This window comes from Henckelia pumila, chromosome 4 (genome assembly GCF_033568475.1).
Source record: "Henckelia pumila isolate YLH828 chromosome 4, ASM3356847v2, whole genome shotgun sequence".
Classification (NCBI taxonomy): Eukaryota; Viridiplantae; Streptophyta; class Magnoliopsida; order Lamiales; family Gesneriaceae; genus Henckelia; species Henckelia pumila.
In genome coordinates, this window is record NC_133123.1 from 68,485,089 (window position 1) to 68,546,036 (window position 60,948).

General features: G+C 36.4%; 4 protein-coding genes across 4 annotated transcripts; 3 read left to right on the top strand and 1 right to left on the bottom strand.

Moving 5' to 3' along the window:
* The first annotated feature begins 48,633 nt into the window (after positions 1 to 48,633).
* On the top strand, positions 48,634 to 49,239 carry LOC140861149 (putative F-box protein At3g52320). The gene has a single exon (XM_073264160.1). It carries the CDS (start codon positions 48,634 to 48,636, stop codon positions 49,237 to 49,239), a length of 606 nt encoding a protein of 201 aa, XP_073120261.1.
* LOC140861150 (F-box/kelch-repeat protein At3g06240-like) lies at positions 49,236 to 49,859 on the top strand. The gene has a single exon (XM_073264161.1). The coding sequence runs from the start codon at positions 49,236 to 49,238 to the stop codon at positions 49,857 to 49,859; it is 624 nt and encodes a 207-aa protein (XP_073120262.1).
* Positions 49,860 to 57,550: 7,691 nt separating this feature from the next.
* LOC140866979 (scopoletin glucosyltransferase-like) lies at positions 57,551 to 58,969 on the bottom strand. The gene has a single exon (XM_073272047.1). It carries the CDS (start codon positions 58,963 to 58,965, stop codon positions 57,646 to 57,648), a length of 1,320 nt encoding a protein of 439 aa, XP_073128148.1. The 5' UTR covers positions 58,966 to 58,969; the 3' UTR covers positions 57,551 to 57,645.
* Positions 58,970 to 59,424: 455 nt separating this feature from the next.
* LOC140861151 (F-box/kelch-repeat protein At3g06240-like) lies at positions 59,425 to 60,676 on the top strand. The gene is made up of 2 exons (XM_073264162.1): positions 59,425 to 60,017; positions 60,064 to 60,676. The coding sequence occupies exons 1-2, from the start codon at positions 59,425 to 59,427 to the stop codon at positions 60,674 to 60,676; spliced, it is 1,206 nt and encodes a 401-aa protein (XP_073120263.1).
* The last annotated feature ends 272 nt before the right edge of the window (positions 60,677 to 60,948 follow it).

Here is a 60,948-nt window from a genome sequence, read left to right on the forward strand (position 1 = left end):
TCCTCAAGATTTGCAAACATCTCTTTGTCAAAGCAAACATGGCGAGTGACACCAGTGTCAATCCACCACTCCCTTGGGTTTGAACCAACCAGATTCACTTTAGAAATGACAGCACAGAGGTTTATGTTTGAAACCTCATGGGATATGTTCTCCACCATCTTCACCTCTCGATTTTTCTTTGGCTTCTTGCACTCAGAGGCCTTGTGACCAGTACCATCACAGTTGAAGCATTTCCCGAAGAACTTCTTCTTCGTAATGCCTCCTTTTGGTCCCATCTTCGTCCTTTTGTTCGAAGGATTGAAGTGTTTCTTTTTCGAGCTTTGGCCATGCTCAACAACATTTGCTTTAGCAGCAACTGGAGAAAACAGTCGTCTTTCAGAGCTCTTGTTGTCTTCCTCGATCCGAAGTCGAACAATGAGTTCTTCAACATTCATCTCCTTTCGCTTGTGTTTCAAGTAGTTCTTGAAATCCTTCCATGCCAGTGGTAGCTTCTCAACAATGGTCGCCACTTGGAAGGATTCTCTCAACTTCATCCTCTCAGAGTGAATATCGTGAAGGATCACTTGGATATCTTGAACTTGGCTGATAACTGGCTTGAAATCCACCATCTTAAAATCTAGAAAGCGGCCTACAAGAATTTTCTTGGCCCATGCATCCTCGGTTTTGTACTTTCTATCAAGGGATTCCCACAGCTCTTTGGCTGTTTTCTTTTCACAATACACATTGTAGAGCGAATCTGCCAATCCGTTCAGTACGTAATTTCGGCATAGGAAATCAGAATGATTCCATGCCTCCAAAGCACTGACGGATTCAACATCTCCCTTACCCTCCTTGAGCTTAAGAGCATCCTCCGAGAGGAATCTGGCCAGGTTCAACGTCGTCAAGTAGAAGAGCATTTTCTGCTGCCACCTCTTGAAGTCCGCACCAGTGAACTTATCAGGCTTTTCTCCGTGACTGTTAGGAACAGGAACGGCAGCACCACGTGGGGCAACAAGAGGAACGACACGGTTTGAAACCGTGACAATAGGGGCAACCAGAGTAGTCTCACTTGAAGCAGAAGTCATTTCTGAAACAAATCACGTAATGAGTACACGAATCTTTTTAAGTTTGTTATCCAAAATATGCAAAATCAAAACTTGAATATTACAGAAATAATATTACAAGAAGAAAGAATGATTGTATAACAATTCAATAGTATAACGAATACACAAATACTGAAAAGTATAAAGCAAACAAGTAAGGAAATAGTCAAGCAAACCGAGGCCTGTAACTAGTATAGTTTCCTTAAAATAGATTCGTCCACTCCACTAGATGCTTGAGGATCAACACGTACAGACGTTTGTTTCCCAGGATACAACGGAAAAACCAGTAGCAAACTAAGCACAAATTCACTACTCCGGCGAACTTGAATCGTACCTTCACTTTTACCACAAAAATTTAACGGAGGCCAAAAGAAGAGCTAACAATATGAAATGCAAGAAAATTCTTTAGTGAGATCTTGAATAATGTGTGTGTTTGGATTGAGGAAATGAACACACTATTTATAGGCTTCAAAAAGTACACCAAGAGTCATAAGATTAATTAACTCAATTAATCTTTCATTTAACTCAAGAATGTGGAGAGCCAAAAGCCTCAAATTAATTCAAGAATGTGGAGAGCCAAAAGACACTCACACATTCATGATCCATTATTTTCATTCAAAATTTTTATTTAAATATATTTCCAACAAAATCAACCCAACTCGTCAAGTCGACTCGGAATATATCGGGTTAGGGTTGTGATTTTTGGATTAAGACCGAATCAGGTTGACCCGAAAGCTAATCTGAAAAAATTACTCAGGTTTGGTTCGGGTCAACTCAGGTTGATCCGAGATGACTCAAAACTTTTTATTTTTTTAAATATAAAATTAAGAAATATTTGCTACGCTTTCATATGTTGAATGTTTGGAAAAAAAAATTGCATATTGATATAATGATTTTTCCTCATTTAATGTTTATTTTGTACAATTTTGATTTAAAAAAAAAATTTGTTTTCTTTTTGTAGTTAGTATACTTTAAATTTTTTACAACTAGACATTCAAATTTAAATTATATATAAGTTTATATTTTGTTATTATGTGATTAAATTAAATACTTATATTATTATTGTGTGTTTTGAATTTTTATTTAATTATTTTGTTAAAAAAATAAAAAAATAATATCAGGTTGGTTTGAGTTGATCGGGTTAGTCGAGTTCGGGTTCGAATTGACTATTTTTGAATTGGTTCGGGTTCGGGTTGAAAAATTTTAAATAATATTTTCGCTAACTCTACCTGAATCCTCACAATACATCAAGTTCTCTCGCTTATTTTGCTATTTTTTTTCGTCTCCTTTTGTGTGGGATCAAGGAAATTTTTCGTCTTAGTTGATAAATCTTGTAATGAACTTTACTCAGTTTTAATAATATTACAAGTTCTTACCGTCAATAATAATAATAATAATAAATACATATAATAATCCACAAAATCCTAATCTACCCTCCTTTATTTCCAGAAATTAGAATTTATTTCCATAAATTAGAATTTGGATGAGCTTGAAGTTAATGCAATAAATCGAATTTAAAATATTATTGTGCAGATAATTACCAAAATAACATTCATCAAAATATTTTTTTAAGATAAAGAAACTAACACTCCCAAGTGTATTTGATCAAGATCATTTAACAAACTTTCTACTAATTAAATTAATATGTAACACTCGCAATCTACTAATAAGTTTCATTTAAATTAAAAATTTTCATTTGAAACTATTTTTAGTAGATTTTATATGTATTTTCAAAAATTAACTTTTATTAAATAAAAGATTTGATAAAATAGGACGATAATATTTTTATAAGTTTTCTGTTAATTTGCTAAAAGTTCAAATTACATTTACGAAAGCCATACAAATTAATATATGTCCAAGAGACTTTACACACTAATAAAAAAATCAATAATTTTTTTTTGGTAATATAAAATATATTTTTATTGAAGCACAAAATAAATTTGCAAAATTAAAAAAAAATTAAATTACTCATAATTAAAATTTAATATTACAAAAAATAAGAAATATACTAAATTAACAAAATTTAAAAGTACAAATAGTTTAAACAAATTACAAATAACAAAATAAATTACTTTTTTTAATTTTTACAAGATCAAATTAATATTTTTATTATTAATTTTTTAAATTTTAAATTTTTAAATTAGTTTTAATAATTTAAAAAACAAAAAAAAATAAAAAAAAAAAAAAAATAATATTGCAGCTAGTCATCGCGTGGAAAGTTTCCGCACGAACCCAGCCTGCATCATCGCACGAGGACTTTTCCTCGTGTGATATCCTCTCCCCTTGAAGGGGGAGGAGAGGAAGTGAGGCGTGGGGCTTTCTCGCCCCTTCAACGTGCTTTAAGGTTCCAGGCAATGAAACATTTTTTATCATTTAAAAAAGAAAACTAATAAGGTCAAACAGGTTAAGGTTTGAAAAAGGTTGACCCAAAGTCGAAGATGTGGAGAGAAAACAAAAATTAATTAGAAATGATTGAAGTTAAATCTGTCAATCTTTGAACCCGTACAAATCGGACTCGAGTATATTTTCCACTTGTGATATCCTTGCCAAAACAATTCGATTGGGCTTAAATCTTGAAAAATCCTTGCCAACTAAGCAAACGGGCTGGGCTAGTACGGGCCAAACATAGATTCGTCTATGACCAAGACACATGAATGCATTGAACTAATTTATGCTTTCACGTGGCACAGACCGAAAATCATTTTTATTCCAATTACAGTTAATTTTTCTTTATTATTTAACGATCTTGTTACGCCTTAAATACATACAAATCTCGTAATTTTGAGATTAATGTTTTTAATGCATTAACAAATGTCAATTATTGTGTTTTGATGATTACAAAACTGGGTTAATTGTATCTAACAGTTTAAAGTAAGAAATTTGCAGATATTATTTATTCTTGCTAAATAAAATTTTGGAAGCAAGTACCGATGGCCCAAATTGAAGAAAAATACCGTGTTCGAAATTTCCAGTTCGGAGGCTTTGATTGCAGTTCGGAGTACATTAAAATAATTCTTCGGAGGATAGTTCGGAGGCAATGAAGACTGGTTTGGAGGCCCCGATCTCAATTTGGAGGGTCCGATCTACTTTTGGCAATGATAGATCTTGTCCGGAGACTTTGCTCGACAACATATTTAATGCAGTCGTTCGGAGGGTCCGAAGACCAGTTCGGAAGGTCCGAATAGTGTCCATCAGGAATTTTTTTTAATTTGAATTCAGCACACTTCGGAGGCTCTGAAGGCAGTTCGGACGGTGCGAAGTCTCCCAAATCAACACTAACAAGTAGTATCAGATCCCAATTTTGTTTTAATTTATCAAAAAGCTCTATGGCTAATCTAGCGAGTGATTATACTCAAAGACAATCAATCTATCGTCTTCCTCTTTTCAACGGCATAAATTACGGCCATCGGAAAAATAGAATATCTTTATATATCCAATCCGTAGATTATGATCTTTGGCAAGTGACTGTGAAAGGTCCTTACATGCCTATGAAAATAGTAGATGATGTTGAAATTCCAAAATTAATGGACAAATTTTCAAAAAAGAACATGCGATTAATTTATTAAAATGCTAAAGCTATGAATATTTTGCATTGTTCTTTAGATATGAACGAGTACAATCGGATCTATATATCCTCCTCCGAAAAAGAGATTTGAGACAAATTGGAGATATTCCACAAGTGAACTAATCAAGTCAAAGAGACAAAGATCGATCTACGACAACTCAAATATGAGACCTTCGAAATAGACACCAAGGAGGATATTGACATCATGTTCCGAAGGCTTACACAAATCATCAATGAGCTAGCCCAACTGGGAGAACACTATCCAACCAAAAAAGTTTGGAGAAGAGCACTCCGAGCACTACCCAAGAAGTAAGATGCAAAGAGAACGGCTATCATTGAGTCCAACAAAAGCTACACCGCTTCCTACGATCTTGATTAACTCCATGGGACCCTAAAAACCCATGAGTTATAATTATCCACAAGAAAGGAAGTGAAGAAAGAGGATGACAAAGTCAAAGCTAAAAGGATAGCTTTATCAAGACAATTCGAAGAAGATGATGATGATGACATGGCACTCTTCGCAAGAAAATTCAAAAAGTTCATGCTAGAGAATAAATTCAAAAAAGGAGAACAAGCCGGAGAAGGAAGTGACGTGCTACAACTGTCAACAATAATGACACTATCTTTTCAAAAAGAAAGTATACAAAGGAAAGAAGAAAGTTCTCCTAGCTACATGGAGTGATAGCGATGATGACGATGAGGAAGGCAACGTCTGTTTCATGGCCAAGGATGATGACATCGTATCCGATCATGATGATGAGGTACCTCCATATGATGAATTAATACATGTCTATAAACTTATGTTTTACATGACTAAATCAGTTAGAAAGGAAAATGGAAAATTAACAAATGAATTAGAATCTAAGTAGCATGAAAACCTAAGATTTAAAAAAGACATAACTCACTTAGAAAAATTATTTGATAAATTTAATGTTAGTAGTAATAAATTAAATAATCTCCAAAGCATGGAAAAATGCAGCTTTGATAAAGGAGAAATAGAGTATGGTAGTAAATCCATAGATTTCACTAGCCTTATTGCCAAAGCTAAAATGAGATCACCACTTATTTGTACTTATTGTTGTAAATCTGGACATGTTAGACATAAATGTAAATCTCTTAAACATCAATATAACAAAAAGAGCTACATGAAATGGATTCCTAAGGATTCTTAAATGATGATAATGTCACATTATGAGAACATGTTCTAAGGGAGTTTTTCATAGACCGGTTTAAAAATATCTTGACTTGCGACTGGTCTCCCTGATGAACGTTTCCCTGTCTAAAAAAATAGGTTTTTAAAGTGGCTTAGCCCTACCTACTACTGGGAGCACTCTTGGAAAATATCGATAATGTCTCTAAATGATCAAAGAAACTCCTTTAAATCTATCTCATGTTCCTCTTTATCTAACATGATGGACCCAAAAAGAACTTAAGGGTACCAAAAATAATAATTTCAGGGACATATAAGAAATTTTCCTCCAAGCACGTGGTATCTTGATAGTGGATGCTCTCGAAATTTTCCTCCAAGCTCGTGGTATCTCGATAGTGGATGATCTCGACATATGACTGGAAATAAGGAGCTACTCCAATAAATCAAACCCAAAGAAAAAGGGATGGTTACATTTGGAGACAACAACAAATGAATCATTGAAGGCATTGGGTCAATAGGTATATCTAATTTCTGTCTTATTGATGATGTACTCCTTGTGAAAGGGGTTAAGCATAATCTACTAAGCATATTGTGTGATAGGGGTTATGAAGTCAATTTCACTTCCCAACACTGCATTATATCACTCATGTTTGACAAATCCATAAATTTCAAAGGATATAGAAGTGAAAATGTCTACAAGATTTCTTTAAATAATTATCTTTGTCAAAAATCAAAAGTATTATATCCATAAATGTTGATGACAAAATTCTTTGGCATAGACGATCAGGTCATGTTGGTCCTAGTACCATCGATTTTTTTTAAAAATTTGACTTAGTTGTTGGGATGCCAAAACTAAATTTAAAACTAGATTTTGTTTGTGAATGCGTGTCAACTTGGCAAACACACAAAAGTATCATTTAAAAACAAAAATTTTATATCCACTTCTATGCCCCTTGAATGTTGTGAGGACCTTGATTCTAATCATCTAAACAAAATAAATCATTTAAATAAACCACAGAGAGTCCAGACAAAAGGTAAGAATTTTTTTTTAAAAAAAAAGCATGCATGGATCCCGTGCACCCTCCGTACCCGGGTCCATGCATTAATCTGTAACCAAAGGCTTGAAAGCTACAAAAATACACGGACCCCGTGCACACCTCCGTGCCTGGGTCCGTGCATAAAATGCACGAAAAGCCAACTTTTTGATTTATGCACGGACTCCATGCACCCTTCGTGCCCGGGTCCGTGCCCATCATTTTAAAATGTTCAAGTTACTGTCTTGAACCAAGATCACACGGACCCATGCACAGATGCATGTCCGGGGTCCGTGCATGAACAAAATGTGAGAACTCAAAATGCGAAGGTACATGGATCCCTACACAGACGTAGGCACGGGGTCCGTGCCCTGTAATTTTTCTGAAACAAAAGAACAGACAACAGATCATGCAATCCAAGTACAACCTCAAAATACTCATTTCTAACATGAATAAATCCATTACAACTTGTTAACAACAATACATAAAGTTCTAAAGTTGTACAATAATCTAACTAGTATAACATGAATCAATTCTAAGTTCTACGATTCGAAATACAATACAAAGGAGTTCAAATTCAAAACGACTCTAAATCCAAGTCCTCACTTCTATCGTCACAATCCCAGTCTAGTCATGCTGACTTTGACTCGAACTTACCCCACCTGTTGTCAAGTACACATACAAAAATAAGACAACAGCCGGATAACTCCGGTGATAATAACATTCCCAGTAAAAGAGACATAACATGCAATAACAAAACATTGATCAAATCATGATATATTTATCAACAACATAATTCAAAGAGGAACTAAAATAAGATGCATGTCTTTAAAATTCATGATTATCGACTCGGATAATCAAAGGTAATTTGGTTCTTTGATTCTTAGGTTAGGATCCCGAGGATAAAATATTACAACGATCACATTGAATGTCCCATTCAAGGTGGACGATGCACATTTAAATACTCTAGACTGTGGAGCAATTATAAAGAGTTTTCAAGCTATTGGAGTGACTCGACGACCAATGCCACTAGACTATAGTTCTTAAAACGTCTAATTTGATTCTAGGCAGATCGACCCTTTCAAATCAAGGAAATAGGCTCAAGATGAATGCATAAATAAATCATGAACCAACTAATACAAGTCATATTATGTCAAATAAGTGCATGTAATCAATCCATGTATTCAAGACTCAATCACAAGAAGTAATTCATGCAAATATGTGATTCCAGGGAACTCGAAAATCAATTCCGATTCGAGTATTTCTCCCTATGCAATCAGATGTCGATTTATACCTTTTCTTCGATTGGACGTAGCTTCCAATCTCGATCAAGATCGATCAACTATTCGACGATTCAAATTATGCTAATTCTGAACTCCGCGATCTTCAACCAAATCTGTACGGAGATAAAAAAAAAAAAAAATACAATATCAATCTGTAAGGCACGAGATTATTTAATTTTAATCCGAGTATATTTAATTTGAGAATTTTGGAGTTTGAATTTAAATTCTAATATTCTTAAATTATTTAGGATTGAAATTGAATGAAAAAATTTTATAAGGACTGAATTGCAAATAGTAAATAATTAAGGGGCCAAAATGCAAATCTTGGATTTAGTGGATGACACATGTCTTGTATTGAATTTGTACGTGTATATCATCTCATTTGCATCAGATTTACATTCCATTTCAGAGCAAGAAATCGAGAGCTTCCATTTTTCCTTGAATCTTCATCTTCAAACTTTGATTGTGCAAGATTCGTCTATCCGAATAAAATTGTGAGCACAGTTTTGGAATCCTCGCAACAAGAGCTTCGTTGTGATGTAGTATTATCTTGACTCTGTGTATTTCTAAAATATGTTGTTGGGAGAATTTGGAATTCGATTATGGCTATGCGTTCTTTAATTTGTATGCGTAATTGTATCGAAGTCGGACCGAAGAATGGACGTCGTTTGAAATTGATATAAAGTTTCAGATTTTATTCGAAAATTATACTATATGATTTGGTTGGTTTTTGATGATATTTGGCTGGGATGTTATGTATATGAGACATATATGATGGTTAGAATTGATGGCTATAAGTTACGGTTACCGATATTCAGTCGTTACGCCGCCGATTCGCGAAATTGATAGATTTTGAATCCTTATGATTGCGCTATGGTATAAATGAGTTCTTGTTGATGTTATGGCCTTGAATACCATTCATTTCAGATTTAATCAAAGTACATCGACTTCGGGAGTTTTGGTTTCGAACCGGGAGAGATTTGATCAAAGTTGGTGAGCTTTAGACTTTGATACTTGAGTTTAGCTTGAGGAAAATTGTGCTTTAGACTTTGATACTTGAGTTTAGCTTGAGCAGAATTTTGATTGTAATTGTGTATTTTGTAGCTTGTGGATCTAGCTCGTTTCTTATCAAGACTAAGGTATGATACGACTATGATCAAGTTGGGGATGTTCGTCGAGACGAGTTTACCTTCTTAATTCCCTTAAATCACACATTACTTGGCATACATGTTTATATTGTTGGTTATGCTTGTTGAGCTACAATAAGATGATTGTGGTTATGTCATCTTGTTATATATGTGAGCTTAACATTTCTTCAAGCCTTGCCGATATCGTCGATGAGTTATAAACTTCGATATCAAGTATCAATGACGAGTATTTATCGTTGATAGATCGATTTCGGTTGTAGAATCAGTGATGAGCTTGAACCTGATGATGAGTGGTGCGTTATAACATCTAAACTGTGTCGTTCATTAGGCCTTGAACCTTTATTGTGTAGCGAATTGCCTTGCAGTTTTTATTGTCTTTTATATTGAAATGCATGGAACTTTCTATCTATGTTTCAATATATGTTTCCGTTGTTTCATACTAAGTTTTATACTTACCGGTTTATCCGGCTGTTGTTTTGTTTTGTGTGTGCATTGCAACAGAGGATGCAGGGCCGAGTCGTAGAAGTTCTTTAGCGATTGGAAGTTTAGAGAAGTGACGTTTTGGGCTAAGAATGTATAAGTGCTGTTAAGAACTTGAGTTAATGTTTATAGCATGTGTTTGTTGTGGTTGTACAAATCTAGTGGATGTAAACTTGAAGATAGCTTGAATACTTGTAGTATCTTGTAAGCTTGACTTTTGAATAACGTTGTCATGTATCTTATACATGTTGTTCTAGTATGTGTAGCTTTTCTTACATTGAATTACTTGATGTTAGATAGCAAGAAATTATCCAAGAACAACACAAGAAAAATCTTTAGATTTCTGCACTGAAGGGGCCGCTCGATCGGTGCAATTTGACCGATCGAGCGGTGCATGTAAAATGCCAAACCCAAGAGTTTGGGATTTCTTGGCCGCTCGATCGGTCAAGTTTCACCGATCGAGCGGAGGTACATTTTTTTTAAAAAAAATTTATTTCTTTTGTATTACTTGTGCTTAGTTCTAATGCATAGTGTTGAGTCATTGGATTAAAGTAGACGAGCCCGGGGTCGCCACATTGTTTGGTATCAGAGCTTAAGTTGTCTTGAGTCGACATTAGAAGCTGAGCGGGGTAGATTGTGTTGCATAAATTTATGATGCATGAGTTCAATGCACTGTGTGATTGTGTATACTATATGCGAGCATGTTCTACTCTTTGTAATCACATGTTATATGCTAGCATGTTTACTATTGAAAGTATGTGTTTATATGAGTTAATTGTTAAACATGTAATGGATGTGTTGTGTGGTGGGAATAAGGCATACTCATGATATTAAAGAGTATGAGATACTGGAAATGAGATATGATATTGTTATGTGCTGAATTGTTGTGTACTCAGTTTATCAATTATGGCTCCCCGAGTTATGCCTTACCGACGTGGAAGCATTGTTCCACAAGCACCACCAAATGAGCAAACACCATCGAATGAGCAAGTACCTCCGACTGAACAAGTTCCTCCGGTAGTTCCTAATATTCCACTGGTACCTACGACTGAGCAGGGCAGTCCTACTGTTACTCCAATGGATACGACTGCTAATCTGATGGAGGTGTTGTTAAAATGATTCCAGTCATTTAAACCACCGAGTCTGCACGGTACTGAGGATTCTGTAGCATGTGAAAGCTGGCTTGATGATATCGAGCAACTGTTTGAATCCATCGATTATGCCGATGACCGACGAGTTCGATTGGTTATCCATCAGTTGCATGATGTGGCTAAAAGTTGGTGGATCATGACCAAGAAAGCGTTGGAAAATCGAGGTACTGTTATTACTTGGAATGTGTTTAAAGCTGAGTTTTTCAAACGTTTCTTTTCTCAGTCATATAGAAAGGACAAGGGAGCGGATTTCGCTAATTTGCAACAGGATAATATGTGCATTGAAGATTATGTTGCGAAGTTTTCCACTTTACTCCGTTTTGCACCTCATATTGCGGTTAATGAGGAAGCAAAGGCCGATCAATTTATCAACGGTCTTAATCCCGATGTCTTCACCTTGGTCAATGCGGGGCGACCTAATAATCTTGCTGATGCTCTCAATAAATCCAAAGGTGCAGAAGCTGGTATTATGAGACAGAAAGGGACTTTGTACATGCCACAGTCTTCTCAACAGCCACAGCCACCACCAATGCAACCTCAATCATCCTTTTCCTCAGCAGCAAAACAGGTATGAAGGAGGTGACAGCAGTAGCCACAAAAGAGATCGGTTTAGGCCCAAAGGTAAACAGTTCAAGAAGCAAGGAAGTAGTTCCTCTAGTTCTGGTGGTTCAAAACATTTTGGATCAAGTCAGGGTTCAGGGTCTACAGGTTGGTATTGCAGTAAGTCTGGGGGACGACACTCAAGTGATGCTTGCAAGGGAGTTACTGGAACTTGTAATCTTTGAAACCGGCATGGACATTATGCCAAAGTGTGTGCTACACGTGGAGCATCACAGGGAGAAACTCAAGCTGACAGACAAGCTCCTGCTGTGCATTCCTTTCAATCTACAGGTAAACCAGCTCAGAGTAGACAGGGAGAGAGTCAGAGTGTAGGACATCCTCCAGATAGCCAGATAGAGTTTTTGCATTGACCAAAGATCAGGCACAGGTGGCATCGGACAATGTGATTGTATGTAATTGTGTTCTCTCTGGTTATCCTGCTTATGCGTTGATTGACACTGGAGCATCACATACTTTTATAGCTGAAAAATTTGTTGCATTGCATGCTTTGCCTGTTGAGCGTTTATCTTCTGTATTTGCTATCTCATCGCCCATGGGAAAAGATAAGACATCTGCAAGTATAGTCAGGGGTTGTGAGTTACAATTTGACGGTAATGCAATTGAGCTTGATTGCATAGTACTTGGTATGTCTGATTTTGATTGTATTATTGGCATCGATGCACTAACCAAGTACAGGGTCACGGTTGACTGTTTCCATAAGATTTTCAGATTTAGACCAGACATGATAGATGATTGGAAATTATTCGGTAAGGGTTCTCATGCTAAGATTCCTTTGATTTCTAGTTTATCTATGGAACAGTTATTACAGACTGGTTGTAGTAGCCCGTAAACAAAATCAGTAATTAAAGAATTAATCATAATTACTTGGGTAGAGTTCGGAAGCTCCGAAGGTGAGTTCGGAAGCTCCGATCAGGATCGGAAGCTCCGAACAGGATCGGAAGCTCCGATCGATATTACGTCAGGCATGACGTGTGGCAAGATCGGAAGCTCCGATCAGGACCGGAAGCTTCGATCACCCCTATCCGGAGTCAACCAGTGATATTTTGACACGTGGCAGATCAGGATCTTCGGAAGCTCCGATGGCAGGATCGGACGTTCCGATCGAGGTTCGGACGTTCCGATCGTTGTCTATAAATAGAAGGCCGAGGTTTCACTTTCATTTGCCAATTCCGAGTTCTCCTTTCCATTCTAGTCCTTTTGGAGCTGTTCTAGTCTTCTTAGGCTTGGTCCGAAGGTCGGCGAGGCGTTCGGTAGTCGTAGCGGAGTTGTGCCCAAGTTCTGGAGGCATCGACATCAAAGGGCTAACGACGGACGAAGGTATAGCTTTTGCTTCCTATAAATATTTAGGAGTATGCAATAGCTTAGTTAAGACTTTTAGAGCACTTTAATGATAGTAGTATCATTTGGCAGTGTAGAGCAGACTATAGGCGTGGAACTAGAGTTGGTAGAGCTTGCACTGTTTTGAGGTACGAAAGTACTGTTCGAGATATCCTGACTGAGTATGCATGTATTATGTGACTGCATGATTTATATGCCATGATATTATGCTGCATTCATTTGCATCTTGCTGTATCTCTTTCGAGATGTCTGTTAGTAGGATTGTACCCTATCCTGTTAGTGGATGGACTTCCATCGATTTGGGTCCGGTTTATCCACGGTTATCTCGGTATGGGAGCCACCTCCTGAAGCGACGGCACAACGTGCTACATACCAGGGCCCGGTCTGTCTCTGTTATCTGATCCTTGACCTCGAGTCTATAGGGAGTTCACTTTGCATGCATGTATACTCATACTCTCGCACTGAGCGTTTTATGATCACGTCTCGTACTCTGTATTTTCTGGACACCCTATTCCATGGGGCAGGTTTGTGATTGGACGAGGAGGGTGGATCCAGGAGGGGCTAGTCAGTGGTTGGCCAGCTGGAGCTTCGTCTAGGTTTTATTACTGTTGTTTGGGTTTATACAGCTATTCGATTTGGTTGTATATTATTGGATAAATTACAGATTCCTTTACTTGGGATTGTATAATATTTATGGTTTCCGCAGTTTTATTCTGATATCTATTTTATTAAGTTAATTGCATGCCTAAGTTTTGTTTAGTAGGTGATCTGGGTAAGGGTCACTACATTTATGGTATCAGAGCATGCAAAAGAATTCTTGGGATTTAGTCTCATCATGAGGTATTTTTGTAGATGGCAAATCATGACGACCGGAGTTCTCATGGCAGTGTTGGTGGGCGTTGGGGTGATGCCGACCGGGAGCCTCATCGAGAACGGCGTCATCGTCATCATGACGACGAGCGTTTCACTGTGCGTCGATTCTTAGCTATGGGTCCTAAGCCCTTAGTTGGAAGTGAGTCTCCGGAGGATGCGGATAACTGGTTAGACCGCATGGAGACGACTTTTCAGACTTTCCAATGCACCGAGGAGCAGAAGGTGGAGACCCTTGGCTATCTTCTGGACGGGCGTGCGCGCAGGTGGTGGAGGTTTACTTCTGCACCTTTTGTTGCGGCGAGAGGAGTGGCCACCTGGGCCGAGTTCCGCACAGCTTTCCAAAAGCGGTATTTTCCTCCTGCAATCCGTCAGTCGAAGGCAGGCGAGCTACTGAGTCTGCGACAAGGAGCCATGTCTATCGATGAGTATCAGCAGAGGTTCTTTGATCTGCTATCCTATTGCCCCGAGATTGCTGATAGCTCAGAGATGAAGTATAATCTGTTCCTTCAGGGCCTTAACCCTGAGATCCATGACCGTGTGGCGGTTGGTGACGACATGTCCTACGAGGGTTTGGTGAGCCGTTGTCACCAGGCGGAGGACAGCATTCGGCGGAACAGGTCTTTCTCTCAGTCGAGACCTGCTAGTTCTTTGGGCCCCCGTGCCCAAACTTTCAAGAAGTCTGGATCTACTTCTTCTTCCTCTGGTTCTGGAGGTGTTGTTCGTTATGGTAAGAGGGACAAGTGTGATCACTGTGGGAAGAACCATCCATCCGACAAGTGCCGTAGAGCTTCTGGAGCTTGTTTCCATTGTGGAGAGACTGGTCATATCCGGAGGGATTGTCCACTGTCTGGGGGAGGCGGTTCTGGTTCTGGGTCAGGATCGGGTTCTCAGGCCACCGTACAGCAGAGGTCGCAGGGACAGTCTGCTGGGAGTTCTCATTTGAGGCCACGAGCTTCTGGCTAGGTGTTTGCCCTGAGACATGATCAGGCTGTGGAGGAGAATGAGAAAGTCATCGCAGGTACATTTCTGCTTTATGGCATACCTGCTCTTGTACTTATTGACACTGGTGCATCTCATTCCTTCATTTCTGCACGTTTTGTTAAGAGGCATAAGTTACCATGCATTGCACTAGACTTAGTGATGTCTATTTCTACTCCGACGGGCCAATCTGCTTTGGCTAAGCATCTAGTGATGGGTTGCCCTTTAGAGTTCGAAGGGAACATTCTGTTAGCGAATCTCATGGTCCTGGAGATGGACGACTTTGATTGCATTCTGGGAATAGATATGTTAACTACCTATCGAGCTTCAGTGGACTGCTATCAGAGATTAGTATGCTTTCATTCGGAGGGGAGTGAGAGCTGGTTTTTCTATGGTGAGGGAGCGCGACCCCCGATGCCTTTGGTATCAGCTTTGAGAGCCTGTCGATCTCTAGAGTCTGGCGGGGAAGGCTACCTTATCTATGCAGTTGATTTGTCCGCTGAGAGTATTGGGATAGAGAGCATTCCTGTTGTGGATGAATTTCCAGATGTGTTTCTTGATGAGATTCCGGGTTTTCCTCCTGCTAGGGAAGTCGAGTTTGGCATAGAGTTGATGCCGGGTACTTCGCCTATTTCTAGAGCACCGTATCGTCTGGCTCCATCAGAGATGCGTGAGTTGAAGAATCAGCTACATGATCTTTTAGACAAGGGGTACATTCGTCCTAGTGTGTCTCCTTGGGGAGCTCCTGTTCTCTTCGTGAAGAAGAAGGATGGGTCGATGCGGCTGTGCATTGATTATCGGCAGCTGAATCGAGTCACTGTGAAGAACAAGTATTCGTTGCCTCGTATTGATGACTTGTTCGATCAGCTGCATGGCACGTCAGTTTACTCCAAAATTGACTTGAGATTTGGGTATAATCAGTTGAGAGTCCGTGATCAGGACATAGCCAAGACTGCATTCCGTACTCGCTATGGGCATTACGAGTTCCTAGTGATGCCATTTGGTTTGACTAATGCGCCAGCTATATTCATGGATCTGATGAACCGTGTCTTTAGGGAGTATTTGGACAAGTTTGTCGTGGTCTTCATTGACGACATCTTGGTGTATTCGCGTAATACGGAAGAGCATGTTTCTCACTTGCGATTGGTACTGCAGACTCTTCGAGATGAGCAGTTGTACGCCAAGCTGAGCAAGTGTGAGTTCTGGATGGATCGAGTGGTCTTTCTTGGCCATATCATATCCAGGGAGGGGATTTCTGTTGATCCAAGCAAGATTGAAGCGGTACTTAATTGGTCGCGTCCGACGACAGTTGCTGAGATCCGTAGTTTTCTGGGTCTAGCAGGGTATTATCGTCGCTTCATTCTGAACTTCTCTCAGTTAGCTCGACCGTTGACGCAGCTTACCCGCAAGGGTGTGGATTTTGAGTGGTCCTCCGAGTGTGAGGAGAATTTCTGTGAGCTTCGACGGCGGTTAACTTCTGCGCCGGTGTTGGCATTACCGTCAGGATCTGGAGGGTATGTAGTTTACACGGATGCTTCTCTTCAGGGGTTAGGTTGTGTCCTGACTCAGAATGGGCATGTGATCGCATACGCTTCTAGACAGTTGAAGCTTCACGAGGACAACTACCCAGTCCATGATTTGGAATTAGCAGCCATTGTGTTCGCTTTGAAGATCTGGCGTCATTATCTGTATGGCGAGAAATTTGAGATCTTCACCGACCATAAGAGTCTCAAGTATTTGTTCACTCAGGCGGAGTTGAACATGAGGCAGAGACGTTGGATGGACTTGCTTAAGAAGGACTATGATTGCGAGATTAAGTACCATCCGGGAGCTGCTAATCTCACCGCTGATGCTTTGAGTCGCAAGGTGCGACTATCCGCACTTCAGACTTGTTCGATGTCTAGTGCGATCAGTGACTGTTGTACTTCAGGTTATACCTTCAAGCATAAGAAAGGCATGCAGAGTATCCAGATGTTTGCGATATTATCTGAGCCAACCTTGTATTCGCGGATCCGAGATGCTCAGATGTCTGATTCGAAGACCCAGCGTTTAGCTCGTCTAGCTAACGAGGGTAGCTCGTCTGGATTTCATTATCAGTCAGATGGCTTTCTGTGTTTGTCTGATAGGCTTGTGATTCCGCAGGATGAATTGCGAGAGGAGATTTTGTCTCAGGCGCATCGCACTAAGTTGAGTATTCATCCTGGGAGCAACAAGATGTACAAGGATCTACGTACTCGTTTCTGGTGGAAGGGAATGAAACGCAGTGTTTATCAGTTTGTTTCGAGATGTTTCGTGTGCCAACAGGTCAAGGCAGAGCACCGACGACCTGGAGGATTGCTTCACAGTCTACCTATTCTTGAATGGAAATGGGAGTTTATCACAATGGACTTTGTGACCCATTTGCCGGTATCCCCGAGGAACTGTGATGCTATCTGGGTTGTGGTGGACCGACTCACCAAGTCAGCACATTTCATTGCCTATAGCCAAGAGTACTCTGTGGATCGCATGGCACGGATGTACATTCAGGAGATCGTCCGACTTCATGGTGTAAGACCCTTGTCCCACATGGGAAAAATGAAAGCTTTAAAATGAGTTTAAAATGGGCTACAATGGACTTCTATAGCAACTTGGATTAATCATTTTCGTAAAGCGAGGACGAATACGAAGTATTTGCTATAGGGGCTCATTGTGCAGTCGCGCTTGCGCGGGCCTGGGCCGGGGCGTGACATAATGGTATCAGAGCCGGTAACCAGCCGACAGACCCCGAAAAATAAGTGCTATGCGGGACAAAGTGCTACGTGCGTGGGAGCCACCTCTTGAACCTGCGGGGCAAAGTGCTACATGACGGGAGCCACCTCTTGAACCCGTAGGAGCCACCTCTAGATTTCCGGTGCTGGTGGATCGAGAGTTCAGGTCGCGACGAGGACGTCGCGTTCTGAAGGAGGGATGATTGTAAGACCCTTGTCCCACATGGGAAAATCATGTGACGCCCGGGGCTGAGGAAGCAGGGAGTGATCGCCGGTGCCAATAGGTTGCACGAACAATGAGCGGCTCCTGGTAGGCTTCTAGGCGGAGGGAGACATGAATGAACTGATCCCGTGCCGGAATGAGAGGGGATTCTGAGACTGTGTAGGTATGGGACTACATAGTTGAGGAGGGTTTAAAAAGATTTCATATATATTGCTCATATTAAGAAGGTGCATCTTCTTTTCGGGAGCTCATCACATAAAAACTCCAAAGTTAAGCGTGCTTGACTTGGGGAAATTATAGGATGGGTGACCCCCTGGGAAGTTTCTCAGGGTGCGTGTGAGTGAGGACAAAAGCATGCTGAAAAGACCCGTCTTGATACAGTGGGTCGTTACACATGGAGTGCCTGTGAGCATTGTCAGCGATCGGGACCCCAGGTTTACTTCTAGATTCTTGGGGAGTGTTCAGCGTGCGATGGGTACTACTCTCAGTTTGAGTACAGCCTATCATCCGGAGACTGATGGTCAGTTAGAGCGCACTATCCGTACTTTAGAGGATATGCTTAGAGCGTGCGTCATGGATTTTGGTTCAGCCTGGCAAGATCATTTGCCGTTGATCGAGTTCGCTTACAACAACAGCTATCATACTAGTATTGGGATGGCACCTTTTGAGGCGTTGTACGGGCGACGTTGTCGTACTCCACTCTTCTGGGAAGAAGTGGGGGAGAAACAGGCTGAGGGACCGGAGTTTATCCAGCAGGCGATAGACATTGTTGATCAAATCAAGAAACGGATTAAGACTGCACAGGATCGTCAGGCCAGCTATGCTAATATCAAGCGTAGGCCTTTGCAGTTCGAGGTCGGGGAGAAAGTGTTTCTGAGAGTGTCACCTTTCCGCAAGATTCTCAGATTTGGCCTTAAGGGCAAGTTGTCTCCCAGATTTATCGGTCCGTTTGAGATCTTGGAGAGCATTGGCGATTTGGCTTATCGACTAGCTTTGCCACCGCACCTATCCAGTATTCACGACGTGTTCCACGTATCTCTGTTGCGACGGTATGTGGCGGATGAATCTCATATTCTGCAGCGGTCTGAGGTTCAGGTAGACAAGGATTTGACTTATGTTGAGAAACCTCTTCGTATCCTGGATTATAAAGATAAGGTTTTACGGAACAAAGTCATTCCTTTGGTTTTAGTTCAGTGGCAGCGCCGAGGCGCTGAGGAAGCTACTTGGGAGCTTGAGGACAGGATGCGTAAAGACCACCCTGAGTTGTTTTGATAACATTTTTTAAGTTGTATTCAGTTGCAAACTTTGTAATCGTTTGATTTGAATAAAGAATGTTTCTGATTTCTGTATTTGCATTCGGTACTTAAGATCTGATTTCGAGGACGAAATATCTTAAGTGGGGGAGAATGTAGTAGCCCGTAAACAAAATCAGTAATTAAAGAATTAATCATAATTACTTGGGTAGAGTTCGGAAGCTCCGAAGGTGAGTTCGGAAGCTCCGATCAGGATCGGAAGCTCCGAACAGGATCGGAAGCTCCGATCGATATTACGTCAGGCATGACGTGTGGCAAGATCGGAAGCTCCGATCAGGACCGGAAGCTCCGATCACCCCTATCCGGAGTCAACAAGTGATATTTTGACACGTGGCAGATCAGGATCTTCGGAAGCTCCGATGGCAAGATCGGACGTTCCGATCGAGGTTCGGACGTTAGGTCGGCGAGGCGTTCGGTAGTCGTAGCGGAGTTGTGCCCAAGTTCTGGAGGCATCGACATCAAAGGGCTAACGACGGACGAAGGTATAGCTTTTGCTTCCTATAAATATTTAGGAGTATGCAATAGCTTAGTTAAGGCTTTTAGAGCACTTTAATGATAGTAGTATCATTTGACAGTGTAGAGCAGACTATAGGCGTGGACCTAGAGTTGGTAGAGCTTGCACTGTTTTGAGGTACGAAAGTACTGTTCGAGATATCCTGACTGAGTATGCATGTATTATGTGACTGCATGATTTATATGCCATGATATTATGCTGCATTTGCATCTTGCTGTATCTCTTTCGAGATGTCTGTTAGTAGGGTTGTACCCTATCCTGTTAGTGGATGGACTTCCATCGATTTGGGTCCGGTGTATCCACGGTTATCTCGGTATGGGAGCCACCTCCTGAAGCAATGGCACAGCGTGCTACATACCAGGGCCCGATCTGTCTCTGTTATCTGATCCTTGACCTCGAGTCTATAGGGAGTTCACTTTGCATGCATGTATACTCATACTCTCGCACTGAGCGTTTTATGCTCACGTCTCGTACTCTGTATTTTCTGGACACCCTATTCCATGGGGCAGGTTTGCGATTGGACGAGGAGGGTGGATCCAGGAGGAGCTAGTCAGTGGTTGGCCAGCTGGAGCTTCGTCTAGGTTTTATTACTGTTGTTTGGGTTTATACAGCTATTCGATTTGGTTGTATATTATTGGATAAATTACAGATTCCTTTACTTGGGATTGTATAATGTTTATGGTTTCCGCAGTTTTATTCTGATATCTGTTTTATTAAGTTAATTGCATGCCTAAGTTCTGTTTAGTAGGTGATATGGGTAAGGGTCACTACACTGGTGCTGAAGGATTTCTAGTTTATGCATTAGATGTGTTGAAAGCTAGCCCTGAACTGGCAGATATTCCTGTTGTATGTGAGTTTGCAGATATTTTTCCGGATGAAATCCCGGGATTACCTCCAATGCGTGAAATTGATTTCAGTATCCAGTTGGTACCATGTACTTTGCCTATCTCTAAAGCTCCTTATAGGATGACACCACTTGAACTGAAAGAGTTGAAAGATCAACTTGAAGATTTGCTGAACAAAGGTTACATTAGACCGAGTGTGTCACCTTGGGGTGCTCCGGTTTTTTTTGTAAGGAAGAAGGATGGGTCGATGAGATTATGTATCTACTACCGCCAATTAAATCAGGTCACGGTAAAGAATAGATACCCATTACCTCGAATAGATGACTTATTTGATCAATTACAGGGTTCTTCCGTCTATTCAAAGATCGATTTGAGGTCTGGTTATCACCAGTTGAGGGTAAGAGAAGCAGATGTGTCTAAAACTGCTTTTCGAACGAGGTATGACCACTATGAGTTTATAGTAATGTCATTCGGCTTAACAAATGCCCTGCTGTCTTTATGGGTTTAATGAATAGAATATTTCAGAAGTACTTAGATGAGTTTGTTATCATTTTTATTGATGATATTCTGATATATTCTAAGAATAAGACTGATCATGCAGCGCATTTGAGGATTGTTTTGCAGATTTTGAGAACTGAGCACTTGTATGCTAAGCTGTCCAAGTGTGAGTTTTGGTTGGACAGGGTTGTGTTTCTTGGCCATATTATTTCAAGAGACGGTATATCAGTTGATCCTAGCAAGGTAGAGGCAGTTATTAACTGGCCTAGACGTACGTCCGTACCTGAGATTCATAGTTTCATGGGTTTAGACGGGTATTATCGCCGATTTATTGCAGGATTTTCTAGCATTGCGAATCCGATTACCCAGTTAACACAAAAGAATACTCTGTTTATTTGGACACATGAATGTGAAGCTAGTTTTGTGGAATTGAAGAAAAGGCTGACTAGTGCACTTGTATTATCTATACGATCAGGTACATATGGTTTTACTATTTATTCTGATGCTTCTCACAAGGGTTTGGGTTGTATTTTGATGCAGCGAGGTCATGTGATAGCATACGCTTCCAGGCAGTTGAAACCTCATGAGATCAGATACCCAGTACACGATCTTGAGCTTGCAGCTATTGTTTTCGCATTGAAGATTTGGCGTCATTATTATATGGTGAGACCTTTGAGATATTTTCTGATCATAAAAGCTTAAAGTATCTGTTTTCGTAAGCTGTATTAAATATGAGACAAAGACGTTGGCTGGACTTACTGAAAGATTTTTACTGTGAAATTAAGTATTATCCAGGGAAGTCTAATGCAGCGGCTGATGCACTGAGTAGAAAGGTATGTGATTTATCCTTATCTACTATGCGTGTCTCTAAATTGATTGAAGATTGTTGAGTTTCTGGCTTGGATTTTGAGACTGATGTGCAGCTTGTACGGGTTTATGCAATTCAAGCTGAGCCAGAGTTGTTTATTCGAATTAAAGAAGCCCAGAAAGATGATCAGAACATTCAGAATTCTATTGAAAGAGTTAGAACTGGACATGAGTCAGAGTTTCAGGTCAGTATGGATGGAAGTTTGTTTGTTAATCGACGTATTGTTGTACCTGATATTGCAGAATTGAGACAACAAATTCTGAATGAAGCTCATTGCAACAAGTTTAGTATCCATCCAGGGGGGAGAAAAATGTATAATGATCTGAAACAGCAGTTTTGGTGGAAAATAATGAAAGCTGATGTGACAAAGTTTGTATCTAGATGTTTAAATTGTCAAATAGGTAAAGGCTGAAAGGAAGCGACCAAGTGGTTTATTGCAAAGTTTAGCAGTTCCTGAATGGAAATGGGATCATATTACCATGAATTTTGTCACAAGACTACCGAGATCTTCGAGGGGATGTGATGCAGTTTGGGTCGTGATTGATAGACTGACTAAGTCTGCATGTTTTATTCCTTATCAGATGACGTATCGTCATGACCAGATGACAAATATTTATATCAGAGATGTAGTGCGACTGCATGGTGTGCCTAAGTCAATTGTATCAGATCGAGATCCTTGATTCACTTCACATTTCTGGCATAGTCTACAGGAAGCTCTGGGTACTCGTCTGCATTTGAGTACAGCGTATCATCCTCAGACTGACGGGCAGTTAGAGCATACTATACAGATTATAGAAGATATGTTGAGAGCTGTGATACTTGATTTTGGTGCGAGTTGGCAAGAATCTTTGCCACTTGTTGAATTTTTTTATAATAACAGCTATCAGTCAAGTATTCAAATGGCTCCATTTGAAGCATTGTATGGTAGAAAATGCAGATCTTTGTTGTTTTGGGATGATCTTTCTGAAACACGAGTCACAGGGCCAGACATGATCAGAGAGATATCTGATAAAGTGAAGTGATACAGATCAGAATAAGAACAGCGCAAGATCGACAAGTAAAATATGCGAATGTAAGGCGTAGACCTTTGAGTTTTGTACAGGGTGATCGAGTATTTTTGAAAATCTCTCCTTTTCGTGGTACAATTTGATTTGGAAAGAAAGGAAAACTATCACCGAGTTTTATTGGACCTTATGAAATTCTTGATAAAGTTGGTGATCTTGCATACCGATTAGCATTACCTCCAGCACTGTCAGGTATTCACGATGTATTTCACGTGTCTATGCTGAGGAAGTACGAGCCCGATGCTTCCCATATTCTTTGTCCAGATGAAGCTGATTTGGATGAAACATTGAGCTATTTCGAACGTCCTATTCAAATCCTTGATCATAAGGAAAGACAGCTTTGAAACAAATCTATTCCACTTGTCAAGGTGCAATGGAGTAGACACGGTATTGAAGAAGCTACTTGTGAGACAGAACAGGATATGAGACAGCGTTATCCAGAGCTTTTTCACTGATGTGAGTTTTTACTCAGTATTTCTACTATCTTATTATCTTATGTGTGTTCAGATTGCATGCGATTTCGAGGACAAAATCATATTTTAGTAGGGGAGAATTGTAAGGCCCGAGATTATTTAATTTTAATCCGAGAATATTTAATTTGAGAATTTTGGAGTTTGAATTTAAATTCTAATATTCTTAAATTATTTAGAATTGAAATTGAATGAAAAGATTTTATAAGGACTAAATTGCAAATAGTAAAGAATTGAGGGGCCAAAATTCAAATCTTGGATTTAGTGGATGACACATGTCTTGTATTGGCTTTGTACGTGTATATCATCTCATTTGAATCAGATTTACATTCCATTTCAGAGCAAGAAATCGAGAGCTTCCATTTTTCCTTGAATCTTCATCTTCAAACTTTGATTGTGCAAGATTCGTCTATCCGAATAAAATTGTGATCACAGTTTTGGAATCATCGCAACAAGAGCTTCGTTGTGATGTAAGTATTATCTTGACTCTGTGTATTTTGAAAATATGTTTTTGGGAGAATTTGGAATTTGATTATGGCTATGCGTTCTTTAGTTTGTATGCGTAATTGTATCGAAGTCGGACCGAAGAACGGACGTCATTTGAAATTGATATAAATTTTCAGCTTTTATTCGAAAATTATACTATCTGATTTGGTTGGTTTTTGATGATATTTGGTTGGGATGTTATGTATATGAGACTTATATGATGGTTAGAATTGATGGCTATAAGTTACGGTTACCGATATTCAGTCGTTACGCCGTCGGTTCGCGAAATTAATAGATTTTATATCCTTATGATTGAGCAATGGTATAAATGAGTTCTTGATTATTTTATGGCCTTGAATACCATTCATTTCAGATTTAATCAAAGGACATCGACTTCGGGAGTTTCGGTTTCGAACCGGGAGAGATTTGATCAAAGTTGGTGAGCTTTAGACTTTGATACTTGAGTTTAGCTTGAGCAGAATTGTGATTGCAATTGTGTATTTTGTAGCTTGTGGATTGACCGGCTAAATCGGTGTGATATAAATCTACTGGCAAGCGTACCAGGTCAAGTAATAGTAAAGTGGACAGAGAGTCCAAGTATCGATCCCACAGGGACTGCAGTCAATTCTCAAGAATTAATTATTTTACTTAATCTAGACAAAATAAAAGAAGGATTTTGAATTAAATAAAATAAGAATATAAAATAAAAACTGATTAAGAAATAAGAATAAAAATAACTGAAGATAAAAATAATTAAGACAAAGACAACCAAGACACACGTAGGTACCGAACAAATCACGTAACATGTAGTCGATTCAGGACTCAGATTTAATTTTAATTCACGGGAATTCTCCTAATTTGTTCAAAGGTCTATTTCTAGAACAATCAAACCTATTCAAATATTGATGAACTAATCTTTCGTAATTCTAATCAAATTTGAATGCATTAAATATTTATGAAAATTCAGTTTACACCCAAACCGCATAATGAAACCGAATTCTATTTCTAGTCGGTTTTACACTATGTTGAAAACCAAAGTGATCGAATTCGAAACCTCCTCTGTACAAATTGGAATCGATTAACAAGCAAACAAATAGTTGATCAGACTATTCACAAGACAATTATAAATCTGACAATCAATAAAATAAAATCAACTCTAAAAAATCCCAAACAAACATCCAAGTTTTCTACATGAATTTGTTCGGCCCAATCACGTCGTCTTGGTTGAAAATAAACTACTCAATAATTAAAAACAATAATTCAAAAATAAAAATAAAAAGAAGAAAATAAAGAAGAAATCTTCTCTCCCAAGCCTTGTAGCCGCCTCCTCTTGCGTTGTCTGCGCTCTCGAGCTTCCGAAACCCTAAAAAATATGTTATATCTTCTATATATATGGTCCGGAACGCCTACCAGTTAATTTCCTCCCAAAACAAGGATTTTTCGGAGCACATATGACCCCCGAACACGCGCGCGCGCGCGCAGAAGTTAAAAACAGAGATCTGATCACGAAACTCGCGCGCGCGCGAGCTTGATTCTCGCGCGCGCGCAGTACAAGTTTTCTGCACCGAGCGACGATTTTCAAAAATTCATATCTCAAGATCTAGCCGTCGGATTGAGCTGAAATTTGGACAGCAGCTTCAAAACATCGTGAATTTAATCTGACTGGTGGAGATCGGATTTGGAGCTCTCTAAAATTAAATGTGATTTTTTGAACAAAGCTGGTCCACAATTCACTCTTCAACAATATATTTTCCTACAAAATTAACCCAAGGAGTGAAATACACACACATGAACTAAAACACATAAAAATACATAAAAATAATATGAATGCACACAAAATAGACATAAAAATAACATGAAATAATGCATACAAAATGCACTTATCAACACCCCCATACTTAAACCTTGCTCGCCATCGAGCAAGACATGAAAAAACAAAATGCAAACAAAAACATAAGTAAGGATGATTCATGAGAGTGCACAGCCTCCGAGAAGTTTAATCACAAAACATAAAACACAGACATGCTCTCAACTTTTCATAATACACCTTCGGTTTAACGTGAACGTGTGTGTGTGAAATGTCATTCCAGTTTCATACAACTTAGACCGAATTCGTCTCAAATCTGCTTAGCGACCTATGACAAATCAGTGCAAGTTTCACTCTTCAAGTGTCCATTTCTTCCAACGACCTCTACACTAAACCCACATCCCTTGAGATAATGAATTACACACCTCCGAATTTTGCACCCGGTATTGCATTAGCCCCAATAATTACCCGCTGACTTAGCTATAACTGGCTAGGATACGAAAAATCATTCTATTTTTTTTTCTAATCCCCTCGTCTATAGCCCGGATGGAGCATCAATCCCATTTAATCCGCATACTTAGCCTTAAATTTAATCTTTTATAGGATTTTAATCCTTTCAAGGCCCGGATGGAATTGTATATAAATTTTTTTTATTTTGTTTTTTTTTTCTAGGTGCGCCCAAGATCATAAGTGTCTTACTAGAGCCTCATCAAAATTCATAAAACACAATCAAGATCCACAAACCACTTATTGCCGTGCAATGGTCAAACAGACAAAAACTTCATCAAATCTTTCGCTACAATTCACTGGTCTAACAAAAGTGCTTATAAATATTCACAGTTCAACCTACAGTTTCTCATGTCAAGTCAAGAGCAAAAAAAAATTTTTCAAAAATTCATTTTTTTCAAATAAACTTCATCATCATTGGCTATCATGACTCATCCTACCCATGCAGGACAACACAAACAACAACAAAAACACACTATATGCAAACAGACATGAAACGAACTTTATGCAACACAAACACAAAACATAATGAAATAAACTAGTCTACCCCCCCATACTTATCCAAAGCATTGCCCTCAATGCTTCAGACAATGAACAGAATTCAAAACGAACAAAAACACAATGAAAACAGAAATAACACTCCCCTAGTTTTCGTTTCATTCTCTTCCTTCTTGTGGCATCAGCTGGGATAGTAGCATCAGTCTAGATATATCGGCAGGCATGACCAACTGGCATGGGAAAGAAAACAAAATCAAATAAAAACAAAATATAAAAAAAAACAAAATAAAAACAAAAGCAAAAACACTGGGTTGCCTCCCAGTCAGCGCTAAAATTATAGTCTATAGCCCGACTATGCAGAAGCCACCATCAAAGAGCGGCTGCCGCCCATAGTAAGAATCATACGATTCTACGTATGGGTTTTGAATTTCTTTGCCCTCAAGCTTGGCGTGATATTTGCAGTTTAAGCTTGTCGGTCCAACAGTACTCGGCATGAAATTTTTCCTTTGGAAAGAGACTCTGATTCTAGGCTGAAGCTCAAAGAGGATGTAATACTGTGGAGGTGGCGTCAATGGCAAAAAAGTATCTTCTAACGATGTACATAAAACGACCACTGACGAGGTACAATCTCTTTCCTTGTATGGTTCTTCCTCCTCCACTATCATGTTTGGCTCATCCTCACAAGAAGATTCCTCAAAAATGATTTCTTCATGCTCTGGCTCAGTTACTTCACTCAATTGGCAGATATCCAAAATTGGTTCTCTAATAAGCGCAATCTGTTCATCCAAAAGACTTATGCGGCTTTCTAAAAATTGATTTGACTCTGTCTGCTGTCGCACAAGATTTTCCAACTGAGCCACATAATCTTCGGAACGCCCTATGCAGTCTTCTTGATGCTCCGGTGGCTGGTTCGCAAAATTTTTAGAGTTGATATCTGGAGGATATTGGTGACTCCAACCCTGCAGTGAAGGATCACAATGCCAATGGTAGTCAAAATCTGCCATATCATTTAACAAGTGCATCGCACTGTCTTCATCTCTTCTAAACAATTGACTGCCAGTGGACAACGCTCCATAATCCACCCAACTTCTTGTAATCTCATCCAAACCACCATAAAAAAATTGAGTGAGGGTGTAGCTCGAAAATTTATGGCATCGAAATCTGTTCGCCAAATCATTGAATCTCCCCCAAACAGCATAGAATGGCTCCAAGTATTGCTGGCCAAATCTTGTGAACACCTGATGATGATCCATCTCCAAGTACCTCACAAGCAAAAGAAAAGAAAAAAATCAAAATTAAAATAAAATAAAAAAAAACGAAAAGATAAAAAATAAAAAAAAATGTCTAGCCTCAAGCAAATAATCTATCCTAATATCAACTAAACAGTCCCCGGCAACGGCGCCAAAACCTTGACCGGCTAAATTGGTGTGATATAAATCTACTGGCAAGCGTACCAGGTCAAGTAATAGTAAAGTGGACAGAGAGTCCAAGTATCGATCCCACAGGGACTGCAGTCAATTCTCAAGAATTAATTATTTTACTTAATCTAGACAAAATAAAAGAAGGATTTTGAATTAAATAAAATAAGAATATAAAATAAAAACTGATTAAGAAATAAGAATAAAAATAACTGAAGATAAAAATAATTAAGACAAAGACAACCAAGACACACGTAGGTACCGAACAAATCACGTAACATGTAGTCGATTCAGGACTCAGATTTAATTTTAATTCACGGGAATTCTCCTAATTTGTTCAAAGGTCTATTTCTAGAACAATCAAACCTATTCAAATATTGATGAACTAATCTTTCGTAATTCTAATCAAATTTGAATGCATTAAATATTTATGAAAATTCAGTTTACACCCAAACCGCATAATGAAACCGAATTCTATTTCTAGTCGGTTTTACACTATGTTGAAAGCCAAAGTGATCGAATTCGAAACCTCCTCTGTACAAATTGGAATCGATTAACAAGCAAACAAATAGTTGATCAGACTATTCACAAGACAATTATAAATCTGACAATCAATAAAATAAAATCAACTCTAAAAAATCCCAAACAAACATCCAAGTTTTCTACATGAATTTGTTCGGCCCAATCACGCCGTCTTGGTTGAAAATAAACTACTCAATAATTAAAAACAATAATTCAAAAATAAAAATAAAAAGAAGAAAATAAAGAAGAAATCTTCTCTCCCAAGCCTTGTAGCCGCCTCCTCTTGCGTTGTCTGCGCTCTCGAGCTTCCGAAACCCTAAAAAATATGTTATATCTTCTATATATATGGTCCGGAACGCCTACCAGTTAATTTCCTCCCAAAACAAGGATTTTTCGGAGCACATATGACCCCCGAACATGCGCGCGCAGAAGTTAAAAACAGAGATCTGATCACGAAACTCGCGCGCGCGCGAGCTTGATTCTCGCGCGCGCGCAGTACAAGTTTTCTGCACCGAGCGACGATTTTCAAAAATTCATATCTCAAGATCTAGCCGTCGGATTGAGCTGAAATTTGGACAGCAGCTTCAAAACATCGTGAAATTTAATTTGACTGGTGGAGATCGGATTTGGAGCTCTCTAAAATTAAATGTGATTTTTTGAACAAAGCTGGTCCACAATTCACTCTTCAACAATATATTTTCCTACAAAATTAACCTAAGGAGTGAAATACACACACATGCACTAAAACACATAAAAACACATAAAAATAATATGAATGCACACAAAATAGACATAAAAATAACATGAAATAATGCATACAAAATGCACTTATCATGGATCTAGCTCGTTTCTTATCAAGACTAAGGTATGATACGACGATGATCAAGTTGGAGATGTTCTTCGAGACGAGTTTACCTTCTCGATTCCCTTAAATCACACATTACTTGGCATACATGTTTATATTGTTGGTTATGCTTGTTGAGCTAGAATAAGATGATTGTGGTTATGTCATCTTGTTATATATGTGAGCTTAACATTTCTTCAAGCCTTGCCGATATCGTCGATGAGTTATAAACTTCGATACATTGTCTGACTATACTAAAATATACTTCTTACTCTAACTCTAAAATAAGAGTACTCAAAGCCTTAAAATAGAGCCATATGGTCGAAGGAGAGAAGTTTATGTACGATTTGTAAATGAGCTCCTCATCCGAACTCTGCATGTCATCCACGTGTCCCTGACAGCACTTCGGAGCATCCGAACTCGAGTATTATGTCATCCGTGATGTCACCTTCTCGAACACCAGTCTTGGCTACTGTTCGGACCGTCCGAACCTCTACTTCGGATCGTCCGAAGTCTAATTCTTAGCCAATAAAAATCATTCCTTATATTATCCTATATGATGGCAATCGGACCGTCCGTTCCTAGTTCGGAGCGTCCGAACTCTGTCCATACGAACTGGTTCAGGGCCTCCGAACTTATTCCCTTCGAACCATCCGATCATGAAGTTCGGAGCCTCCGATCCTGCAGAAGACTTGGAACCTTTCTGGCTATTTTCGAGTGCTTAAGATCCATTTTTGAGCTCCTTAGACCCATTTGAAAATATCTTAATCATGTTTTACTTAATCTAAACATGATCATTCGATTGATTACTAATTAATCCTTAATTCTGGGTACGTGTTAGTACATTCTCCCCCCTTAAAATATTTCGCCCTTGAAATCTAGGGTAATTCCCAAGAATGTGCTATAGACCTCCTTTCTTGAACTCCTGGTTGAATAGCTTTCGACAAACTCAGACTCTTGACAAACATCTGCAAGTCTATCAAGACCACATCAGCATCTCCAACCCATAAGTTCGGTTCCCACTGAAGCTGAAATCTGCTGAGTAATTTGATGCAATCAAACTTACTTGGCACTAAGGTATCCCAATCCTGCTACACCTTCTGTCCTTAATTCGAATCTCTCTAAAAGATTCTTTTACCGAGCTGACGCCTACACGATCGTATCTCGTAACTAATTAGCTTTATTAAATTTTGTGGCAATGACTTAATACTCCCTTGACTTTTCACCATTCAAATAAAATAACAACCAAGACAAGGACAATTAAAACTATTAACAAAACAAACTAAAACACACACACACACATATATATATATATATATATATATACGAGAAATTTTCAGCTGTCCAACCATATTTTTCCACTTCATCCGCGACCACTAAAACCCGATAGTGGGTTTTAATGATTTTTGGTTTTTTTATCACTAAAACCCACTACCGGGTTTTAGTGGTCGCGGACGAAGTTGAGAAATATGGTTGGGCTGCTGAAAATTCCTCTATATATATATAAGTATAGAGAGTATAAAGATAGTTATATTATAATTTGAGTATCAGATTAGATATTAATTAGATATATATAATAGAAAAATTAAATCAAATAAGAAAAATAACAAATATTAAATATTAGATGCACAAAATTTTAGTTTTTTATTTGAAATAGTGCATGATATAAATTTTGAAATAAATTAGTTAATTGAATAGTCACATAAATAAATAATTAAAAAAACACATTAATTATGTAGTAATGGAGGGTACCTATGTAAATTAGTTAATTGAATAGTTACATAAGTAAATAATTAAAAAACCCACATTAATAATGTAGTAATGGAGGGTAGCCATGTAAATTCGACGATTGCTAACTCCAATGATTCGAATACACATCAATTCTCGAGCTGTTATCCGCTACGTTTAAATAAGTCTAATGTTGAATCATGTCAATTTTTTATTATATTCTTCCAATTTCAAAGGATGAAGAAAATAAAAGAAATATTGTTTGTCCAAAAAAAGAAACTTGTGTGGTCTTTTTTTCATACCTAAAAACTCATTTCTGTGTGTTCTTTTTTTTTCCAGAACTAATAAATTTTCAAAAGACATGTATAGTTTTGAAAAAAAAAACATATATATTATAACAATACATGTATAGTTTAAAAATCAGAATATACATTTGTCCATCTAGAAGAAAACAATAAAAGAAATTAACATAAAAATAAAAAATTTGACCAATTTCCAAACCACGATAATACATTCAAATAAAACACATATAATGACAAATTTTAAAAAATAGTAGTGGTTATTATTAATCCAATATAATTTGATAACAATTTTTTAAACATATTTAATTTTATAGAAATAATAGTAATAGTAAGATCATAGTGAATGCAACAATGAATAATTAAATTAGCTTTATTAAATTTTGTGGAAATGACTTAATATTCCCTTGATTTTTCACCATTCAAATAAAATAACAACCAATTAACAAAAAAACTCACATATTTATAGATATATATAAGTATAGATAGTATAGAAATAGATATATAAGAATTTGAGTATCAGATTAGATATTAGATATATATAATAGAAAAATTAAATAAAATAAGAAAAATATCAAATAATAAATATTATTTGAAAGAGTGTGTTGAAGATCAAACTCTAGAATTTCGGTGATTACAAAGTCAAAACAAAACCAAGTAAATAAATTAATCGGACTCATCAAATATTAAAGACTAAAGATTTCTACGAAAGTTACCAGATCAAAGTATCGTGATTAAACCAAGATACAGATCAAGCTCCACAGATCTTATTACACCGGATCGATTGACACAAGACCAAATGGTCAACAACCAGATCGAAGCTTCATCGGAAATCTATCCGTTGCTGTAATTGAAGAAAACGACAAAATCATTTAATGAGAATTTGAACGTTGATCGGCCTTCGCTTTAAGTCAAGATTTGTGAGCTATTTATGAGATATGCTGGCAGCCCAATATCAGAAATTGTTGGCGGCTCACTGTCTACTTTTGGAAACTATAAATACTCAAGCATTTCGAAGATTCAAGACAGGGAGACCAAGAGTGAAAATTACAAAGCAATCAAATTCAAAGTCGAAAAAGTCTTCACTCAATATACCAACTCAGATACTTATTTCATCAGATCAAAGTCTCGATATTTTGAGTTTGAACACAACACAGATCGATCAAGCTCAAAGATACAAATCGATCCAGATCAAAGCTACAGCTTCCCAGTTCAAACCATCGAAGCATACTCTGTTGCTTCATTTTGTAAACTCTAAGTAGAAAAATTGTTCTACTTCGAGTTAGAGTATTGCTAGGAGTTCCTATCAAAGGATTGATTGGATTGGATTCGTACAAAGGAATTGTATAAGTCAAAGTCTTCTAGTGGAATTCTTCTGGAAACAGAAGAAGGGGTGACGTGGAAGAATTCATCTCCGAATATCTAGAAACAACTCTATCTCTTTACTGCAATTATTTCATTTCATTTGCATTAGTACTATTAGGCATTCAATCTGTGAGGAAGATTATTTCCGCCTGACTTGCTCAGATCTTTCGAACAGATCAAAATTTTTAAGCAAACAAAACTTCTGTCTGACTCTTACAAATCAGATCGAAGTACTCGCAAAATTTTATATTGTGTATTCACCCCCCCCCCCCCCTCTCCACATATTTCGATCCTAACAAGTGGTATCAGAGAGATTCTTTCTTATCACCTGAATCGTCTCTTAAACTATGGCATCTTTAGCTATGACATTGTTTAGCAAAATCCCTATATTTTCAAAAGAAGATTATCATGACTGGAAAATTCGTATGCAGGCACATCTATCAGCACTGGATGATGATATGTGGTTCGTTGTAACATATGGACCAATGAAGATTATGAAAGTCAACACTGTTGTTGCTATTACTGAAGGTGCTCCTCAGATGATAGAAAAGCCTCGATCTGAATGGACTTCTGAAGATAAAAGGAAAGCCAATCTTGACAATGTTGCCAGAGATATTCTATACAAAATTCTGGAAAAAAACATGTTTAGCAAGATCAAAAGCTGCACTACTGCCAAAGAAATATGGGAGAAGCTCACTCAATTATGTGAAGGAAATGATCAAACGAAAGAAAACAAACTCATGATGGCTATTCAAAAGTTTGACAATATCAAGATGAAATCAGGAGAAACAATGAATGAATTTGATGAAAGATTCAGCAGCATTATGATCGAGCTAAATGCACTTGGAAAGAGTTAAAGCAATCGTGAAGTAACACTCAAAGTCATGAGAGCTCTGCCACAAGAATGGGATGTAAAGACAGTCGCTATGAGGGAATCTAAGGATCTCAATAAGATCGAACTACATGATCTATTTGCAGATCTTAAAGCTTATGAATTCGAACTGGGAGTTCGAACTGAGGAAGACACATCAACAGTTCAAGTTACCAAAACTCTCACTGCAGCAGATGAAATTCCAGCAACCAAGACTGCAGAACAAATCAGTAGCGATGCAATGTCACTATTTGTAAAGAAGTTTGGAAGATTCATGAGAAAGAATCACAACAGTTTCCAAAGAGCTAACAGATCAAGCTTCAAACCAAAAGAACCAGTTGAAGAAAATCGAGCTTGTTACAACTGTGGAAAAGAAGGACACTTCATAGCTGACTGTACCAAACCCAAAAAGGATGAGAAAAGAACATCATACAAAAAGAACTCAAGAGAAGAAAGGAAAAGATTCAGCAGGAAGAAAGAACAAAAGGCCCTCTTAGCAGATGAAAGCAATAGCAAATGGGCAGAATCAGATTCCACCTCATCCGACTCAGAAGCTTCGTCAAGTGAAAGTGAAGATGAAGCTGTCAAATGTCTTATGGCTAATAACGCTGACATTCCAGACGATGGAGAGGTACTTGACTTTGCTTCTGATGAATTTAGTAAGGAAGATCTTATCAATGCATTAAATGAGCTGGTTAATGAATATCGCATGCTATCTCTTAAGTTTGATGAAGTCAGAACAAATGGAAAGAGCACAACAGATAAGTCAGATCAAAGTAACTCGAATGAGTACACTGGATCAGACAGTCTAAAAACAATGATATGAGAAGCAAGCTACAAGAAACTTTATCTGAAAATCAGAGATTAACAGATCTAGTAAACTCTTGGAATAAAGCATCGATATCCTTAGATAAACTTACCGGAATGCAAAAGCAAGCTGGAGATAAATTTGGCTTAGGCTACAGCACAAATGAAGGAAGTTCATCTACTCCAATCACTCAATCGTGTCTAAAAAATAACGGCTTAAAGTATATGAAGTTTGTGAGATCCAGCACGATATATGAACCAGAGATCCCTATGAAATATTCAATACCTCATCAGATCAAACTCTTACACAGAGGGCTGGGATATGTTGAGCCAGATAGATCTAAGTCAGGATGGACTAGATCTAGATCAAATTGGTCTAGAAATAGTTCTAAAAGACAGAGAACTTCGTCAACTCAACATAAACCACATTCTAACAGCTCATATAGAAATTATTGGAATTCAAATGGGAATAATCGATCTGATCACAACACCTGGCACACACAGCACAAAGCACAAAGGTCATCAGATAAATAACATATTCCCAAAGGACAACATCATGGAAAGCCTGTAAAGATAATCCAAGTATGGATTCCAAAGGGATTAATCCAGCGTGGACCCAAGTAGGAATGGGGACCAAAGTTATTTTACTTTCTTTTTGTAGGAAAACAAGGGCGAATTGATCAAACAAACAGTGTGGTATCTGGATAGTGGATGCTCAAGGCATATGACAGGAGACAGAAGAATGCTATCTGAATATATACCAGGATCAGGACCTAAGATTACTTTCGAAGATAACTCTAAAGGTACAACCATGGGTAAGGGTAAACTTATCCATGGAAATATTCATATTAAAGATGTATTACTCGTAGAAAATTTGAAATACAATCTGATTAGTATTAGTCAATTGTGTGACTATGACTACTGCGTAGAGTTCCAAAAGCACACTTGCACTATAAAAGAACAATCTGGACTAATCATTATGACAGGTGAAAGAAATGGAAACACTTATAAAGTCAATTGATCGGATCAACCATTCACTTCAGTCTGTCTGGTAGCAGCAAAAGTGAACCAAAATTGGTTATGGCACAAGATACTCAATCACTTGAACTTCAAAGCTTTAGCCAATCTGAGTAAACATGAATTGGCTACAGGTCTGCCTAAAATAGAGTTTTCAAAAGATAAAATTTGTTCTGCCTGCCAACTAGGTAAGCAGATCAGATCAACTTTTAAAAACATAGGATGTAAGTCATCCTCCAAAAGCTTAGAACTATTACACATGGATCTTTTTGGTCCTATACCAGTAACAAGCTTAGGGGGAATGAAGTACACCTTGGTTATTGTTGATGATTTCTCAAGATTCACTTGGGTGATATTTTTAAAATCCAAAGATCAAACTGCCACCCAATTGATTAAACTCCTTTTAAGACTTCAAAATGAGAAATCTCAATCGATTGATAAAATTAGAAGTGACAGAGGAACCGAGTTTACAAATCAAACTCTGTCTACTTATCTTGAAAATCATGGAATCAAGCATGAGTATTCAGCAGCTAGAACGCCACAACAAAATGGTGTTGCAGAAAGGAGAAATAGAACTCTAAAAGAAGCTGCTAGAACAATGATTGGTGATTCAGGTATTTTACAAAAGTTTTGGGCAGAAGCTGTAAACACAGCTTGTTACACTCAGAACAGATCAATGATTAATAAGAAAATTGGAAAAACACCTTATGAGATCTGGTATGGTAAAGTTCCAGTGATATCATACTTCAAGGTATTTGGTTGCAAATGTTTCATTCACAACAATGGTAAGACTCATCTGACTGCACTCGATGTCAGATCAGATGCTGGTTTGTTTCTTGGATATTCATCTGTTAGTAAAGCTTATAGGGTATATAATACTAAATCTCTAACAGTTTAAGAATCTATACATGTTGTTTTTGATGAAACATCTGTCACTAATGAATCTTCAAGCCTAAATGATCTCAGTAACAAAATTGAGGATGCAAAGCTTGATTCAGATGATGAAGAAGAAATCTAGATCATACAAAATATTCAATGTGAACCAGATCTAGTTGAAGAACAGAGACCAGAAGAACCACCAGTTGAGAATGAGATTACTACAAACACAGATCATATTGCACATCACGATGATCAAGATCAACAAGGAAACTCAGATCAACTTGGTCCAATTTACAGATGGTCCAAAACTCATCCACCAAACCTAGTAATAGGTAATCCATCTACACCTTTGAGAACCAGAGGTTAGATGATTAATGAATTCATGCATGCTGCTTTTATTTCTCATATAGAACCTAAGAAAGTAAAAGAAGCTCTTCTTGACAGTAATTGGATAGAAGCCATGCAAGATGAATTGAATCAATTCGAAAGAAATTCTGTCTGGCATTTAGTTCCTAGACATTTAGATAAATCTATAATAGGAACTAGATGGATATTTAAAAATAAACTCAATGAAAGTGATAATGTAGTAAGAAATAAGGCTCGATTAGTAGCACAGGGTTACAGACAAGAAGAGGGCATTGATTTTGACGAAACCTTTGCTCCTGTAGCTAGACTTGAAGCTATTCGAATTTTTATTGCTTATGCTGCTTTCAAGAATTTTAAGGTATTCCAGATGGATGTTAAAAGCGCATTTCTAAATGGTCTTTTACAAGAAGAAGTGTTTGTAGAACAACCCCCAGGATTCGAAATTCAAACTTATTCAGATCATGTATTCAAACTAGATAAAGCTCTTTATGGGTTAAAACAAGCTTCACGAGCTTGGTATGATACTCTTTCACTTTTTCATAATGATCACGGTTTTACTATTGGCTCTGTAGATAAAACTCTTTTTAAGTTTTTCAAAGACGATCATACTTTATTAGTACAAATATATGTTGATAATATCATATTTGGGTCATCTAACCCCAAATTATTCAAAAAGTTTTCTAAGATGATGCAGGACAAATTCGAGATGAGTATGATGGGAGAATTAACATTCTTTCTGGGATTGCAAGTCAGACAGATGGAAAAGGGAATATTCATTAACTAGGTCAAATACACAAAAGAACTTCTAAAGAAGTTTGGAATGGAGAATTGCTCTGCTGCTAGTACTCCAATGAGTGCTTCAATCAAATTGGATAAAGATGAAGCTGGACCTTCGGTAGATCAAACTCTATTCAGAGGACTTATAGGTTCCTTACTCTATCTGACAGCAAGCAGACCGGATATTATGTTCTCAGTCGGTCTCTGTGCAAGATTTCAATCTGATCCAAAGCAATCTCACTATATTGCCGCAAAAAGAATCCTAAAATATCTCAAGGGAACTCAGAATGTTGGATTATGGTATCCAAAAGATTCTAGTTTTAATCTAATTGGTTACTCAGATGCAGATTATGCAGGTTGCAAAATTGAACGTAAAATCACAAGTGGGACTTGTCAATTTCTTGGTGACAGGCTTATTTCTTGGTTCAGTAAGAAACAAACATCTATTGCTATATCTACAGCAGAATCAGAATACTTAGCCGCTGGAAGTTGTTGTGCACAATTGCTCTGGATACAACAACAACTTAGAGATTATGGTGTTGATTCATCTGAATCACCAATTTTCTGTGATAATACAAGTGCAATTGCTATCACATACAATCCGGTTCTACATTCCAGAACGAAGCATATTGATATTCGTCATCATTTCATTCGAGACCATGTTCAAAAGAAAGATGTTTGTCTGGAACATGTTTCAACCGATTTGTAAGTTGCCGATATTTTCACCAAACCATTACCCGACGCTAAGTTCTTTTATTTTTGAAATGTTCTTGGTTCAGTTGATATCGATTAAATAAATCACATGTTTAGGGGGAATATCTGCTTAACACTTAATTTTTATATCTACTCGTTCCAGTACATTTAACAGATAAAGAACATAAAACTTATTACATTTCACTGATTTGTCTCATAAGCTATACGAGCTAGATCTATTCTTCTACGCATCTCATGGCTCCAGTTGATCATCCAAGTACTTAGGGAGCCTTGACCATTGCAGACGTCATCTTCAAAGCAAATGTTCTGCATTTCATTTCGCTCTATGAGGAGAATGACAAGACGAACTCCAGAAGACTTCAAGACATCTCTAGCACGATGAGTACCTAGCATGATTTTACACCACTGCATCCTAGCACAATTTCGACGATGCATTGCCTGAGTCACCGGAGGAGGATTCGGATGAGGACAACGAATGGAATCAAGGAAATTCCACATCCTCATTCCGCGCTCAAACACCCTTCTCCTGTATAAATCCTTCCGGATTTCATACCCTTGCTCAACAGATGAAACAACGGTGCTAATATTCTCACTTGCCATTTACTCTTACTGCTTTAAATTATGAGTTGCTAGTGTCTTGTAACTTTGCTTCTTATAGGGACAGATAAATGGATAAAAAGGCTTCAACCACTTCAGCTTCTTTAAACGTCCAATCAACTTCTACCTATTTATTAAGGGAATTCAATTTGATCTGCCTAGATCGTGATAATTCTTCTTGAGATTATCAAAACCTTTCTAATTCTCTTTGACTTTATTGCAGAAAGTTGATAAGTCGCAAGACTATTTCACAGACAACTTGTTCAACCACATTTATTTTATTTTATCTTCTGTGTTTTTTGCTTCGTAACCTTCAAAATATCATAATAATTTTTCGTCCATTTTTTTTATTAGTTCAATTTTTTTTGTTGGATCTTTCATCTGACTTTGGATCTTTCATCCGACTAAAGATGAAACGTTTAGTTTAAACTTTTATCTGGATAAATCTTCATTTTATTCGATGCTAGTTAAGTTTTCCCTAGTATTTTTGTTTATACTCACTAGTATCAATTGCACGCACAAAACACAAAACTTATAAGATAAAACATAATATTTCTTTAATTCAAAGGTAGTACATCATACTCTTCATACTAGCTTAATCCCCTAAATTTTCTCTCATTGGCCCCCAAACCCGCTTTCTCACATCAGCATCCAAACGCCACCTGTTCAACCATTCCAACACAACCGGATCAAAACGCCTCCCTTTGAACTCACCTGCATTGATCAGATGAGTGAGGACCCTCATTTTCTTCCTGCACATCAGAAAGGAAACACCCTGATTCGAGAGGATCTCCTCAACGCTTATGGCACCCAGCAACTCCTTGTACTTGTCCTTGCGATCCTCAAGCTCGCAAACATCCTCATGCTTGCGTGGAGGAAATGGCGTCTGATGATACATCCGGATCTCTTCCATTTTGAACTAGAGTCGCATTACCCACTTCAGGATAAATTCCTGAAGTTCTTTCTTAAATTCCTCAAGAGACAGATTAGAACTCATTTTCCTTATTTGAGTTTATAGTTTGAGTATGAAACAGAATACTCGAAAGATACATCCGAGTGGGTATTTATAAGGAATTTATTTACTTATTTATTTATTTATGTCGATATGCATTCCCAAGATAATGTTAAGTATTTTTTTAACCGCGTGCTTGGCATCCCATATCAGCCGCATTTTTTGAATTTGAAAAGTCGCTTACGTCATCTGCCACGTGCTTAGCATCTTAAAAATTATCTGAAAAATGCCTCTTCTACACTTCGCATTCTTCTAAGCCCGAATTTTCTCCTTCTTCGCAAAAACGAGATTACTCGCATTTATTTTTTGATTTGTAGGACAAAGATGATGCCCATTACCCAAAACGTTCTTCTCATCGATTTTCACACAATACTCGATCTGACAGATCAAGGATTGGTGGATATGTTCAGAACGATTGAAGCATCTGGGCTGCGGAAATTTCTCGAAGGCGGGAAATTGCTTTACAAGCAAGCCCTACCCAAATTCTTTTAGACGGCCAAAGTTGAAGACGACTCCATCTCTGCAAGTCTTGGTGGAGAATCTGTCCGCATCACCTCTACCCTTTTCACTTCGTCATTTGATTTGCCGAGACAGGGTATAACTGATTTCTCATCAATCTTTACTGAAACAAAGAAGCAGATGAAGAGCATGTACTCCTTGACAAACAAGCCAATTCGCATTCCATGCAAGAAGAAGGAATTGAAGATGGAATTCAGGATTCTGCACGATATCGTGGCCAAATCTCTTTTGGCCAAAGCAGGTTCTTTCGATGCAATTACATCTGAGAAATTTGATGTTATGGTTGCTATATCTGCTGGTATTACCGTAAATTGGTCAGTTGTTCTGTTCAATATTCTATCTGCTATGGTAACTACACCTACAGAACAATCTCAAGGATTTGCAGTTCAAATCGGAGATATTCTGAATGATCTGAATGTCCATCTGGGACCCTCGTCTGCACTTCATCCGCACAAGACTTTAAATGAAAGAGCCATTAATGTATACAAAGCTAAACAGCTGATTATTTTCAAGCATGGCTCATCTCACTCGGATAAGATTGAAGACTTAACGCTCCAGGATGAATCTAAATTATTGGCCATCACATCAACAAAGGAAGCTACGCCTACAAGGAGAACAGTTCCTAGAAGGACGACTACAGCAAAGAGAAAATTTTTAGCAATTTCATCTGAGTCCAAATCTTCTGAATCAGATCAAATTACTACTGCTGTCATCATTCTACCTCATCCGCAGAAAAGAAGAAGAATAGTCAGGATTCCTCGGATTCCAATGCCTATTCCATCTGCACCAGTTCCAGCTATTCCTCTTTCTATGGTAGAAGATGTTGTTCCACCAGTGACTCAACTTAATGTATCCATGCTTCAGTCCGGATTCTTCAAACAGCCTGATGATGTACCAGATCTACTGTCAAACATTCAAAGGATTATTGATCTGACTGCTGAACACATTATCAAAAATGTGGATCTAAAAATGAAGTCGTTTGACAGATGGGTCTTTCATCAGATTGAGGATCATTTCATCAACATCAAGGAATTGAACACACTGGACAAAATTGCAGTCCTTGAAGATAAAATTCTTGAATGGGCTGAAACAAGAATGGTGTCTAGAGCCTTGAACAGAAGAGAGTTTGTTCAACTTAGGCTACAGGAAAGCACTCTTCGACACATCATTCGAACGCAGAGAGCCAAGTTCAATCCAACCAGTCTGGATATTTTTGATAAGACCGCCGCATTTAACCAACTGGAGAATGATGCTAATCTGATGATAGCAAATGCTCAACTTATGAGACAATAATTTCCATCAGAAGCACCAGTCAGAGTTCAACCTTCATCTTCAGCTCATCTGGCTGAAACAGATGAACTATTTCTGATAGATGAACTCACTCTCTCTGCCGAACCAATCGATGCGAGCATTTTATCAGCTAAGGATACTTCTGTTCCAGAAGAGTCATTAATCATTGATGTTGTTCCCACAGATCAGTCTGCTCAGGAATTTCAATACAAGGAACCACTGATTCCTCCGATCTCTGAAGATGTGTCAGTTGATCGATCTGTCAATACAAAACAGCCTGACTATTCTGTTCCTCCTGACCTTTCAACCACTGAGAAAGAAATAAAAGTACCACTAGCTGCATCTACGGTTCTCAACACTCCACCAGTTGAAACTATTATCTATGGTAAAGAACAAGTTGCAGATGAATTGCAAATGGATACCTTTGTTCCAAATGATTCCCATATTGAATATATCATCATGGACTCTCTAGAACGAACAAAGACCTCTGCTATTGATCCGCACACAGCACTAGTACCATTTGTTCCAATGGAAGAACAAATTTGTCTCTTATCTGACGAGTCTCTGCTGATAGATCCTTCTGAACAATTGGTAATGGATTTGCCTCCTATTTTTGAGATAGTTAAAACTGATCTTATTCATAGTATATTCAGGCCTATTACAATTATGTTCAAAGACAAGTTGGATCTTCCATCTACATCTCTCTCAGAGATTTGCATCACAGATCCAGAGAGAACATCCGAGCTTTTGAAGGACATTACTCTTACACCTCATGTTGCTTCTGCTTCACTACTTCAAATTAGTGCTTCTTCTTCTACTGACGCCACTGAAGCTCATCTCTCTCATCCGGTTGACATCAGACCAGATCAACACTTGGCTAATTCACTCACTCAACTCTCTACTATAGTCGGTGAACTGCAAGCTAATCAGCTGCAAACTTCTACTGAGCTGCGTGATTTCAAATCACATGTGCTGACAATGGTAAACAACATTAGTGAATCTGTTCTGAATGTCCGAAAGCAACACAGTGCAGAATATATAAATATTCTTCGTAAGCTTGAAGGTATCAAAGCCTCCACTGAAGCTCACACCAAACAGATTCATGACACTTTTGGTACTCAGCTCACAGTTATTCTAGATCTTTTATCTGAGGGTGGTGCTGCCAAAAAGGGGGAAAAAGGCTAAAGTCAAGGGAAAGAAGTAAAATTTTCAGTTCAGAAGAAAAACAGAGACAAGCAGATCTGAAGAATTAATTTTCGACATTTATTTTGTCTAAAATTATTATTTGATCTATGACAGAAAATTTTAGAAAAGATTTTCGATCTATCATCTTCATCATATTTTTGATCCGAATATTAACTTGGTTTTGACATCACCAAAAAGGGGGAAATTGTTGGAGATCAAACTCTAGAATTTCGGTGATTACAAAGTCAAAACAAAACCAAGTAAATAAATTAATCGAACTTATCAAATATTAAATACTAAAGATTTCTACGAAAGTTTCCAGATCAAAGTATCGTGATTAAACCAAGATACAGATCAAGCTCCACAGATCTTATTACACTGGATCGATTGACACAAGACCAAATGGTCAACAACCAGATCGAAGCTTCATCAGGAATCTATCCGTTGCTGTAATTGAAGAAAACGACAAAATCATTTAATGAGAATTTGAACGTTGATCGGCCTTCGCTTTAAGTCAAGATTTGTGAGCTATTTATGAGATATGCTGCCAGCCCAATATCAGAAATTGTTGGCGGATCACTGTCTACTTTTGGAAACTATAAATACTCAAGCATTTCGAAGATTCAAGACAGGGAGACCAAGAGTAAAAATTACAAAGCAATCAAATTCAAAGTCAAAAAAGCATTCACTCAATATACCAACTCAGATACTTATTTCATCAGATCAAAGTCTCGATATTTTGAGTTTGAACACAACACAGATCGATCAAGCTCAAAGATACAAATCGATCCAGATCAAAGCTACAGCTTCCCAGTTCAAACCATCGAACCATACTCTGTTGCTTCATTTTGTAAACTCTAAGTAGAAAAATTGTTCTACTTCGAGTTAGAGTATTGCTAGGAGTTCCTATCAAAGGATTTATTGGATTGGATTTGTACAAAGGAATTGTATAAGTCAAAGTCTTCTAGTGAAATCCTTCTGGAAACAGAAGAAGGGGTGACGTAGGAGAATTCATCTCCGAACATCCAGAAACAACTCTATCTCTTTACTGCAATTATTTTATTTCATTTGCATTAGTACTATTAGGCATTCAATCTGTGAGGAAGATTATTTTCATCTGACAAGCTCAGATCTTTCGAACAGATCAAAAGTTTTAAGCAAACAAAACTTCTGTCTGACTCTTACAAATTAGATCGAAGTACTCGCAAAATTTTATATTGTGTATTCACCCCCCTCTCTATACATATTTCGATCCTAACAGAGTGCACAATATAATTTTTTAAATAAATAAATTTGTTAATTGAATAGTCACAAAAATAAAAATTAAAAAACACATTAATTATTTAGTAATTGAGGGTAGCTATGTAAATTAGTTAATTAAATAGTTACATAAATAAATAATTAAAAAAATTACATTAATTATGTAGTAATGGAGGATAGCCATGTAAATTCACAAATAAACTCACATATTTATATATGTGTTAAATTAATTAATTAATTAATTAATTAATAGATATAATAAAAATATATAGAATGAAAAAATAAGACAGCAAGGGAAGATACAGAAGTGAACAAAGTTACACGAAAAAGAACAATTCAGACATTTTCTATATAAAAAAAATTATTTATAAAATAAAAATTTACATTTGGTGATATAATCCGCTAATTTTTAGCATATTTAACGTATGTGTTTAAATAGAGCTACATTAGACCTGGTTAGACCCGACCCTTTGTCAACGGGCTGGTTAATCGAATCAACGGGTTTGACCCGAAACCATGGTCGGACCAGCCATTAGGTGGTCTGCCTATGGTTTACAGATGACAAACCTGTCGAACTGCCGGGTGGGAGTGGTAGACCGGCAGGTCCGCTCATTTTTAAAAAATATATTAATAATTTATATTGAATATATAATGAATGTGAGTGGATGTGATTGAATATAATGAAAATGAAATGTATATTTTTTATGTAAAATGTTAAAAGTTGAAATGTTATATATTTTTTATTGAATAAACGTAATATATTTCTTTATTGAGATAATAAAATATTTGATAGAGTTTTTAATATGTCAATTGTGCAAAGTTTTATTTTTAAAATTCACTTTTTTATTCTTTAAATATTTATTTAAAAATAATTTTTCTTTTAAAATACAAGGGTCAGACTGGATCCTAAAAAACTTAATGTACCAAAAATGTAAATGTAATAAAACTAAATAAATTATTATAGACTAATATATAATTTGAAAGAGCTCCAAATGATCATAAAAAAATCCTTGGAACTAATATATAATCTCATAATTTTGTAAAATTGATAATTATATTCTATATATAGATCAGCCAAACAGTAAAAAAAAGGAAACAAAAAAGGAAACAAACACGAAGCATTGATAACTTTAACTATTAAACCAAGAAAACCAACATAATATCAAAGATTATCCCATGCATTTAAGTCACAAGTAGAAAGTAATTTTCACTCTAAGCTACATAAGCAAATAGATACGCGCTAAAATAAATCGAGATCCTAAAAAACTTAATGCACCAAAAATGTAAATGTAAAAAAACTAAATAAATTATTGTAGACTAATATATAATTTGAAAGAGCTCAAAATAAATATAAAAAAAATCTTTGGAACTAATATAATCTAATAATTTTGTGAAAATGATAATTATTCTATAGATCAGCCGAACCGTAAAAAAACAAGATGAAGAAGAAGAAATGAAAACAAACACGAACCATTGATAACTTTAACTATTAAACCAAAGATACCAACATAGCATCAAAGATTATCTCATGCATAAAATTCACAAGCAGAAAGTAATTTTCATTTTTTATCTAAATTTTCGTATGGAGAATTCGATGTGTTAGTAGGGAAATATTAATTAACCATTTAAGCTAATATATAAAATGACGCAAACTAATAAATAATAATTTGAGAAAAAATTTTTATAGTAAAGCCATGGTTCCGTGCGTGATCCAATAAAATTGAGGTCTTATAGTCTTATAGATCAACATACTTGAGCATGTATTTTGCAAAAAAATAAACAATAAACAATAAATAAAATTTAAAAGATGTATAAAATTCACGATTCCAAGTAAAAAATTAATAGAAAGACATAATTTGAAAAACATGAATATAAAATGTGATGGTTTTGATTTGTCAAATGCAATATATTTTAAATTAAAGAATAAATGAATTTCTCTTTATTAACTTTTTTAAATTTTACTTTTAAAATTATTTAGTTCGAACTTCGAAGCATTTTAAATCCTTATTTTATGAGGCCATTCGAAATTAAAATTCAAATGCCCATGCCAAATCTCACCAACAATTTTATTTTAACAATTTGTTTTTATCAACAATTGTGTGATGGTGGGAGTGTATGCTTATTTTTAAATTTTATCTTAAGAAATTCAATGTATTCATTGCATAACTATTAATGTCCATAACTTAATAATTAGGTATTAGTTATGATAGACAATGAAATTACAAATTAATCCATATTAAAAATAACTTGCTAAACTAAATAGTGGAGGACAATTAAGGAAATTCACAATTGAAAGTGACTTATTTATATGATAGATAGATAGATAGATAGATAGATAGATAGATAGATAGATAGATAGAAAAATTGATAATTATATTCTATATATAGATCAGTCGAACCGTAAAAAAAAAAGGAAGAAAAAAGGAAACAAACACGAAGCATTGATAACTTTAACTATTAAACCAAGGAAACCAACATAATATCAAAGATTATCCCATGCATTTAAGTCACAAGTAGAAAGTAATTTTCACTCTAAGCTACATAAGCAAATAGATACGCGCTAAAATAAATCGAGATCCTAAAAAACTTAATGCACCAAAAATGTAAATGTAAAAAAACTAAATAAATTATTGTAGACTAATATATAATTTGAAAGAGCTCAAAATAAATATAAAAAAATCTTTGGAACTAATGTAATTTAATAATTTTGTGAAAATGATAATTATTATTTAGATCAGTCGAACCGTAAAAAAAACAAGATGAAGAAGAAGAAATGAAAACAAACACGAACCATTGATAACTTTAACTATTAAACCAAAGATACCAACATAGCATCAAAGATTATCTCATGCATTTAATTCACAAGCAGAAAGTAATTTTCATTTTTAACTAAATTTTCGTATGGAGAATTTGATGTGTTAGTAGGGAAATATTAATTAACCATTTAAGCTAATAAATAAAATGACACAAACTAATAAATAATAATTTGAGAAAAAATTGTTATAGTAAAGCCATGGTTCCGTGAGTGATCCAATAAAATTGAGGTCTTATAGTCTTATAGATCAACATAGTTGAGCATGTATTTTGCAAAACAATAAACAATAAATAAAATTTAAAAGATGTATAAAATTCACGATTTCAAGTAAAAAATTAATAGAAAGACACAATTTGAAAAATATGAATATAAAATGTGATGGTTTTGATTTGTCAAGTGCAGTATATTTTAAATTAAAGAATAAATGAATTTCTCTATATTAACTATTTTAAGATTTATTTTTAAAATTATTTAATTCGAACTTCGAAGCATTTTAAATCCTTGTTTTATGAGGCCATTCAAAATTAAAATTCAAATGCCCATGCCAAATCTCACCAACAATTTTATTTTAACAATTTTTTTTATCAACAATTGTGTGATGTTGGGAGTGTATGCTTATTTTTAACTTTTATCTTACGAAATTCAATGTAATCAATGCATAACTATTAATGTCCATAACTTAATAATTAGTCATTAGTTAAGATAGACAATGAAATTACAAATTAATCCATATTAAAAATAACTTTCTAAACTAAATAGTGGAGGACATTTAAGGAAATTCACAATTGAAAGTGGCTTATTTATATTATAGATAAATAAAATGACACAAACTAATAAATAATAATTTGAGAAAAAATTGTTATAGTAAAGCCATGGTTCCATGAGTGATCCAATAAAATTGAGGTCTTATAGTCTTATAGATCAACATAGTTGAGCATGTATTTTGCAAAAAAATAAATAGTAAACAATAAATAAAATTTAAAAGATGTATAAAATTCACGATTCCAAGTAAAAAATTAATAGAAAGACACAATTTGAAAAACATGAATATAAAATGTGATGGTTTTGATTTGTCAAGTGCAGTATATTTTAAATTAAAGAATAAATGAATTTCTCTATATTAACTTTTTTAAGTTTTACTTTTAAAATTATTTAGTTCGAACTTTGAAGCATTTTTTATATATATATATGTTCTTGATGAACCTTATCAACGTAAGCATTTTCTATGACTGTTTTTATTCTGAAAATGTGCCTCAAAAGTCCGACCGACGGACACAGATTCATGCTTACGCAAAAACACTATTGACCGAAATAAAATATTATATTCATAAATTAAAAAAATAAATTCCTTGAGCATATATTTGCGTTATGTAATACTAGTAAAGCAGCACACGCGTTGCATGTGTAACATAATATATATATATATATATAGACGTAAAACTTGTGGATCAAAAATCCAATTTTATACAATAATTATGTATTTTTTTTATTTTTTTTGGCGTTAAGTTTTTTTAGTGGAAAAGTTTTGTATAAATTTAATTAAGAAACTTTTTTAAAAAAATACTTAAGAGAAGGGCAAAATGGGAAATAATTTTTTTTAAAAAATACTTTTTTGAAAGGTACATATTTATATAAAATAAATAAATAAATCATAATAATAGATAATAGATAATATATATATTATAATCATATTGAAACTCGTATTCTTATCTCTATATCAAGTTCAAAATTTAAAAGGTCTATTTAAGAATCATGTAAATAGACATCCTTCCCCACTAACGAGATAAAATTAGACTGGCATAACAATGGCAGATCAACCGCTATCGACGGATTTGATCATCGAAGTGTTGATACGTCTGCCGGTGAAATCTATACTAAAATTCAGGTGCGTTTCCAAAACATGGCGTGATTTGACCAGGAGTCCTGTATTCATCAACGCACACCAAAACCGCAAGGGAAAACAGAGGTCATTGCTTGTGAAACGCTATTCGTCTTCACAAAACGGACACGGTGAGGTGTTGTCCTTTTCCGACCAATCGATTCCAATTGTGGATCGTCATCTGCATATCATATGTCAACGTTTGCCACCACCAAGTGGAAAATCAGGAGAAAGTGCTTTCTCAACTCACGACGAGGAGTTCCTCGACGAGTTGCTCTCGTCCCATCTGTCGATTCCGATTCGGGGTGGTTTGAACATCACATGGCAGCGGGACTCAAACATCACAATCCATGGCCCCTGCAATGGGCTTGTTTGCATTGCTTTTGAAAAAACTCTGTTCTTGTGCAATCCGGCGTTGCGAGAACTGAGGCGAATTCCCCTCCTGCGGGCTGTATTGCCCTTCCTTTCCAACATGGATTCGGGTTTGACCCAATCACTGGTGCTTACAAGATCATCCAGATATCGGATATGAGACATGAGGTGCCGAATGATGTAAGATTCTGGTACACTCCGAAGAAGAATAGCTTAAGGATTGACCTGTACAATTCAGCCTCCGATTCGTGGAAGCAAATTCATGGCGAAAAAATGCCTGATCTTAGTTACTTACCTGGTTATGAACTCTTCTATAACGGCGCAATACAATGGGCAATCATCTCTCCCGGTAGTTCTCCATGCATTCTTTGTTTCGACTTGAGCAGAGAGAGTTTCCGAGGCCTAGAGTTCCCTGATAGCTTCTGTTCATTTGAAAGGGACCTGAGGTTGATGGAGTTGGATGAAAAGCTGGCAGTGGTTCGCTATCAATACCAGATGATGATAGAACCATGGTGCAAGACGGAGATTTGGGTGATGAAGCAATACGGGGTGAAAGAATCTTGGACCAAACAGTTTGTTATGGACCCTCATCGAGATATCTGCCCTATCCTGTTTTTGAGGAATGAATTGTTGAGTGTTGAATCTGATGACGGGCAGCCGTCGGCACTCCATGAAAACCAGTTCAAGGGGTTTCAGTTTTACGGAGATGTTCTTGCGGTGACCTCGGTTTTTTACGAGGAGAGTTTGATTAGTTTGAATGAAATTATAACTTGCAAGTGACCGATGAGAGTTTGATTTGTTTGTCGTTAGATAGGATAGTGAAGAATGAAGATGGTCTGTTTTTGGTCTCTCTTTTTCTTTTGATAGGGAAAATGTAAGTTTAAATATAATTTAATTTTTAAATTCTAGTGATAGAAATTTTAAAATATATTTATTATAAAAAAAAAAATTTATTGTACAAAATCAAATTTTACTAAATCATAAAAATTATATTATATTAACATACAATAATTTTTTTTGAACATACGATATGTAAAAATATATCAATTTTTTTTTAATTTATATAAATAATAATATTAATAAGTTTCAGGTCATATCGAATCAATCTGGGTTGACTCGAATCCAATTAATTTTTCGAATTAGCTTTAGGATCTAACCTAATTTGACCGGAACCAAAAAGCTTAACTCTAACTCGATATTTTTTGGGTCGACTCGTATCGTATTAGTTGGGTTTATTTTTGACACCTTATCGCATGTGTGTGTCTATTTAAATATATATATATACACACACACAAATGATCCCCTAGTGGTTTTTTTTAAAATTTTTTTGCACCACTAAAACCTACTATCGGGTTTTAATGATCGCTAACAGATTTCTTGCACTCTAGGGTGCAGGGGATCAAAATTTATATATATTATCGACCGAGGCACACGTGATGCGTGTGTGTAATAAATAAATTTTGATATATACTTTAATACGACGCGATGATCTTTCTATAATATATATTTTGTATGATATCTACTCATATTAAATTTATGGATAACGATTATTACACAATGCTTTTTTAAACAATAGTTGTTTTTCCATCAATATAACGTCAATATAGAAATTTAGTAAATCAAGAAATGATTGAAATTGAACACGTATTGTAAAAAAAATTGAATGACTAAAATTAAAAAAAGCATCGTCATTCCCTAATTTTCAATTATTTTATAACAACTAAATACATTAATCTTTAAATGTTTCATAACATAAATATGAGATATAATTATTTGAAACAACTGTTCAAAACTTTTCTTCTTACTTGTGACACCTTGTAGAACTGTAAAATGATGAAAATTTATTCAAGAAAAGCGTTGGTAAGAACTTGACGTCGCTGATTTTTATTTTTTGAAACTAAATGTAAGAGTGTAATTAAGAATTAATACATATATTGTTGAATTTATATTTTCTTAACCAATTTTTATTGTAGGATAAAAATTGTAGGTAGCTTGAGGTTTGATTAATCTTAGTTTTGAAATATGATCCAATAAAACAAAAAACGGAAGAACCATACCAAAATAATTGATGAAAATTAAAAAAGATATAAATAAGTACTAAAAGGTTAAATAAATAAATGAAAACTGAATTTGAAGTTTAAAATTTGAATTTAATGGGTGAGAATCGCAAGAGATAGGAAAAGATCTGGTAAAAAAAAATTATATGGTGGAATAATATATAAACTGATAGCAATTAAAATTTAAAGATCTCGAAATAAAATTTAGATTGCATATATGAAATAAAATTTAAATTGAGCTAGATAAAATCAGAATAGATTTTTTTCTATCTCTTTTTGAGATTCACTCTTAATTTTCAAAATTTAAACCACAAATATTGATTGAGTGGAAGCCGAAAATCAACACAATTTTTTTAAAAAAAAATTCTGAAAAATCAATTTTAGACACTAATTTTTTTAAAAAATGCTTCAAATAAAAATAATTATCACTGAAGAAAAATATCTATGTGACTAAGAATGAATAAAAATTTTGTGGCAGCACGAATTGAATGATTAATTTAATTTATGAGGATAAAATATGAGAACTGTAGATGAGCATACAAAAATCGTTTCACGAAAATAAAAGAATTTGAAAATATACATCTGAGTTAAAATTTAAACCAATTGAAAAAAATTGGATTATTTTTGTTCCTATCGATTCTCAATCATTTATTTCAAGTTTGAAATGTGAAATATAGTTTTCATTATATAGTATTTTTTAAAAAAAAACAATGAATATTAAAAAGAATTAATTGACACTTCTGAAGAAGTAGGCAATCTTGCCTATCGGATAACATTGTCTTTATTGCTTTCTGATATTCGCATTGTATTTATGCTGCGAGCGTATTAGAATGAGAATGCTTATGTACTTAAGTCAGATGAGATTGAGTTTGACGAGACATTAATCTATGTCGAGCAAATGATATGACTATTTGATGAGGAAGAAAATCAGCTCAGAAAGAATATTAAACCGCTAGTGACAGTTCAGTGGAGTTGTTCTAGAATTGAAGAAGTTATTGAGAAGATGAATCGAATAGGAGATAGTGTTATTCCGAGTTATTCTCCTGATCTGAGTTCTTATTCCGTATTTCTCTTATTCCTTATCTTATGTGTGTATCGATTGCAAGAGATTTCGAGGAAGAAATCCGATCTTAGAAGGGGAGAATTGTAAGGTCCGGGATTATTTGATCTAATCCAAAATTAATTAATTTTAATCCGAGTATATTTAATTTGGGAATATTTAGAGTTTTGATTTAAATTCTAATATTCTTAAATTATTTAGGATTGAAATTGAATTAAATTAAAGGCTGAGGACCAAATTGCAATTATTGGAGATTTGAGGGGCCAAAGTGCAAATATGGGAAAATTTACATGGGACACTTGGCTTTTAGGATATGTAAACGTGTATCATGTATGTTTCAGCAGAATATCATCTTCCTCAACCCAAGAAATCGTGAGGCTTCATTTTCTTCTTTAGAAGTGATCTTCAATCTTTAATAACTTTTGCTCCGGTTGTCCGAATTCGATTCCGAAATGTGTTCCGGACTCCTTGAGAGAAAGGCTATCTATTGATGTAAGTATTTATGAGATTCATTATGATTCGAAAACATGTTATGAGGCAGAAATCAGAAGTGATTATGGTTATGAGTTCTTGAGCTTCTATGTTTGATTGTATTGAAGATAGATTGAAGAACGAGCGTCGTTTACTTTCTAGATGAATGTCCAGCCTTTATTTCGAAATTATTACTTGATGAATTACTGATATTTGAGTGGTATAAGCTGGTAGGAAGTGTTTATGAAGTTGATTTGAATGTTAGAGTTGATAGAATTTAGTTTCGGTTACCGATTTTGTACCGTTACTCCGCCGGTATAGAATTTGAAACTGTTTTGATGGATTATGATGGAACTGTGGATGAAGTGAGTTCTTGCTGATATTATGAGTTATTTTTGCTGTTTTTTCAGTTTTGAAAACAGGGGATATCGAACTCGAACCTTCAGCTTCGAACCGGGATTGAATTGGGTCAAGATTTATGAAGTTGAGCCTTGAAAATCAAGTAGTGTTTGAGCAGATTTTTGACACAAGGTTATGTTGTATGGCTTGACCAGATTTGGGAGCAGATTTTGATAGCTTTGAAGAGCTTGAAACCAAGACAAGAAAGGTCCAACATCGAACCACGGGATATATAACTCCAGTTAGATTTGACTTGATTTTCCCCAAACCACATACTTATTTGTTCTTGTTGGAATTGATTTATTTTCAAGTCCATAGATATATGTTCTTGATTGTTTATTGATAGATGAATTTGTATGAGATAGATGATGGCATAGATAGATAAGTCTATTGTCTTTCCTTGCTAGATTAGCTTGTCTCTTGTAGGTGTCTTAGATTAATGCTTCTAGAATTGGTTGCATCTTGATAAGCCACTAGATCTTTAAGAGTTGAAGGCAGATGTGCCATGTCTTAGGATGGCGGATGTGCCAAATTACCGAATGTTTGGACTTGTATCGATGTGCTTAGGAGTAGATCGACTCCTATGACCGAAGATCGATATAGTGGACCGAAGTTCGGGAATAAGAACGTACCGCCACCTCGAATGGGAGAGTAGGTGGGAGATTTGTTACGTTCTTATTCAAACCGGGATCCCTAGATGAGAGTTGAGAAAATAGTCAAGTCTTGGTCTACAGTTAAGACTAAGAGTCAAGATCAAGATGTCAATACAAAGAAGGTAGAGTCAAGACTAAGACACTACTTAGATTTGATAGATGACTTTGTATTGATGAATATGTTATGCTTTGATTATAGCATGTGTTTGTGTTATGCTTTGATTTATAGCATGCCTTTGCTTTATGCTTTGAATTATAGCATGTATTGTTGTTCATGAATATTTTATGACTTAATTATGATAGTGATTACACTTGAACTTGATAGAATGCTATATGTTGCTTATACTGGGAAATGTATTTCTCACCGGAGATATCCAGTTGTTGTCGTGTTTGTATGTGTGCATGACAACAGGTGGTTCGGGAACATGGCAGAGATGAGCTTGAAGAATAGAGATTGATAGATTAGAGTGATGATCCGGTGTAGATTTGAAGTTGCTGTTATGTTATGTTAGTTTCAAGGACTATGCTTGTATAGAACTAGACTTGAACTTTAGTCTAGAATGTATGCTCCTTGAACTTGTAATCACACTTGATCTTGTGGTGTTTTCTTTTGCAATGACATGTTGTATTTTATGTTATTGCCTTGTTAATGTTTCTTAGAATTTGACGATGCTTATTGGACTTGATTCAACATGTCTAGAACTTGATCTTTATCTTGTGCATGTTTTATTATCAAAGGATCAAGATGGAAAGAAATTATTCAAAGCAAGAATGAGCTGCAATTCTTGGGCAAGAATCTGCCCAGGGTAGCGCCCGAGCTGCAGAAAACAGCAGCCCGGGTGCAGCCCAGGGCAGAGGGTTCTGTTTGGAATCAAGCAGGGCGCGCCCGAGCGGCGCTTTTCAGGCGCTCGAGCGCGGCCCAAGTTTAAAAAAAAAAAAAAAAAATCTTTGCAGCTTCGGATGCTTGTTGATTGCTTATCTTTAATTCATGATATTGGATTAATTTTATGATTTGAGAGACTAAGAGCCGGGTCGTCACAAGACCAGTGGGGGATGGTGGCCGGACTGGTTTGGGACCGCGGAGAAGCAGGGGGCTGCGTGGTGGTCCTATGGTGCACATGTGAGGTGGACGATTCCGGCAAAAACGAAGGTGACGACCGAAGATGGAGTAGTGAATCCTGCGAGTGGAGTGGAAAATCTATGAGAAAAATATGGTGAAGTGTTTTGGGGATTTAGGGATTTTAGATAAAAATGGGAAGGGAAAGTGAGGGGCAAAGAGAAAAGCGATCTATTAAATCGGCCCTAGAGTGATTTTCGCTCGATCGGTATAAACTAACCGATCGAGCGAACGGGTAACTATATATTTGGAAATTGATGTAGATATTGGTTAGTTGGTGAAATTTGTGGATTTTGGGAAGATGAATTTTCTTGTGGGTTTTGTGTATAATTCAAAAAATATCTAAGACATGCCTTCATATTTTCACCCATTTCGGATTGAAAATAAGATTTTAGAAAGTAGTCAAAAAGTGATTGGAGAAAATGAAGACTAGAATTGGAGAGACTAGGAAGTGGAATGAATTTTGGTGTTAACATTGGTGAGTATTTATAGATGAGAATTTAAACTAGCCATTAACTAGTCGTCAGAACCTTTTTTTTATCTTTTTTTTAAAATAATATAAATTAAATTATTTTAAAAAAAATTCGATTAAAAAAATGAAGTCGTTGGAATCAATTTGGCCTATTGCTCAAGATATTATCTTTATTATTATAATTTAAATTAAAAATTAAAAAAAAGAAATATTAAAATAATGCAGGTGCAGGTCTGCAACTCTCACTCTCTTACTTGTGCATGCCACTTACAAAAAATTTTAAAAAATAAAATAAAATTGAGATGGACGATCCCGGGCCCTGTACACACCGCCCGTCACACCCTGGGACGCAACATCTCCTTTATCCTATTGACACCTACTCACAATGCCAAGAGCACCAACAATAATAACATCCAATAAAAACTCATTGTGGCTCTCGATGGGATGTTCAAGTTGGTGGAGTAGGTAAACTCTTGAACAGAGGTCAGAAGTTCGATTCCCCCTGTCAACATTTTCTTGAACTAATCTGTCATACGGGGTTTGTCCAGTGTGATTTATCTAACTAACGTAGTTTTTGGTATTGATGCACTGACGTATATATGGATCGTGCGTAACTTTTTAGTGTTTTATTATATGATCTTTCAAAGCATTAGATTTTTTAACACTATATAATCTCCTTTATTAATTTTATTCTCAACTCTTGAAAAAAATATATATATGAAAGTATAATATCATTGATCTTTACTTTTTATAGAAATCTCAATTAACCATCTCTTTATCTCTGGCTTCTCATATCTCATACTTCTCTTATCTTACTATATTAATATATATATATATATATATATATATATCTTATTATTATTATTATTATTATCATCACCATCTTATTAAAAAAGAGCACCACTTACTAACCGAATTAAAATTAATTTGGTGAAGCCCAAGATAAAATATCTAAAATACCCTTAAAAAAAGAACAAAATCTTTATGATCTCTATCTCTATCTCTATTTATATTTTAAACTTCATGTGTCCATGATTTTCTCTATTTGTGTGCCTTGATTTTATTTTTAAATTTAAATTGATTTTAAATAAAAATATAATATATATATATATACATATATATATAGAGTTTCTGTCAAGTGCCCACCTATCATATCTCATACTTCTCTTATCTTACTATATTAATATATATATATATATATATATATATATCTTATTATTATTATTATTATTATTATTATTATTATTATTATTATTATCACCATCTTATTAAAAAAGAGCACCACTTACTAACCGAATTAAAATTAATTTGGTGAAGCCCAAGATGAAATATCTAAAATACCCTTAAAAAAAGAACAAAATCTCTATGATCTCTATCTCTATCTCTATTTATATTTTAAACTTCATGTGTCCATGATTTTCTCTATTGTGTGCCTTGATTTTATTTTTAAATTTAAATTAATTTTAAATAAAAATATAATATATATATATATATATATATATATAGAGTTTCTTTTAAGTGCCCACCTATCATGCCCACTATCATGCTCATCAATGATGTGGCACTATTCTATTGGATGTGATAAATATGTTGTCCAATAGAATAGTGTCACATCATTGATGGGCATGGTAGTGGGCATGATAGGTGGGCACTTGAAAGAAACTCTATATATATATATATACACAATAAATAATATTTATATTTTAATCACACACGCAACGCCTGTGCAGATGCGACTAGTATATATATATATAAAGAAGAACACCACTTAGTAATGGAATTAAAATTGATTTGGTGAAAACAGATAAAATATCTAAAATACCTTTTAAAAAAAAACAAAAATCTCTAATTAATTTGTGAATCTTGAGATGAAATTACGATTATATCTTAACTTAATTCTCAACAAAATAAAAATTATTAGACAAATTAGTTATTTTATATAATATCCTCTTTTTTTAGCCATTAAAAACAATCTTATTTTTTTTATAAAAAAAAACAATTTTATTTACCAAAATGAAACTCACTGTCTTTGTTCGTATTTTTCAATTTTTAGATTAGATGGGTTTTTTATTATATTAAAATCTGAAAATATAAAAGACTGAAATCGCATAATAACAAATATACAAGGCCAAAAAAACAATTTTCCCAAACTGAAACAACCATGAGGAAGATAGATCTAGGCTAGCTAGAGAGTAGAATCTGCAACACCAAATACAAAATCAACTTTCATTCATTGTTTACTCAATTTATCTAACAACGCACTTAAATCATTGTGAGAAGATCCACCTTCTCCAACAGCCTTTCTAGCCATCTCCTTCCACTCCTTAGCCCTGCATCTCATCTCATCTCCTCTGCCTCTTCCCCCACCATCACACGCCGCACCGCCGTTGCCACCGCCCCACTCGCCACCCCTTCGCTTCCGACGTTCCGCCATATTTTATTCCCAACGGAAACACCTGTCCTCAAAACATCAGTCACCAGTTTTTCATTGAAAAACTGTTCTGCAAACAGGGGCCATGTCACCATAGGCACCCCGGCGCATACGCCTTCCAAAGTCGAATTCCATCCACAGTGAGTCACGAAAACCCCGATCGCCGGATGGTTTAGAATCGCCAACTGCAACGCCCAGCCTCGGATAATCAACCCTTTGTCTTTGGTTCTTTCCTCGAATCCTTCGGGCATCCAGTCTTCGATTCCAGCTTCCTCGTTTTCGCCTTTTCTAAGTACCCAGACGAAGTCTTGGCCCGACTCCTCGAGCCCGATTGCGATTTCGTGTAACTGAGCAGGAGTAAAGCTTGTTATGCTTCCGAAACAGGCGTAAACAACCGAATCGGGCTTCTTTGAATCCAGCCATGATTTCCATTTATCTGCATTAATGGCAGATTTCTTCCCCCGGCTGTGTTCTTTTCCTCCATTTCCACTGTTGCTTAAAAGAACAGGGCCTATGTTCCATGATTTTCTTCCCAAAACCTTCCTGTAATGATCCGAGTAATCAGGTTCCAGCTCGTAAAAACTGTTGACCAAAACACCGTAGCTTCTCCAATCTGATTCCCTCACTTTCTTTAGAACCCTGGCGAAGTCACTCTCATGATGTTCTTCGAACTCGGCCGGACAGATTTGCGTCCGAAGAAATTCGAGCCGGTGGGGAAGATCAGGCACGGAGAACGGTTCCGAATCCGAGGAAACATTCTTGAAAGGCTTGTGCCGCTGCATTTGCTCGCCAACACACAGCGCGAAACAGCTCGTTCCATGGAAAACCAATCTCGGGATATCGAATTTCGCCGCCGTATCGACAGTCCAAGGCAAGAACATGTCTGAAACGATCAAATCGGGCTTGAACTCTTGGACCAGCTCCTCAAATGGTTGTTGCATCAGAGCTATGGCTTTACCAAACAGTGAAACTAATTCATCTGTGTTTGCTAGATCGAGGCTTACGACATGTTCCGGTAATTCGGATTCCGGAGGTGGGAATTCGATTATTTTCAAACCGATATCGATCCCTGATTCTTGGGTTTCTTTTATGGGTTCTGCAAAGAAAGGAGTGGAGATTATGGTGGCTTTTACGCCTCTTGAAGTGAATAATTTGGCCATTTCTAGTGAGGGAATCATGTGACCTTGAGCCAACAATGGAAAGAAGAAAACTTGTAGCTGAACCATAATTTTACTATGGAATTTTGAAGAGAGAAACTAGTCGGTTTTGAGAATTATAAAGGAGTTGAGAAGGCTAAAATTTGACATCCCTCGTGATATTTGTTCTCTGGTTCTCTGTTATATATATGCACTTTTATTACTAATACATGAAAATTAGCCCAAAACTAATACATGAAAATTATATATTATATTTAAAGATTTAATTTCATTACTTTAAAATACATGTAAACTAATCATGTAATTTTAATTAAGTGTCACGTTAACCCAACGTATAAGACTTCGGTGTACATGTAGCAGCATTACCCAAATTTAAAACTCGTGATTCATAATTATCTCTATCTACAAACGATAAGTTCAAAATTCAGAGAAGTCTTCTTATAAGACTCATGCATGCACATGAATTCCATGAGTTTACAACTCCATGCACAGCTAGCACTAGTATTGATAGAAGAAAAACACTTAACAATGACAGATCAACGGCTACCGACGGATGTTCTGATCGAAGTGTTGATACTTCTTCCGGCGAAATCTATATTAAAATTCAGGTGCGTTTCCAAAACATGGCGTGATTTGATCGGGAGTCCTATATTCATCCACAGACACCATAACCGCGCAATAAAACAGAGGATACTGCTTGTGAAACAATTTTTGCCACCAGAAAATGTAGCTAATTATAGCTCACTCTGCCTTTCACACCTATACGATCCAAACTGGAATCAATTGGAAATCCATTCCTACGGTCATTTGCAAATCGTGAGTCACAGTTTGTCGCCACAAAATCCAGAATGTTTCCACGAGAGGGAACATTACTTCAACAAATTATTGGCCTCACCCCACATGTCGATTCCGCTTCTGAATTATTTGAGCAACCCTTGTAACCTGATGTCAAACATCCCGATTCACGGCCCCTGCAATGGCCTTGTTTGCATTGTTGTAGAGAAAACTGTTGTGTTGTGCAATCCGGCATTGCGAGAATTCAAGCTGCTTCCTCCTCTGCAATTTCCACTGGAAGTTATTGCTATTCCTTTAACATGGATTTGGGTTCGACCCTGTTACTGGTGATTACAAGGTTATCCAGATAACGAGTACAAGCTGTTTACCTAGTTTTTTCGCGGTTTCGCCGGGGAGTAAGATCAGGTTTGACTTGTACAACTCAGCCTCCAATTCCTGGAAACAACTCGATGCTAAATCGCCTGCTACAAGTTGGTTTCCTGGTTATGAACTCTTGTATAATGGCGCGATTCACTGGATCGCAATCTACCGTCCCTATTATAGTTCTCCGTCCATGATTGTTTTCGACGTGAACAGGGAGACTTTTCGACAGATAAACTTCCATGACAAGTTCTATCCATCTAAAGGGGATCTGAGTTTGATGGAGTTAAACGGAAGCCTCGCCGTGGTTCGGTATGGGTACCCCACGAGGGAACCAATCAAGACTGAGATTTGGGTGATGAAGCAATACGGGGTGAAGGAATCGTGGACGAAACAGTTTGTTGTGGCTCGGTGTGATTGTAATATATGCTCTTTTTTGTTTTTGAAGAATGAGTTGTTGATGGTTGAATCTGAGGATGGCCAGTTGGCAGCTTGTCCGGTCCATGAAGAAAACCAGTTCAAGGGGCTTCATTTCTTCGGAGATCATCGTTCCATGAGCGCGATTTTGTACGAGGAGAGTTTGATTAGTTTGAATCATGTAATTGCAAGTGACCGGCTGATATGAGTTTTAGGAAGATGCATACATGGTCTGTTTGGTTGTGATTTTGTTTTGATTTTGTTTGTGTTTGATGATTCCATAGAAGACTTCTATTTAGATCTTGTTTTCGATTGAATTGTTTTTATGTTCATGACAAACAACCTTGGTATTCTATACCAAAAAATCCGGACACAGTACATAGTAATTAAAAACAGTAGAGTACTTGAGGAAACGTTTGCTGCTAATATATATATGAATGTTTTGTTTGTGATACGAACCAGGATCTTGAAGATGGCCTC

Coding starts and splice junctions, on each gene's coding strand:
- LOC140866979 (XM_073272047.1), bottom strand. CDS start 58,965: ATGGTTCAGCTACAAGTTTTCTTCTTTCCATTGTTGGCTCAAGGTCAC.
- LOC140861149 (XM_073264160.1), top strand. CDS start 48,634: ATGGCAGATCAACCGCTATCGACGGATTTGATCATCGAAGTGTTGATA.
- LOC140861150 (XM_073264161.1), top strand. CDS start 49,236: ATGAGACATGAGGTGCCGAATGATGTAAGATTCTGGTACACTCCGAAG.
- LOC140861151 (XM_073264162.1), top strand. CDS start 59,425: ATGACAGATCAACGGCTACCGACGGATGTTCTGATCGAAGTGTTGATA. Junction 60,018..60,063: donor TGGGTTCGACCCTGTTACTG/GTGATTACAAGG, acceptor CTGTTTACCTAG/TTTTTTCGCGGTTTCGCCGG.